Genomic DNA, 72,089 nt, shown 5'->3' with positions numbered 1-72,089 from the left:
CCCTTCATGGGGTCCAGGGTAGCACCCCAAGATTTTTTTTTTTGGACCCTATATTAGGTGGGTAGACCTACCTATGGTTTTTTCATGGGTTTTGCACATGGTTTTGGGCATGATGGTTTTTTGCCCATGATATTTTGTAGATTTGTTCAAGGGAACTATGGTTGTGTTCTAATCTAGGGTTAATGGATTAAGTTTTATGAATGATTCGGCACACACACACACACACATATATCTATATATATATATATATATATATATATATATATATATATATATATATATATATATATATATATATATATATATATATATATATATTGTAACATTGAAAGGAATATAATGAAAAATCAATCTGGTAGTCTCGGTTTTGGGATCTAGGGGAAATATCTGTGTATTTGTTTTGTGTTTCTCGCCATTGTATATTTTCTATTTTTTAAAAATTCGTTTTCAGGTAATTTATGTACAGGTTTAAAACCTAGATTTGGAATCGGAGTTGTTTCGACTTCAAGGGGACGCCTTTGTTGTTGAGGGGTTTTTCTTGGGCCTATAGTAGACCCTGTTTAGTGGGAGATCTGCAGGGTCAATTCTTGTTGTGAAAGAAGATGGCGAGCAGTGGAAAGATAAAGATGGAGAAATTTAATGGTCAGAGTTTTGAGTTGTGTAAACTCAATATGGAGGATCTGCTGGTGGATAAAGATTGGGTACTAAACCAATGACAATGTCAGATGAAGACTGGGCGAAGTTGGATCGAAAAGCGAAGACCACAATACGGTTATGTATCTCAAATTTAGTATTGTTGAATGTATCAGGGGAAGATATGATGAAGGCTTTATGGGACAATTTAGGGACTTTGTACCAATCTAAGTCTCTGGTGAACAAATTGTTCCTACAAAAAAAGTTGTATAACCTAAGGATGAAGGATGGAGACTCGGTGACAGAGCATCTGAACGCCTTTAATACTATGGTAAGTTAGTTGTTATCTATTGATATTAAAATTTCAGATGAAGATAAGTGCATCAGTTTGCAGTGTTCTCCACCAGATTCATGGGATAGTATGGTTGTTGCAATACGTAGCAATACAACTACCTTGAAGTTTGATGAAATAGTCTCATCCTTGTAATTGGAGGAGATGAGATGGAAAAATATGGAGGGTCAGGATGGAGATTCCTTATTTGTACGAGGATGGTCCCAGAACATAAACAAAAATAAGTCCTCGACTCGGAGATCTAAATCTCCAGGAAAACCTATAAAGGTGCGCTGGAAATGCAAAAAGGAAGGGCATTTAAAAAAATAATGTAGATCTAAATCTCCTGAAAAGTATAGGTATCTGATGATGCTCCTTCTGTAGAGGGGTAAACCACCTCAGATGAAGGTGGGGATGTGTACTTGGCTTCTTCTTCAAGTACACATGTAGATCATGAGACACAATTGATTGACTCAGGTGCATCCTTTCACTTCACTCCTCATAGGGAGTGGTTTTGTGAGTATAAGAAATATGATGGTGGTGATGTCTTCTTAGAATCGTCGGACGTGGAAATGTCAAGCTGAAGTTGCAAGGTGGAAGGATTAGAACATTTCCAGGTGTTCTGCATATTCTTGCAATGGCCAGAAATATTATTTTTGTAAGCAAGATGGATTATGCAAGTGTAAACACAGTGTTCGAGAAAGATACCCGCAAGATTGCTCGAGGAGCACTGATGTTGAGGCGGGGAGTTCGGATTGGAATTTTGTACAAACGTTTGGGTACATTTTTATGGTTCCTAAAATTGGAGCAAAAAATCTAGTGGTCTCTGGAGAAAAGACCATGCTATGGCATCAAAGGCTTGGAAATATTGGAGAGAAGGGTATCTGAATACTTCATGGTAATGGTACGGTAGAAGGTATGTCTAATTTCTCTCTAGATTTTGATTTTTGTGAGCATTGTATATATGGGAAGCAGAATCCGCTGAGTTTCCCCTCTGGTGCTAAGAGGGCGAAATGGATATTAGAGCTTGTGCACAGTGATGTGTTTGGACCTGTTTCGGTTCCATCATTGGGCAAGTCTGCGTACTATCTATCATTTATAGATGACTTCTCAAGGAATACATGGATATATTTCCTCAGGAAAAAATCTGAAGTCTTTGACAGATTTAAAGAATTGAAGGCTCTGGTGGAAAACCAGATAGAGAAAAAGATAAAGGTGCCGAGGATAGATAATGGAGGAGAGTTTTGCAAGAAGGAATTTGAAGAGTTTTGTAAGAAGTGTGGTATAGCATGACAGAAGACTACTCCATACACACATTAGCAAAACAAAGTTGCAGAAAGAATGAACATGACATTGATGGAAAAGGCAAGAAGCATGCTCTAGGGTGTTGGGTTAGGATAGGGATTCTCAACAGAGGTGGTGGAGACTACATGTTACCTGGTTAATAGATCACCTTCTTCATCGTTGGAGTATAAGACTCCACATGAGGTATGGGCTAGTAAAAAATCCTCTCTTTCACATCTAAGGGTATTTGGCTATGATGCATATGTACATGTTCCACAGGAGAAAAGAACCAAGTTGGATAGTAAATCTGAAAGGTGCATCTTTATTAGGGATAAGGATGGTTTAAAAGGTTATAAACTTTGGAACTCAGAAACAAGGAAGGTTATGTACAAACGATATGTGGTGTTTAGAGAGATGAAATATGTTATTAAACATGAAGTCCTACCAAAAGAACATGATAAGATAGAGTTTGAGCTAAAGGAGGAAGAATCAGACTCTATAGTAGAACATGAATCAGAAGATGAAGAGCCACAGACTCCAGCTATGAGAAGATCGGTTTGAGAAAGAAGGAAAACATAAATGTATATTCCATTTGCTTTTTGTTCAAATTTTACTTTGTCTATTACTGATGATGATCCTAGAACTATCAGGGAGGCATTAGATTCAAAGGATGGAAAACTCTGGAAAGAGGCCATGGTTGATGAAATGGCATCTTTGGACAAAAATGAGGCTTGGGATCCGATGGAGTTGTCGGCTAGAAGGAAAGAATTGGAAGAAAATGTGTTTAAGAAGAATATGAATGCATAAGGCCAGGTGGAGAAATACAAAGCTCAGTTGGTAGCAAAGGGTTATTCCTAGGTGTCGGGAATTTATTTTATTGATAATTTTTCTCCTATTTCCAAGGTAGCTTCTATTAGAATTTTATCTGTTGTTGTTGCTTTTGATTTAAGGTAGAACAAATGGATGTGAAGACAAAATTTATTTACAAGGATCTGGAAGAAGAGATCTACATGAAGCAGCTTGAAGGCTTTGCGGTGAAGGGAAAGAAAGAACTAGTATGCAGGTTAAAAAAGTCTTTTTATGGGTTAAAACAACGACCAAGGATGTGGTATCATAAATTTGATACATATATATGGGGACTTGGATTCACTAGAAGAAAAGAAAATCACAGTGTGTATTTTAAATTAAATGGTGACCATCACATTATGGTTGAGGACAAAAAAGTGTTGATGGTAAAGGTGGACACTTTGAAGAATCTTGCAGATGCATTGACGAATTTTGTGAACACTGAGAAGTTTTTTTGGTGTAGAGAAACAATGGGCATTGCAGGGCTAGACCAATGCCAATAAGCTCTCCTATGACCCACTGTGTGGAAAAAAAATCAACAAATGGGAGAATGTTGGGTATGTGTTATATTGTTTCCACAACTAGTCGCATGCATGGGTTTTTCACATGGTTTTGGGCATGATGGTTTTCTTCCCATGGTATTTTGTAGATTCGGTCAAGGGAACTACGATTATTTTCTAATCCAGGGTTAATGGATTGGGGTTTATGAATGCTTCGACATGCATATATATATATATATATATGTGTGTGTGTGTGTGTGTGTATTGTAACATTGAAAGGAATATAATGAAAAATCAATCTAGTGGTCCCAGTTTTGGGATCCAGGGGAAAATCTCTATGTATTTGTTTTGTGTTTCTCGCCATTTTATATTTTAAGTTTTTTAAGAATTCATTGCAGGTAATTTCTGTACAGGGTTAAAACCTACAGGAATGCCTACCTCAATGATGTTTATATGAAGGCATGATATGGTAATCCTTGAGTGTTTGTTTCAGTTCTTTAACTAATTGGTCTCTGATCTAAACCTTTGACATGATAAAGCGCTTCAGTCATCAAACTTTTTTTTTAGCTTTGCACTTTAGGGGAAATTTGTTACACTAAATTTTTTCACCATCATTGTCGATTCAAATCTCTCACTAGCCGATGAGTGTCTCAAGTGAATCCATTATGAAGCTTGAAGTAAAAAATAGCAGGGACAAAAGGAATTTTGAGGTGCACTTATTAAAACCAATTTTTGAGTATCTGAATAGTTTTCCTAGCAATTACCTATGCATGTGAAGTTCATACCATTGTGGTTTGCGCAATTCTACACCTTGTCTTCCATTATAAACTGCGCAATCATGTTCACGAAATTAAAAATAAAAAAGTAAATTCTAGAAGCTTTGATGGAGGAATCTTATCCAAATTAGAAACCTCGAACTACTACATACATGCACCTCATCCCTTGGTTCATGGAACTAATATCCTCCTCTTAAGCATCATATCCCTTTAGAAGAGGAACTATAAACCTCCTCCTCTTTCCTATAAATTGAGCATAAGACTAGAGGAATGAGAGAGACTTGGATTTGTAAACTTATGCTACTGATTTTGGGTCTAAAGAGCTTGTCATCAAGGGAAGGAACGAAGACCATTGGAAGAGGCTTGTGACATCAAGGCAACCAAGTTGTAAACTTGTTCTCTTTTGAATTTAATACAAAGTAGTTGTTCTTTCCTAATTGCGTCTATTTTTATGTTATTTGCGAGATTCCTTAATCGCTCACATGGTTTATAAATTATTATTGATTCAACTATATGTTGTATGTTAAGTTAGGGATTTCATTTACCTTTGATTTTATATGCGAGATGCTTTGATCCCTTTGAATGTTTTTGTCTATGCAGATCTCTTTTGGAGCATCATGGAGAAGTTATGGAAAGCATTGGGAAAGCCTCAAAGGCATTGAGAAAAATTTGGTTTTGGAAAGAACTGAAAGGACTTCTACAAGCGCATCGCTAATAGGTAAGTGATTTTTCGCGTACTACATGTTTCATGTTTTAACTATAGGATAAGAAAAGGTACACATCCTTTTGATGTTTGTTACTAGGCTTTGGTGGAAATATAGATTCTCCTCTCTCTCTCTCTCTCCCTCTTTAGGGTGTAACTTGAGTCATGTAAAGTGTCTCCTACTTTATAGGAGCCTTGGTTGAGTTTGTTTTGAGTTGTAATTAATTAATTCAGTTTAACTAACTTTTTTAGTGTGTAACTTGAGTCATGTAGAGTGTCTCCTACTTTATAGGAGCCTTGGTTTAGTTTATTTTAAGTTGTAATTAATTAATTCAGTTTCACTGAGTTAATGTCAATTAAAATAGATCCAACTGTTGCAGGAACTAGTGGGAGGTCTATTAGTGTGGTGCTTTCTGTTGTGATCAACCATTTAACTGATGATTCATTCATAAATAACTCATGCATGTCAAATCTGAGAGTTACCCAGTTGAGATTGGAGTCCAGGGACAATGTACTATCAGTTGCATAATCATCCGAATTGTAAAGGTGGTGCATGTAGTCAGAGGAAGGCTTATGAGGATTGCACAATTCCAATTGAGAAATCTCCCTAATTAATAGGGGATAATTTTCAAGGAAACAATACAAGGAAATAGGGACTTGGGCAAGCAATAAATTGGTTAAGTATTGGCCTAGGCTTGTCTAGGAAGTTTTGAGACAGATAGAGATAGTGAAGAGGTTGCTCGAGCTTGAGCAAAGCAATGTAATCTTCTCATATTTTGTGACTAATGCAATATGCAGATTGCAGGGGTTTTTAGCTGTGGAATTCCCCAGGAAATCATTGTATAACGTGTTGATTGAATTCTTTCTCTTGTATGCTTCATTATTTTGAAATCATTTAATTGTTTCCGCTGATGAGCATAGTAGATTCAAGTTTATTGTTTTAGCAAATTACATTTAGTAGTTTTAATCTACAAGGAATGTCTACATGGTATAATAGTAGAAATCACTCTAGAAGAGGAGAATACGAGTTTGTCTTTTTTGCAGGTGAAATCGAATTTGCAGTATCATACTTCAGAGCCAACAAGATGTCGTTCTACGGATTGAGACTCGAATGTGTCATTGAGGGTAGCTCGAACTATATTGCTTGGAAGAACAGGATGGAGGCAGTGTTGGAAGACAACGAGCTTAAGGAATTCATAGCCAAAGATATTCCTAATCCTCCAACAACTGATGCCCAAGATCTCACAGAGTGGAGAAAATGTGTTGCAAAAGCAAGAAGTATTATCCTAGAAGGAGTTCAAGATCATATTGTCTCGAACCTCCAAGGTAAGGAGGCTCCATATGCAATGTGGAAGGCGTTGACATACATGTTTTAAAACAACAGTGACCACAAGAAGTTGGCACTGAAGGAAAATCTCAGAAAAATCATTATGGAGAAGGGTGACACAATACCAAAGTACTTGACCAAGTTCACCCAATGTCGGGATGAGCGTGGATGTGTTAGGGTTACAGTGGCTAAATATGATCTGGTCAGCCTAACACTTCTAGTCCTTCCGAAGATCTGGCACAACTACCAAGATTCGGTAAATGGGAGGGAGAAGCTACTAGAGGAAGTGTTTGTGGTCCAACTTGGCGCAATAATAGATTCAGTGGACACCAGAGATGGATCCTCATCCAAGCATGATAACGAGGAGAGTTGTGCCTTAGATGGAAAGGTGAAGAAAGGGAAAGGGAAGTCATCCCATTCCAAATCTGATTCCAGTTAGGGCGGAAAAAAGAAGGACTTGTCAAAGATCAAATGTTTTCACTGTCATGAGCTGAGACACTATGCCACGAAGTGTCCAGACAAGAAGGCCAAGAAGAAAGCCTCAAGAGGAGTGACAAGTGAAGCTCTTTCTTGACAATTCGAGTTGGATTTCACCCTTATCGCTTGCATGGTGACATTGATGATGGGTAGTGTGTGGTATCTAGATAGTGGAGCATCATTCCATATGATCGACAACAAAGAATTATTAAGTGACTTAGAGGAGAAGGACCTCCATATGCACATCGAATTGGGAGAAGATGAAAGGTATAACGCAACCGACATCGATACTATTACTTTTCAAAGGGATTCTGATTCTCCTCTCACATTAAAAGATGCCATATATGTTCCAGGTCTGAAGTAGAATTTGGTTTCAGTTTCTATGTTGGAGGATCATGGATACAGTGCGATATTTAGAAAAGGAAAGGCTTTCCTTTGTCACATAGACTCAAGACAAGTGAAGTGGATTGGGGTTTGGGTGAATAACTTCTACAAATTGGATGTAAAAGATGTGTTGCCTTAAGCACAAAAGCAGAGAAGGTGTAGAGCTGAGACATTGGTGAGTTGTGGAATAGAAGATTGGGTCACTTTCACCATAGAGCTTTGAAGATCATGCAACAAATTTCTACAAGACTTCCTAAGGGTGCACTAGAGCCTAGAGATACATGAAAAGGGTGTATATTGCAGAAGTACACCAAAGCCACCTTTCATGACAAGGACAGTCGAGCGCAAGCGATCCTTGAAAGAGTTCACTTAGATGTGTGTGGACCATTCTCGACAACCTCCATGACCAAGCACATGTATTATGTAATATTTGTAGATGATTTCTCACATAAGTGCTGGATTTTCTTCATGCAAAAGAAAGATCATACGTTCTCTAAATTTTGTGAATTTAAAGCACTTACTGAGAAAGACACTAGCAGGAAATTGAAGGCTCTCAGGAGCGATAACGGTGGAGAATATGTGTTGAAAGAATTCGATGGGAGTTAATAACACCCCATAACCTACAACAGAATGGGGTGGTTGAAAGGAAGAGCATAAGTATTGTGGGAGTTGCACCAACAATGTTACATGATCAGGGCCTACTGTTGCACTTGTGGGTTGAAGCATACAACACAACTGTATATGTGCAGAACATAAGTCCTCATTGGATTCTTGGGATGAGTACACTAGAAGAAGCTTTTTCATGTAAGAAACTAGATGTGGCACATTTTAGGATATTTAATTCATCAGTTTACTGTCATGTTACCAAGGATGCAAGGAAAAATCTAGAGCCAACAGCTGAGTTAGGCATATTTGTGGGGTACACTAATACACCTAACAACTATCAGGTATACCTTCTATCTCACAGGATAATAGTGGTTCATAGAGATGTGAATTTTGATGAAGAGAAGGCCATGAGATGTTCCCTTGAGAGAGAACTTCAGTTACATGCAAATGAGGAACTTTTAGCTCCAAAGGAAGAACCTAAAGATGATGTGAAGCAGCCACATGTAGAGGAGCAGAGAGTGGAAGCACCCACTCATGTAGAGACTTCCAGAAATGGGAGGTTGACAGATTGATGCATGATGCTAGAGATAATGTGGGAGCACCCACATCACAACATAGGCAGAGGAGGTCACCAGATCGATACACTGGCTACATGGCTCTGATGAGCGAGAGTGTAGAGATTGATCCATCCTCATTTGAGGAAGCAATGCAATAACCAGTATGGGTTGATGCCATGGTAGAAGAGTATGACTCCATTATCAGAAATATCATTTGGGAAGTGGTCCAAATACCAGTAGACAAGTCAGTGGTGAGTTCTAGATGTCTTTACAAGGTAAAGCAAGCAGTAGATGGGAGTGTGGAGAAACACAAGGCCAGATTTGTGGCCAGAGGGTTCTCTTAGGTGGAGGGAATTGATTACGATGAGACCTTTGCTCCAGTAGCAAGGTACTCTTCAATCAGATCTATTCTAACACTTTCAATGCAGATGGGATGGAAGATACATCAGATGGATGTGAAGACAACATTCCTCAACAGAGTGATTGAGGAAGATGTGTACATTGAGTAGCCGAAAGGATTTGAGACCTTCAACAGAGAGTTGCATGTGTGCAGATTCAAGTGAGCATTGTATGGATTGAAACAAACACCTCGTGCTTGGTACACCATAATTGATAGTTATTTCACCAGGTTGGGCTTCACCAAAAGTGAAGCAGATGAAAACCTTTATCATATTGTGGTTGAAGGTAAATTGTTGATTATAGTATTATATGTTGATGATGTAATTCTAATAGATGATGAGAAGCTGGTAAAATCTTGCTAAGAGGATCTTGCAAGAGAATTTGAAATGAAGGATTTGTGGCTCATGCAATATTTCCTTGGTATGGAAGTATGGGAAGGAAATGAGGAACTGTTTGTCTCTTAAGGAAAGTATGCCAACGAGATACTGAAGAAGTTCCATACAGAGAGCAACAAACCTATTGAGACTCCTCTAGCAGGGAATTGGAGGAAGGAAGATGTTACTTCAGGTAAAGTATTGGAGGCTACTATTTACAGGAAGCTTGTCGGTTCACTTATGTATTTCGTGAATACACAATCAAACATATGTTTTGCGGTTAACCAGCTTAGTCAAGCAAAGGTTAAGACAACCAAACTCTATTGGAATACATCTAAACAAGTGTTGAGATACCTCAGAGGCACCATTGAGTTTGGTATTTGGTATAGACGGACAGAGGGAGTGACGCTGCAAGGCTTCATAGATGCAGATTGGGCAGGGAGTCCATCCGACAGAAAGAGCACATAAGGGGGAATCTTTAGTATTGGGTCAACAACAATTTCTTGGTACAACAGGAAGCAGAGATCAGTTGCACCCAGTTCGGCAGAAGCAGATTACATGGCTTCACTCAAGCAGCTTTTGAGCCTATCTGGATGAGGAAGATCCTTGTTGGATTATTTGGTCAGCAGATGGATCCTACAGTGATTTATTGTCACAACCAGAGTTGTATCAAACTCCATGAGAATCTAGTTTCTCATGATCTGTCCAAGCATATCGACATCCAGTGTCACCATCTACGAGATTATGTGCGGAGGAGAATCATGTTGTTGGAGTACATTCCTATAGAGAAACATGATGCAGACATCTTGACTGAGGCACTGTTAAGAGGCAAAATCGAGTTCCATAGATGTAAGATTGAGGTATCTGATAATCCCTTTCTTGTTGAGAGGGAGTGTTGAAAATGCAATAAGAAAATCCTAATTTAATTTTGTTCTTAAATTAAATTAGAAATAAAATTATAATTCCACATCACATGACAACTTGTATTAGTTAACTAAGTTAATATGACTTAGTTGGCTTAGTTAATCTGAGTTGAGGGTCTAACATGAGTCATGTAGATCGTCTCCTACTTTATAGGAGCCCTAGTTGAGTTTATCTTGAGTTGTAATTAATTAATTCAGTTTAACTGAGTTAAATTCAATTAAACTAGTTCCAACTATTGGAGGAACTAGTGGGAGGTCTAGTAGTGTGGTGTTGCATGTAGTGATCAACCACTTAATTGATGATTCACTCATAAATAACTCATGCATTTCAGATATGAGAGTTACCCAGTTGAGATTAGAGTTCAAGGATAGTGTACTATCAGTTGTATAATCATCTAAATTGTACAGGTGGTGCATGTAGTCAGAGGAAGGCATATGAAGATTACACAATTCTAATTGAGGAATTCCCCTAATTAATAGGGGCTAATTCCCAAGGAAATGACGGAAGGAAATAGGGACTTGGGCAAGCAAGAAATTGGTTAAGTATTGGCCTAGGCTTGTCGAGGAAGTTGTGACACATATAGAGATAGTGTAGAGGTTGCTCGAATTTGAGCAAAGAGTTATAATCTTCTCATATTTGCTGACTAATGCAATATACATATAGCAAGGGTTTTGTGTAATGTGTTGATTGAATTATTTCTCTTGTATGCTTCGTGATTTCACAATCGTTTAATTATTTCCACTGATTCATAGAGTAAATTCAATTCTATTGTTTTAGCAAATTTCAATTAGCAATTTAAATCTACAAAAAATTTCTACACAAATTATATAACTCCAATTACTATAATTATATATTAAAAAATGTAAATAAACAAACCTTATAATAAACCTTATAATCAAAAATTTCAAATTCAAATCAAACATAATTATTGCGAAACCCAAATCACATCACTCGTATTACAACCTAACAAATAACCTTGAAAAAAATTACAAAGCAATCCTTTTATCCTCTCACATTATTGAGAATAAAACGAGAAAAGAATTCTTATTAATTTCATCATTTTCATATAAAAGCATATTTATGATTTTCTTCACAACCACATTTTTGTTAATTAAAAATATTTAAAAAAAACTCAAATAAAAACAATAAATAACCTTTTTTTCACCATCTAAATAACCCATATAGAAAAACCTATATAACTAATGAAGCCAATCTACACAAATTGACCAATCATGAAAGCCTAGTAGGATATATATATATATATATATATATATATATATAAATCATATTTACCAAATTCTTTATAAAATAATCGTCCAAGATCAAAAGAATAATGCAACCCGTAATGAAATATTTATAAAACCATTGTCCAACATTAAAAGAATAATGCAAATCCGTAATGAAGATTATGTTTGGTCTTTCGATTTGTTTTAAGAAATATGGTTATTTCATACTTATTTATTAATAAATACTTACATAATTTTAGTTATTTCATATCTATTTATTAATAAAAATTTACATAATTTTAATGATATAATAACAGTGTTTAAATCATATTTTTATGGTAAAAATAGATTAAGCATCATCAAAAATTTATAGGCCATTTAAAATGTTGAAATTTGACGGCTATAACTTGGATTTACAAAAATCCATGCCGAATTTTATCAAAATCTTACTAGAATTTCCATGATTTTCAAGGAAAATTTGCAAGCTGGTTAGATTAAGGCATTCCCTTCTAATTTCTTAAAAGCCCGTAATTCATTGACTTAAAAGCACTACAGAATTTTCTCGAAAAATAATCGAAGTTACAGTTTAATTTTGAAAAAATTGACAGAAATTTTTGAAAATCTAAATTATAACTGTCAGAAAGGGGATTGTGCCAGGGCTGCCCTTTAGTGCCGTTGATATTCATCCTGGCGATGAACTCCCTTAGTCTCCATATCAATAACGTTGTATCAGAGAACCTCTGTAAACCCTTGAAGATATGCAGGAACAACTATATATCCCACAATTTATTTGTTGACGATGTTCTTATTTTTGCGATGCTATGCAGGGTTACATGGAGATGCCTCTATGACATTCTATATAGGTTCCAAAGGGCCACGGGTTTACAAATAAATATATCAAAATCTACCCTATATCACAACGATGTCAATATGGAGATGGTGGCGTGGATTGCTGATATGTTTGGTGTCGCCACAAAGTCAATCAGGGAGGGTATTAAATATCTGGGATTTCACTTAAAGGCAAAAGGATATTCAAAAGAGGACTGGAAATGGCTCATTGACAAATATTACAAAAAGATTTCCTCCTGGGAATATAAATGCCTAACTCTGGCTGGAAGAATAGTTCTAACACGTGCTGTTCTCTTACAACTTGTTGTGTATTGGGCACACATTTTCTACCTCCCGGCAAGCATTATTCAAAAAATGAACAAGATCACTTCAAATTTCATTTGGGGCGGCAATGCAGTTCAAGGAAAATATCATCTCACTTCTCTGGAGAAGATTTCTAGGCCGAAGTCATCAGGTGGTTGGGGTTTATTAGATTTAAGAACTTTTGGAAAAGCTCTTCTGTGCAAATCCTTGTGGAGAGGCATCTATGGGAATGGTCCTTGGAGTAACACCATAAAAATCAAATACATGAAAGGTAAACGTATGGAGCACTGGTACCGTTTGAAAAGGATTGGTGTAAAGGGCGGTTCTGCTATCTGGCTTAGCTTCCGCAAAATTGAACCTTTCTTCTTGAGCAATCTTAAATGGAGCCTCCAAACAGGTAAAAGAATCTTCATTGGAATCGACCCCATTATGAGTGGATGCGTAGGCATTTCTATACCTGATAGGATCCTTTCCTTTCTACACGACAAAGGATACTTCACTTGGGATAAATTGATTGCAGACTGGCAGGGTCCCATTCCCATTTGGAAATCGGCTGATGATATTGGCCTGCCGGTGTCACTGTTATATTTATGGAATCCACTCAGGAATGCCCTGAGGAACTGTGGGTTTCTCCGGTCCAATTTACAGGATTTTTTAGTTTGGCATTTACCAGGTACAAACAAACAGGTGTCTGTCAAGGATATTTATACTGATATGATGGCTTCTAAATATGCGCTCTCTTATCCACTGTTTCCTATAGTTTTTTGGAAATCAAGGTGCGCTCCCAAGCTCATTTACTTCTCATGGTTGGTTTTTTATAATAAAAACCTGTCCTGGGAGAACTTACGGAAAAGAAATTGGCATGGCCCGAGCAGATGCCAAATGTGTGAATCGGCAGAGGAATCAAATTTTCATATGTTCTTTCAATGCAACTCCATTCAGCGAATTTGGCAGGAACTGGCTTTTCTATATGGATTTCCTCTTGTTTCACATGCCTCTACTCAAGCCGCTTTTGTCTGGTGGGGTAGACAGCGAGAATCATGGAGGCCGATCTTTGTGACTGCTTTATGGTGTGCCTGGAGTTGGCGGAACAATAAAATTTTTAATGATGCAAGGGTGTCTCTCATGGACATTATACAAAACATTTCTTTCCTTCTCGGCTCTGTCCCTAAAGAGAGTCCAAAAATGAAAAAGTCCAACAGGAATGGGCTGCCTGATCCTCTCCTTAGGCCCCCGATGGCCTTTTTTGACGGCGCTGCCCAACGAAATTCTTGTGGCTGTGGGGTTTTCATAATCATAAGCGAGCATCTACATTACAGACTGGCTTGGAATGCTGGTAATGGGACAAACAGCATGGCGGAGGCGATGGCCCTTGCGGGTCTGCTCGCTTTCTGTATCTATTTTGACATCCATTCCATCTCTATTTTCGGGGACTCCAAGTCCATGGTAGATCATGTTAATGGTAAATGCATCATCAGATGCCCACATCTTGCTGGCTGGTTGGAGAGAGTCATGTTTTTTTGGGACCTCATGGTTGGCAGCTCTATACAGCACATCTACAGGACTCGGAATCAGGTTGCGGACTGTCTGTCTAAGCAGGGTCTTCTCCTCGGTACAGGTACCTGGTCTCTGGAGGTTTTGGCATATGGGGAGTCTTTTTTCATACAGGACTTCTGTATCCCGGGCTTCTGATCATCTTCAATGGTTTCAAATGTTTTGCTTATGGTCCTTCTCCTTTTTGTATCCTTTTTTTATTTCTCTTGAATATGGGTGGTCTTAAATGATAGTATCCATCTCTGTTACATGCTCCTAGCGGGAAGCTAGAGATGTTTTTGCATAAAGTCTTATCTTTCTTATTTGAGATTTTGTAGTTTTTTGCACAGAAATTTCTCCCCTGAAATTTGATATTGTAAATACATGATATGTACTCTCTGCCACTGTTTATACAGGGCCAGTATAATATAATCTTGCTTTTTTCTTCCTGAAAAACTTCAGGATTTTGAATGTCTCAAATATTATTAATAATACAAATTTCATTTTTTCTATTAAAAAAGTATTTAAACACTACAACAATCAAATATAGTAAAAAACTTTTAGCATAAACTCTTCAGAAAAATTTGCGAACCAAGTGGAATTGTAGTCTCGGAAACCCAGAATATCTGGTTTCGTAGACCTTTTTTTTCAGAGGAAAAAATCAGCATAGTATTATATTAAGTGAATATAATGAGCATTACATGTGAACCAAAATATATCAGCGGCCAGAAACGAAAGCTGGGCCTGTTCAAGCTGTAAACTGGACATATCCGAGGGAGATCATGATAAAATCATAAGTGGAGACCCAGAATCAATACAAAACAGGAAGACATCCAGTGAAGAAAAAGAGAGACAGTAAAAAGGATCAGCATAGTTCAGAAAAGAGGCTGAGAGGGGAAAGAAGCAAAAAAAGAGCCATCATTGACAAGCGGATTCGAGCATAGCTGAAATATGCATCACAGTGGAGCTTATGGGGACCTTGGAGTCCTGAAAAATACAGGCATTCCTCCATTTCCAGAGGCACCAACACGTGGAAATAAATAAGGATCGCCATAGAGGGCGTTGAGCGCCCCACCACCGAAAAGCCTCTTGAACTGAAGGGAAAACCTGTGGAGGAAACCCGTGAGCTGTAGATAGATCATGCCAGATGAGAGCAGATGCAGGACACTGGAAAAATATGTGGTCGTTGGATTCAGATGCAAGCCCACACATTACGCATCTGCTCGGTCCAGACCAACCCTTTCTTTGGAGGACCTCCCAGGTGAGTTTCCGGTTGAAGAAGACCAGCCAGGAGAATAAAATTGCCTTTAACGGGCAAGATACTTTCCAGAATTTAAAAGTTCTCCATAGGGCGATGCAGTCAAATTTAAATACGTTAAAATATTATCTATTGTTAAATATATCTAATACGTTAAATAAGTAAAATAACTCATTTTCACATCGTTATAGCCATTGTTACAAGAGTTTATCTACATTATTATTAACCATATTGATCAATGATAAAAGTTTAAAAGGAGAGGGTATGTTTTAAGTGAATTTGGTGAAATAGATATCTAATTTTTAGTTCGATTTTTTTTCCAAGTGTGTATATTAAGGTGTTATTTGTTGAGCTAATTTTTTTTTGGATGAATTTGGTAATTTTTTATTTATTTATTTTCTGTCGAACCGTTTTTTTTATGTAATTGAAAGAATCTTTCTTGTATATTTGGCTATAAGTGTAAGTCTCAGTGTTAATCAAATTTAAAAATTAATTAGTTTTAACGAGAAGTATGTTTATTGTTTTTAATATAGAAGTAGTTTATAGAAGAGTTACTGAGAGCAAAGTTGTCCTTGGAAGGGTGTACTAAGGAACAAAGACACCAATTAGAATATTTGTTATGGGCATACAAGATGTGTTCCAAAAACCTCTGACATGATTAAATTTCTCTACACAGTTTTATCTGGAAAAAATCCTCTCAAGCATAAAGGGAGATCATTAAAGAGGGAAGTGGAGCAAAAGATCTAGCTATTGTTGGAAACTTTGTTGCCAAACGTTGGGTTATACAGGTAGTCTATAGAAGCAATTGAAGTGAAAAAGTAGTTGTAGCAACTACCGAAACATGGTGTCATTCGACCAAGTACCTCACCATGTGGGTCACCAATCATCGTTGTGCCAAAGAAGGATGGGACTTAGCGAATGTGTATTGATTACAGGGCATTAAAGAAAATTACGCTCAAGAATAACTACTCTCTACCCATGATAAATGATCTACTGGATGAATTGCAGCAAGTTGAATACCTCATCAAGTTGGACTTGAAGTCTGGATATCACCGGGTTTGAGTAAGAGAATAAGATACCTAGAAGCCCACCTTCAAAATCGGGCAAGGTTTATATGAGTGGTTAGTCATGTTGTTTGGCCTATGTAATGCACTAGCTATGTTTATAAGGTTAATGAATGATATATTGTGCCCCTTTATGGATTAATTTGTTATTGTTTATTTTGATGATGCACTGGTAGACAATGTTACTTGAGAGGAGCACATTTCACATTTGACGCATTAAATAAGCACCAATTGCTAGCAAATATCAAAAAGTGTGAGTTTTCACAACAGTCTTTGGTATATCTAGGGTATGTGATGGGTGGAGGAGAGCTAAAGATAGGTCCCACCAAGATGGAGGCCATCATGAAGTGGTCAGTTCCTACTAATGTTTCTAAGGTCAAGAGTTTTGTTGGGGTAGCATAGTACATAAGGAGATTCATAGCCTCATTTTCAATAGTAGCAGCATCAATCCACACCATAACAACGAGAGGAAAGAGTTTCTAACGGGGAAAGGATCGACAAAGGGCCTTTGAAGAGTTAAAGAAGAAGATTAGTCAAGCATTGGTTCTAGTATTACCAAACTTGTAGCAACCCTTTGACATGGAGACAATGCATATTCCATGGGAGCGGTCTTGATGCAGGGAGGAAGACATGTATGTTATCATTATGAAGTATTTCATGGGGTAGTTCTCAACTATGCTACATATGACAAGGAGCTCTATGCCCTAGTGCAAGGTGTGAAGAAGTGGAAGCACTCTTTGATGGGAAAGGAGATAGTAATCCACATAGAGCTCCAACCACTGCAGTGCTTGCAAGCTCATAGTAAGTTACAATAAACCAAGCATTAGAAGTGGATGGGGTTTCTACGACAATTTTGTTTAGTAATCAAGTATAGGAAGGGCAACACAAACAAGTTGGTTGACATGCTTTCAAGGTCACCCAAATCAAAGATCACAACTTTGGCAACTTTGATGCACATGGAGCCATTCACCCATGACGCGTGTAGAGAGGCATATTTAGAGGATGGGGACTTCAACGAGGTGTCTCAACAATTGCAAAGCTAGAGTCGTGCACAATGGTGACATCATAGTTAACTAAATATCAAGGATGGGTTACTCTATAAGTTGGATACGTTATGTGTTCCTAAAGATGAGCAATTGCAGCTAATAAAAGAGGTATGCACCTCTAATGTTGTAGAGCATTTTGGTATAGGGAAGACAGTGGCCAACTTGCAAAGGTATGTATATTGGCCCAAGATACAAGAACATGTAGCTAGGTTCATAAGAAGATGCATGCTTCATTATACCAACAAACCTAGTAATAGGAAATAGGGTCTATATTATCTTTAACATCATGTCCAAGAATTGTTGGAATTTTACAGTGTTTCAAAGTAGGAATAGTTTATCTTTAATTCCATTGCTAAAAAATGCAAAATTGTAACCCGATTTTTTTTTGTATTCCAAAATCTATACTTTTTTTAAGAGTTTTTTTCATCCATTTTACCAAAAAAAAATGGTTTTTACTTCCACTTAAAAAAATGTTGAAAAATTACCCTAAAAAAAAAAACATTTTTTGTATTCCAAAATCAATACTTTTTTAAGAGTGTTTTTTTCATCCATTTTACAAAAAAAAAATGGTTTTTACTTCCACTTAAAAAAATGTTGAAAAATTACCCTAAAAAAAACATTGTTCGGGAATATACAATTTTCATTTTTGGGGTTGTTTTTCATGCATTTTTTGGGGTTTTGGGGTTAGAGTACCCGTTTTGAGGTAAGAGTTCCCGTTTGATCGGTAACTATGTTGTAGAGGGAAATGTCATTAAAAGGCAATGATGAGGGAGATCAAGGCAATATTAGAGAACAACTAGGGTAAGAACCCTAGTGTCATTGGAGGGTAGCAAGCCTTTTTACTCTAGTTTCAACCTATGTCACAAGGTTTATCAAACCTTGAGGTTCAAAATTCAGTAAACCTACAAGAAATTTTCAAGTTTGATCAAGTTTGTTGAACCTCCATTCAAATTCAAAATTCAGCAAACCTACAAGAAATTTTCAAGTTTGATCAAGTTTGTTGAACCTTCATTCAAATTCAAACTTGAAGACAAACCTTAACTCAAAATAAAATCTAAAAGCATATTTCAATTTTTTATTGATTTTTTCCCTTTTATAAATTATAAAAACAAATTAGGTTAACTACAATATAAATAAGCATTATGATGAACCTTATTCAAACCCAAGCTCGTATCATTGCTAAACCCAAACTCAAAATCAAACCATGTAACTTAAGTTGCAACATATCAAATTTTTACAAAACAATTTAGAAAATTAACAAAGAAATTTTTTTATTCTCTCAGGCCATTAATAAATCCACAAAAACACTTCTTATCATTATAAATTGATGCTTTTATTTTTATATAAATTGATCCCATCATTTTTTATAAAAACATCTTTATGATTTTCTTTTCGATTGCATTTTGTTAATTAAAAATATTTCCTAAAACTCAAAAAAAACAGATTAAAATTATTTATAAAAATAACAATAAAACAATTAATAACCTTTATTTCCTCTTCCAAATAAACCTAACCAATCAAGCTAATTTACAGAAAACCTATTACACAGTTCAGTTTCTAAACATCCTCATGACCAATTATGAAACCTACTAAGATAGGCATTCAGACATATTTCACCAAAATCTTTCTAAAATTATTTACCAGATTTGAAGAAAAATGCATTGGGTAACCAAATGGAGATCCTAGTTGATAAAACATATTTGACTGGAGTCTGGAGCGCCGGGTGTGATGCTTCCAATGGCCATGGCGCTCGTCGACGCTCGCCCCGCCAATGACAGCTTCCCGAACAACCAATAAACCGTCGGATTGCTACCATCCTTCGGTCGCTTTGCTGCTCATGCACTGGCTCTAACTGCCGCTCCCTCGACGCACAACACCTGGCTCTCTCCCTGTCTGCTGTCCGAGGCCACGCGCATTCACCATCCTCTGAACCCCTCGCTATTTAACTTGTCCACCGGCCTTTCTATCCGGCTTTTTTCCCTCCGGCCCTGCTGGTCGGAGGGCCTCGCTCTCCCTCGTCTTTCTCTCGGTGCCTATGGTTCATGGCTGGCTAGCTGCACCCGGTTTACTCTGCGTGACTCCAGGTATGCTCTCACACCTTCTCTGAGTTTATCAGCTTTTGTCCATAGCTCTGGATTATAAGCATTGTTCTGGCTTTCATCGCTTTTATAGAATTTATGATATGTTATTATGGATATCTGAGAAGATACAGGATTATTAGCATTGTTACGGGCTTTCATCTCTTTTTTATGCTGTGTCAAAAGGATATCTGTAAGCCTCTGTCATACTATCTGTAAGCCTCTGTTTCCTAGGATTTGTTTTCCTCTATCGATTAAATGCTATGATACAATACATTATCATGGTTATCGTTCTGTCTGGTGTCTAGAGGAACAATCCTATTGTCATTTTACATCTGCTCCTCTCTGTTTTTGCCACTATGTTTTGTGCATTTTTTAAGAAATTCAGAGCCTCATTTTACGTCGACCGACCATGTCAAGACTTCCGCTTCAGAATAGGGAAGTGGTGGATTGTTTGTCATTGCTGCTGCTGTTGTATTGACTGCAACAATTGATTCGAAGCTTCAACTCTCTCCCGCTGGCTCTGATCTTTCCGGCGGACTTTTCCGGCCACATTCAACCTGCTGCTACCTCATCCTCATTACTCCCTTCCGCAGCCTCTGTTGCCCTCTGTTCCACCACCTTGCATGGGAATTGCGAACTGGCGGTCACATTGCGTCATCCAGAACATTCCTTGTCAGATCCTAGGCATCTTTTATCTTCGGTTTCCGGAATTGTCTTCCCATCGTACCACTCCCTTGCTTTTCCTGTCAACACAGGTCTTCCATCCAGGTGTTTCTTTCCGTCGGTGCCATTTTCGACGGTTTCAATTAAATCACCGTCTGTACGGGCTTCCTTCTTTGGATTTCTCAACAGTCCATCAGGATTTCCTTCCGACCTTGGGATGACCGAGGAAAGTGACTCGCCGGGTACTAAGGCTCTTCTGGCGGCGGCCATCCAAACGGAAGAGGCTGTCCTGGCAGCTAGTGGGAATCCTAGCTGGCAAGACACTCTGTCGGTCAGCCTTCCATCTCGGCTTAGGGACCCGTCTCACTATGCTACTCACAACCAGATGACCCGCAGGCACAAACACAAAGCTCCCGCCAAGACCGTCCCTCCCCCTAAAGCGGTCACGCTCACGGGATCTTCATTGACAGAGCGCATCGACAGCCTTCAGCGGCTTGCTCTTGTGGGGAAGTGGTTCTTCCCAGAGCTTTCCGAATCAGAAATGCGTGCTTGGATCACCAAATCGTGGGTGCCCATCATTGGGTACACTGCCATTATATCCCGAATGATGAAAGAGTGGTATACATTCCATTTCCAAAAACATGAGGACCTCCTTAAAGTACTGGACAGGCCGTGGGTGTCGGGACGTAGCTTTTTATCGCTCTCTAGATGGTATATGGGGTTCGACCCCCTTAAGAATACCCCTTCACACTGTTTAATCTGGTTAAAGCTACCTAACCTCCCCCTAGAGCTCTGGACACAGGAGTCTCTGGAATCAATCGGCAACGCAATTGGTAAATTCATATACGTGGATCCATGGATCCGGGGGGAAAAGGACAAGCGGATAGCTTGGATCCTCATCGAGAGGCCATACAAAGGTGGCTACCCAGAACAGATAGAAATCAGGTGGGAAGGTCTACATATCTACCAGCGAATTGATTTCTGGGGCATTCCTTTCAGATGCGCCACATGCCATCGTACAGGTCATCTTCAATCAGAATGCAAATACAGGCGCACTAAGCCCCTTCGCCCTCTGAAAATCAAAGATCCGCACTCCTTCTCCGATAGCGACAGTTATTCGGGGAAGCTCTTCTCCTTCAAAGCTCAGCAACAGGACTGCAAAGGGGATACGCCTAATCTAGCCGACTTTAAAAGCCCTCCGCTTTCCCCCCCTCTTATGGAGAAGGCAGCTTTTTCCTGCCCCCCTATCCCAGAGCAGCTGGAAGAAAACTCGATTCCCTCTCCCCCGCCACTAAATATAGCGGACTTTATAGTCGGCTCCCATCCCATACAAATTCCATCTTCCCCTTCTCCCATAAAAGACACCCTCCCCTCCTCGACTCCATTCAACTCCCCCGTATCCTCTCCTCACAACGAGCCTGATAATGATATAGAACAATTGCTCAACCGCCACCCTCCAATTCTGGAACCACTCACCATTCACAAGCCTGCCTTTCCCTCTATCAGTCCCGCCTCTGCAAAGAACATTACTGTCCGCAAAAAAACCAGAGGTGGCAGCAGACACTTCAGGGGTCGTTCGATTGCAACCGAATTGGGTGTCATCAATCTCCCCCTCATCGACGTTCCTATTTTTGAATCCCCGTCCCCACAGCCTCTTAGAGCAAGTCAGGCTGGCAACTCCTCTAAATGACTTTTCTCGTCTCTTATAATATCCGGGGTTTAGGGATGGCCCCCAAATTTTTGGCTCTGAAAGCCACATTCCTATCAGAAAGACCCATTGTCATCTTTGTTCAAGAAACCATGCACTCTAGCACTGTATCGATTGCTTTCTTCAGAAAGATGTTTCCTTCTTGGCATATGTCTGCGATAAGTGCTGATGGTCTATCGGGAGGTCTGATATCATTATGGAATCCACAGATGGTACAAGCAAGGGCATATAGATGTCAAGCGGGCATCCTTCTCGCTGCACAAATTCGGGGAAGGCCTTCCAAAATCAACATGCTCAACATTTACGCGCCATACAAAAATAGATCCCCATTCTGGGACTCCCTTCTCCTCTCGGGCATTCTCGACATCCCATCTCTCATTATTGCTGGGGATTTGAATTTCACGCTTAGCTCTGAGGAATGCTGGGGTCGATGCTCCCCTATCGACAGGCTAGCTGTTAAAATGAGGGGTGAACTTCTCAATAAAGATCTGATTGACATCCCACCCACAATCATGCTTCCTACGTGGAACAACGGAAGACTGGGAAATGCTTATACTGCCAAGCGGATTGATCGTTTCCTGCTCTCTTTCTCCATCATCAAAGATTGGGGGATGCCAAAAGCAACAATTGGAAGCGCCTCGACTTCTGATCACAAGCCCATCTCATTGGAATGGGCTGCCGAATATGGACGGAAAGGATACTCGTTTAAGTTCAATTCCATGCACTTACTGGACCAATATTTTGAGACTTTTGTCAGGGACTCCTGGGGCCAGATTACTCAAGCAGACGGGGCCCTTTTCCTCACATTTCGAGATAAAATGGACAAGCTCAGAGAGCGCATCAAATCTTGGCAAATTCGGAAAAAAGAAACTGATGCGAGGGAGCTCAGCAGCACTCTGGAGGGCATTTCTCTCATCTCCTCTGCCATTCCATCAGAAGGTCTTTCCTTAGAAAAGAAGATCCTCCTTTGGTCTCTCGAGAAGAAAAAACAAGACCTACTCCTTAAAGAAGAGTCCTCATGGAGGCTGAAAAGTCGAGCCCTTTGGCTCAAGCAGGGTGATAGAAATACCAAGTTTTTTCACAATTTTGCCAGCGCCCGTAGGACTAGGAATGCCATTTGGTGTATCAAAGACTCGGGGGGTAATTCTGTTCATACTCAGCATGAAATCTCTGCCGCGGCCACATCTTTCTTCAGGAGTCAATATAAGCGCCAGCATAATGACATTTACGATATGATGTGGGCGGTTAACCACCTCCCCACTATGTTTGATGACTCTGCAAATGATCACTTCCTCAGGCCCATCACGGAGGTCGAACTCTCTAGCATCATCAGTGGTTTCAAGAAGGACAGGAGCCCCGGCCCTGATGGCATTCCAATTGAGTTCTACTCGCATTTTTTTGAACTTCTTAAAGGTGATCTTCTCAACATGGTTAATGCGACTTGTCAAGCTGGGAGCATCAACAGTTCTTTATCGGCTACCTTCATAGCCTTAATCCCTAAGAGTGAAGCCCCATCGACTTTTGGGGATTACAGGCCTATTGCATTATGTAATGCTCTTTACAAAATAATCTCCAAGATCATAGCAGAGCGCCTGAAAGCGACTCTCAGTGTTTTTATATCTCCTCAGCAGCATGCTTTCTTAAAAGATCGGCTTATATTAGATGCTGTTGCCCTTGCACAAGAAGGTTTATTTGCCATAGGCTCTAAACATATTGACGCGGCTGCTCTCAAAATTGATCTAACTAAGGCTTTCGACTGCGTCAGCTGGGGCTTCATCCGTGTCCTTCTGGCAAAGATTGGGCTCTCTCCGCGCGCATGCAGCTGGATCATGGCGTGTGTGGAGTCAGTTCACTTCTCGGTCATTATAAATGGCATCCCATCCACCTTCTTCCAGGCTGAAAGAGGTCTCCGACAAGGATGCCCACTGTCCCCTCTCATCTTTATACTCGTCATGAATGCTCTTAGTTCTCATATCAATCTCGCTGTTTCACAGGGAAGGTGTAAGGCGGTCCAGATCTGTAAGAATATATCCCTCTCTCATAATTTCTTTGTTGATGACATTCTCATTTTTGCTATGCTATGCAAATCTTCCTGGGCATGTATATTCATTATCTTTCAGAAGTTTCATGCTGCCACTGGGCTAACCATCAACGATGATAAAACTAAGCTCTATCATAACAACACCGACCCCGACACAGCCCGTTGGGTTGCGGACAGATTTGGCATCAACCTTGCTTTGCTTTCTGATGGCCTCCCATATCTGGGATTCCGTCTAAAGGTCAAAAACAACAAATTTAATGATTGGTTATGGCTCATTGATAGATTTTACAGCAAAATCTCCAGATGGGAGATGAGGTTTCTATCACTGGCTGGCCGGTTTATACTGGTACAAGCGGTCCTTTCCCAACTTGCTGTATATTGGGGACACCTCTTTGTCCTCCCTGCCAAAGTACACCATATTCTTCAATCTACGGCCGCCAACTTCTTATGGGGAGGCCACTCCTCTCCCTCGAAAATTCATCTAGCCAAGATGGATCTCATCACCTGTCCTAAAAAGCTTGGCGGATGGGGGCTCATTCATATGCGGCGTTTTGGCAACGCTCTTATCTGCAAATCAATGTACAGAGCCTTCTTTGGGAACAGCCCATGGTCATCTCTTATCAGGCAGAAGTATTTAAAGGGGAGGAAATTGGAATTCTGGCTCAGAAGATCGTCTCTTGGTATTCGTCATGGATCGCCTATCTGGTACTGCTTTCGTAAGAATCAGAGGTTTCTGTTCAGCATTCTCAAATGGACTCTCTATTCGGGATCATCTGTTTATATTGGCCTTGACCCCACTCTCTACAACCTTGAATCCCACATTTCCCCGATCCTGATCGCCTTCCTACACTCTAGGGGCATTTTTACTTGGTCCAGGCTCATAGAATCTTGGTCCTCTCTCTCGCCCATTTGGAAGACCGAGCAACAGCTTCATATTCCTCCACACCTCCGTCCTTTTTGGTCCACCGCCACCCAGAACTTTTCCTCTCTGAACATCCTACAGATGGGTACTCATGACGCTCTTATATGCTCCACTGACTCTAACATCCATCCCATTACTGTTAGACGTCTTTACTCCGCCCTCCCCACAATCTCTCCGTCCAACATCTCCCCCTATCCCCTTACCCTCTGGAAAGCCAATTGCCCCCTAAAATCCATTCTTTTTGGCTGGCTACTCTATCATAACAGGAATCTTGTCTGGGATGTCCTTCAATCTAAGGGGTGGCAGGGTCCGAGTCAATGTGTTTTCTGCCATCTGGCATTGGAAACTAATATTCACATTTTCCTTCACTGCCCTTTCACCTCCTCCATCTGGCTTGAGTTGTCAAACTGTTATGGTTTCACTGCTCCCCCCTTCTCCTCGGTCTCGGATGCTTTTCTCTGGTGGTCATCACAGCGACCTCTCTGGCAGGCTATCTTCCTTCTCTCGGTTTGGCACGTATGGAAGTCCAGATGCGCATGCGTTTTTCGGGATCTCCATCCACATATACAGTCCATCTCTTCAATGATCTGCAGCTTCTTGCCTCCTGACTAATCATCATCTATAGATGGCTCCTCCGGATGCTGGCTCTTTTTCTCTGGTTTGCGCTAGTTTTTGGATCGCCATATATCTACATGTTGTTTATATTCTCTACATTTTGCACAGATCCTGTGTATATTTTCTCTATGTTTTCTACTATTTTGATCTATTCTTATATCGCACAATGATGATCCAAAATGCCGGTTGGTCTCTTACCGGCCATCCATTCACGAATTTATCATGGAAAATTGTAATCTTATGACAGCTTATATGATCTCAATATAACAAATATAGCTTTTTTTCCTCTGAAAAAAAAAAAACCAAATGGAGATCCTGTTTAGCTTTTCAATTTTTTTATAAGTAGTACTGCTACTTCATACATATATATTAATGAAACCCCAGCACAGTTTAACAGTTTCAAAAGAAATGCCGATGAGCCGTGGAAAAATCAGATTTGAGAAAACAATGAATTTATTTTTAAATGAATTTTAATCACAATGAATTTAATATAAATTCAGATAATTACAAAAGATTATGTTGGTTACAGCTGGAGCGTCCAGATCACGTATGGATTCCCCTAGACGACACCCTGATTTGAAAAACTGCAAGAAATTTTTCCCGGGCACAGAAAAGATTTTGTTGGTTACAGCTGGAGTGTCTAAAACACGTATCGATTCCCATAGACAACACTCTGATTTGCGAAACTTCAAGAAAATTTTCGCGGGCAAAGAAAAAGCTTCAAGATTCTACCAGCACGAATCTTTCATTGTCGCCCTTCGCTCAGGAGTCAGAGACGGTTGGAGAGGCAGGATAAAGGCCATCCATGAGCTCGCCATTGCTGAGACTGCGCTCTTCTGCGATAGTAGGCAACCTTCTCTCACCCGATGGGCGCCGTCTCCCCATATATTCCTTCCGGCAAGGAGCGATTTCCATCCATTTCTCAATACCTGCTGCTGCCGTCGTCTTAGGAATCGCCATTACACAGTTTGTCTATCTGGGAGAAACAATTTTCAAATAAAACCCTAATCTACTGAAAACCCTAAGGGCAAGGCGGATTAAGAATGATTCAATGACTGAAAGTTGCTTGCCAAGCAGGGGAACTGAAGCTCTTTACTGCGACGATTCATTCTGGGTTGTTGTGGAGTGCATTTAAAGGGGAGATAGCTAGCTTTCATTTATTTCGACGCGTAAAGAAGTCGAACTCAAACCCTCTTACACGTGAAAAACGCGTCGGGTAAGAAAAACGGGTTGTCCGCGGATTACTGGCTAAGGTTCTACAGATAAACAATCCTATTCCAGTTTCCCACGTAAGTTCAATTTTTAGCGTTGTCCGGGGTTTTGAAAAAAAATTGATTCCACTATTAAAAAAATGTCATTGTCTACCGAAAGGGCAAAAAAAAATGGCCAGAGTTAATTTAAAAAAAAAAAAAAAAATTGGTAAAAAAAATTGGTAATAGAAGTGGTTGAATCATTTTTTTTTGTGGAAAATTGGAAATAGATTCATTTTCAAAAACCAATCCCAAAATTTTAAAACTTGACAACTAACTTAAATTTCTCAAAAATTTTGCCCAAATTTAACAAAATATTACTATAATTTCCATTATTTCCCAAACAAATTTGAAACCTCATTAAACTACAAGAATAAAAAATATTCAAATACTCTAATTTCATATATATATATATATATTTATAAAAAATCACCTAATTCCAAGCAAAATTGTCACATATTTAAACAAATCCTTAAAATTGTCACATATCGGTGGAGTAAATTCATCATATCAATCATCTCTTTCATGGACCATTGTTTCAAATTGCCACTATGCAATTTTGTTTATACAATTAATAAAATACAAATAATCTATATATATTTAGCGGAAAAAAAAAGCATTTGCTCATTACAACCAATATATTTAAATCGTAATAAAAAATAACATATTTATAATTTTTCAATTAAATGCCTGTCACACCTATATTCACATACATAAAAAAAAAAGATTTACTGTATACTTTATTTAACACCTTTGCTATATATATCATATGCTATTCCAACCTGTATGTAAGCACATATGTTAATTGACACCATACACATGCCACGCATGTACAACTGTTAACCTATATTCTATTCCCATTGCAACCCGAGATTATATGAGCTACGTGACTTTGCAATGCCAGGTCATACTGGTTTATGTACGTGTTGACTTTATGTGACAGCCAACTCTCATTCTACCAGCTCTCAGTGATTATTAATGAGGCTCGGGTTTCGGCGGTCCTGCCGCAGGCCTTGCAGGTGCCATCTCATTCCTGCTTTAAAGACTTCAGTCCTTTCTGAGATAGGTGGCAAGGTTTGGCTCTTTTGGCCATGTGACACCTCGGTCACAGAGATCTCGGACTCTACGCTTGGGGTTCCCGCCCTGCATAGACGGTCAGGATCTCACCGCAGAATCAAACGGCTGCAAAACACTCAAGGGTTTAGGTCTTTACAAAACCTCAACCGATCACTCTCGGGGTTTATTCACTTGCTCGGCCTTTCCGGCTCCGTCTCGGCGTTCATCCTCCGGTTCCACTCTACTAGTGCTATTTTCTTCACTTGCAATTTCTCGGCAAGCTGCGATGTGACCAAAACCAATCCTACACAGGTATCTGAACCTCGACTCTTAAATCTACTGCACATTTTTACAGGGATGATTGTCTGTAATGTTTTCTAAAGATTATTTCCTCTTTGCTCACAGGGCACGCCCTCCTGGTGGAGCCAAGGCACCCATACCTGGAGGTTCCACCCTCTCGACGGCCGCAGGTATGTCTTCAGCTCTCCTTTGTTTTGCTTCTGCTTGCGAGAGCTCACGACCATCGATTTGAGTGGTTTATTACAATTGTGCAGCCGCTGTTCGAATGAGGGTTTCCCTGCATTGCTTGACGAGGTATTCTCCATAGAGAACCCTCACCATTTGAGTTTAGGTCTTCTTTCGTGTTCTGGTCAAGTCCATGACCTGTTTTATGGAGGTGTTCACCACGGCGGAGTTCCTCCTGAGTTCTGTTGTATGTATTAAGGACTTATTTTTGTTGAATGCATCCCCTTGCGGCGTGCTCAAATTCTTGGTTTACCATGTCTGTTCTCGGACATGTAACTCAGATCTACACACAGACCTGGTTAAGGGTTCGGGTTCTATTTTTGAGATTCTCCGTTAAATAATGTATGAACAGTTCTATGCTTCAAGGGTTTTCGCCATTCGGGTATTGTTCTTTTGTGCTTTATATATATATATATATATATATATGGAACCCTTGTAATTTATGTATGAAATACGATTTAGTCTGAGCCCTCAGGGCCGTTTACGTTTTTGCATCATCATATATGAATTAAATCTGTGTTCAACTGTGTTAGAATAGTGCATGGAGTTCATGTTTCTGTTACTGGTTTCACTCGCTTTTACGACGGCAACCTTATGGATTATCCCAGGTTGTGATGGTTGCTTCGTTCTGCATTCCTATGCGACTGTTGTTTATTAAGTCTGTTCGGTATTTGTACAGTATGCATTTGAAGGGTTAACCGAAACGATATTATAATTTTTCCCTTTCGCTATGGAAATGTCGCACTATATATATATGCTTGAGGTTTTCATTGCAAATGCATACACAGATTATCTTGTAGACGTAAGCATACCTCTTATCGAAGTTGCATGCACCGGATTTTGTATACTTATAACTGTATAACTCCTTTCGATTTGCATGCACAGGATTTTGTATATATGAATATATTCCCCTTTTCGATTTACATGCATAGGGTTTTGTATACATGAATATATTCCTCTTTCGATTTATCGCTCCAAAGAGCTGGGTTCTTGCTACCATGTCCGCTAACACTGTATTTTTGAAAACACGGGTTGATGAAATATATTAATATTCTCATTTTCTGTTTGCACAGTTATCAAATTAACGCTGTTTGTCTGGGGTAACCTTTCTGTGTATTTTCATATCGTCAGTCATTTGTATTAAACAACTGAGGGTTTATTTATTCTTCCGTCGACAGGGTAGCATCTGACTATCGTCAGTGCTCTTCTACCCAGCCTCAGAGGTTCTAACCTCACTCCTGTCGACACATTCAGGTATCTACTTGATTATTTATCAAGATATTTAATACTATTTATTCCACTGTTAGTTTATTCACTGTTAAACAGTGACTCGGTCTTATGGACGAGGTTATATTCTGACTATCATTCAATAACCAGTTCTCGATTAACCTCCCCTGGTTCCTATAACCAGTCTTTAACTACATCCATCTATGTAGCTTTATCTACAGTACGACTAGTTCAGACAATGTCTATTGAATGACAATCTGTCCTTTAACTTTAACCATATCTGTACAGTTATCTTATCATTATGACAGTAACTAGGAAAAAGAACTTGTTTCCTGTTTGACTACTGTACATTCACTGTGTTTTTTTCATATTCAAACAGAGACTCTGCAGTTTGAAACCGTACCTGGTTCACCAGTATCAGGAATGGTTTCTCAAGCAAGTCACCTGTGCTTGTTTTTGCTCTTCCACCCAGCCATGAGATCCATCCCTCAGACGGAATTCTCCCCCCGAGCCATCTTGCAGACCTCAAGTCCTCAACAAGATTTGTGCACTCTGTGCCTGGTTATCTGGTCCTAACCAGACTTAACCTCTGTTTTCTTTTCCTTTTCTTGGAAAAAGGTTTTCCTTCTGTCTGTCCCCACAGCACAGAACTTCCTCCCCACAGCCAAGACTTTTCCTCCTCTGGGAGGGTAGTTTCCATCAGTTATTATAACTGAACTCTTTCTTTTCAATCCACCTCTTAGAGGCTGCCAGCATTTCAAGAAAATATTTAAATTACTTTCATCAAAAATAGTTTGTCACAGTTTTGTTTTTAAACATAAACAACAACTGTATTAATGTCTTTTACCACAGTAAATTTTTATATTTACATAAACTGGGGTCATTACATCTCCCCCTCCTGTGATTGGACATCGTCCCGATGTCTGTCTTCCTTAAACAAATTCGGGTAAGCTTCTCTAAGGAGTTCCTCATCCTCCCAAGTGGCCTCTTCAGGCCCGTAGTGCTGCCATTGCACCTTAGCTTGGAAAATAACCCGTTTCCGCAGCCGCACTTCTCTCCGGTCGAGAATGGTCAGTGGTTCGACCAGAACCTCGCCTTCCGGCTCGACCTGCAATCAGCAACAGATTTAGTTATTTTCTTGTTTAGGAACAAAGCTTATCTAGAATGACCAGATTAATTCTTACCCGAACATTCTGCCATTGAATCACATGTTTAGGATCGTAGACGTATTGTTTTAATACGGAAATGTGAAAAACATTGTGGATCCTAATATGGCTTGGTAGGGCGAGTTGATAGGCTACCGGCCCCACCCTTGCCAAGATTTGGAAAGGTCCAAAATAGCGAGGTGCAAGTTTGGCACACCCGCTCCACTGCAAAGTACTCCTTCTGGGTTGAATTCTAACAAACACATGGTCCCCAACCTGAAATTCTTTGAACCTTCTCTTTCGATCAGCAAAACTTTTATGTCTGTCCTGAGCGGCCTTTAAGTTGGTACGCACTTTTTTTACCGTGTCTTCCATTTCCTTGAGCATTTCAGGACCAATTCGTAATCTATCCTCAGGTCCACTCCAACTTGAGGGTGTGCGGCACTTCCGCCCATACAGCACCTCAAAAGGACTCAGCTGTGTTGAGGAATGATACCCATTGTTATATGCAAACTCGACCAGGTGGAGGTATTCCTCCCATTGAGTTGGTTTCATCATAACACATGCTCTCAGCATGTCCTCCACTACCTGATTTACTCGTTCTGTCTGGCCATCGATCTGGGGATGATAAGCTGTACTAAAGTTCAGCTGTGTTCCCAGTTCAGCAAACAATGTCCTCCAAAATGTTGAGGTGAACTTAACATCACGATCTGAGATAATTACCTTCGGGAGTCCATGCAGTTTGAACACATTTTGCATGAAAATATGAGCAATTTGCACAGCCTTATACGTTGATTGCACAGGTATGAAGTGTGCTGCCTTACTTAACTTATCCACTACCACCATAATGGAATCATTATTTTTCTTCGTGCGAGGCAATCCAGTTATAAAGTCCATGGAAATAGTCTCCCATTTCCATTCCGGAATGGGTAAGGGTTGTAACAGCCCTGCTGGATGCAAATGCTCCGCTTTAATATGTTGACATTCCAGACATTGCGTTAGATACTCGGCTACCTCCTTTTTCATTTTTGGCCAGTAATATTCCTTTCGAAGAGCGGTAACCATTTTCTGGTACCCTGGATGCCCGGTGTAATGGCTGGTATGGAACTCATCCAGAATCAGTCTTCTAAGGCTATCTTCATTGGGTACATACAACTTTTTATTAAAATACAACATTCCGGCATCGTCCAGCGCATACCCTTGTTGTATTTCCTTATCAGAAAGTTGCTGTACTTGCTGTTTAATTTGCTGGTAAACAGCATCTTGATCAGCCGTTGTTTTTATCCTTTCCAGTAGGGTACTTTGCCATTTACTAACTGAAATCTTGCACACGCATTGTACCTTTCGACTCAATGCATCAGCTACTCGGTTCTCCTTCCCCTTTAAATGTTTAATTTCAAAATCAAACTCGCTTAAAAAGTCAGCCCAACGAGCTTGTCTCGCATTCAAAGTGGGTTGGCTGAAATAGTTTGTTAAGCTGTGGTGGTCCGTTAGCAGCAAAAAATTTCTCCCCAAAAGGTAGTGTCGCCACATTTTCAGTGCATGAATAACGGCTGCCAGCTCCAAGTCGTAAGAAGAATATTTCTGCTCATGTTCCTTCAGTTTCCTTGATTCGTATGCAATTACTCTTCCCTCTTGCATCAGCACTCCTCCCACACCTTCTTTACTTGCATCAGTACAGACCACGTAATCCTTATTAGGATCAGCTATACATAATATGGGCGCGGTGGTGAGTAAGTGCTTGAGCTGTTCAAAGCTCTGCTGACATTCTGGGGTCCACTTAAATACCTTTCCCTTCTTTTGTAAGGAGGTGATAGGGTATGCTACCCTTGAAAAGCCTTCCACAAATCTTCTGTAATAACCTACTAGCCCCATAAAGGACCTAATATCTGCCACGTCCTTTGGTATGGGCCACTCCATTATAGTTCTGATTTTCTCAGGGTCAACTGCAATCCCTTCCTTTGTGATTACATGGCCTAAGTATTGTATTTCCTCCTTAAAGAAATCACACTTACTAAACTTTGCATATAATTGATGTTCTCGCAAAGTTTGCAACACCAATCTGAGGTGTTCTTCATGCTCCTTCCTTGATCGGGAGTAAATCAGAATGTCATCTATGAATATCAACACAAATTTATCTAAGAACCTGTTTTATCAAACACATGAATGTAGCAGGTGCATTGGTCAGACCAAAAGGTAACACCACGAATTCATAATGGCCATACCGCGTTCTGAAAGCTGTCTTAGCGATATCCTCTTCTTTGATTCTGATCTGATGGTAACCAGATCGCAGATCGATCTTAGAGAATACTGTTGCCCCCTTCACCTGGTCAAAAAGTTCATCTATCCTAGGCAAAGGATATTTATTTTTAATCGTGAGCTTATTCAGCTGACGATAATCAATGCACATCCGAAAGGTTCCGTCTTTCTTTTTGACAAATAACACTGGGGCTCCCCAGGGTGATACACTAGGACGGATGTAATTTTTATCTAGCAGCTCCTGCAGTTGCATTTTTAATTCTGTTAGTTCTGGTACACTCATTCGGTATGGTGCCCGTGACACGGGTGCTGCCCCTGGAATCAATTCAATAGTGAAGTCCACATCTCTTTTAGGTGGCAGTCCTGGTACTTCCTCAGGAAAAACATCCGCAAAATCTTGTACCACCGGAATGTTACCCAGCGTAACAGTCTTTTCTTTCTGATTTGCATATCCCACCTGAATCGCGTAAATTTGACATTTCTTTCTGATGCATTTAGCTAACTGAGAGGCTGTAATGGGTCGAATCTGCACAGGATGCTTAATTCCTTGTAATTCCTGCTGCTCTCCACGGTCATCCTTATAATAAATGGTTTTTGTCTTGCAATTCACTAAGGACCAGTGTTTCTCCAGCCAATCCATCCCAATCAGGATGTCATATGAACCCAAAGGTAGTATGTTCAAGTCTGCCACTATTGGCTGCCCTGCTATGGTTAGAGAGCAGTTATTTATCTTGGCCAAGACCCGTCTCTTGGCTCCTGTAGCCAACTGTACCAACCATGGATTTCTGAATTTTTCAGATTGTAACTTACACTGTTCTACTATCTTTGGGCTAACATAACTTAAAGTAGCTCCTGGATCTATAAGAACAGCTATAGAAAGGTTCGAAATTTTACCTTCAAATTCAACCATAGTCGGCTGGTATTCCGCTTGGCGGTCTTCCAAAGCTGCATTAATTCTGGGTACATTACGTGCCACGTCCCCAACGGTCGAAGCTTCATGAATTTGGGATATCTGATCTGTCCCCTTTCGCTGTGGGCAATTTTTAACATAGTGAGGTCCTCCACAGCCCCAGCATTGAACTGGAGGTCTGGTCATCCCCTCACCTTCTGGTCTAACAGGCTGCTCACTTACTCTTGATTCACTCATTGGCCTAGATCGGGGCGCATTCCTTGCAACAGACCTACTGTTTAATCCTTTACCAGCTCCCTTACTTCCACTGCTGCGACCTCCCTTGCTGCTTCCAACCGTCCGACTACTCTTTTTCTCATTCCATCTTTTGTTTGAAGTATCCCCCTTCTGTTTATTCTGCTGGTAGCAGATCCTCGCTTTATGAATAGCCTCATCCATGGTCCTAGGATTGTCAAATTCAATCCTCTCTCTTATGTATGAAGGTAAGCTACTCACAAACCTTTGTACCTTGGCTTTTTCCTCCTTGATATAAGGTACATAACGTAACAGAGAGGTAAAGCGATTAATGAACTCGTCCATTGTCTGCTGACCCAATCTTAAATCATGGAATTCCCTTGCCTTTTCATCGTAGAAGCATTCAATCAGGTACCTTTCTTTGAAGTATTTCTGGAACTTCTCCCAGGTAATGGTTCGTTCACTTACCCCTTTGACAATCTTGATTTCCTCCCACCACAAGATTGCCTTACCTTGTAACTGGAAGATAGCTAATCTCGCCTTCAAGTTATGATCATACTCGTACAACTGAAAATATTTATTCATATTTATTAACCAAGCTTCAACTGCTTCCTCCTGTTCGCCATCAAAATGTGGGGGTTTAATTTTTCGAAATTCTCCCTGCAGCTCCATCCTCTGACGTTTTGAAGTTTGCTGCTCTGGTACATTGTCAGAATGATCCTCTTTGCCCTCTGACATTTCAGGTTCAATCTGATAATTTTGTTCTTCCGTCATCCTCTGCTGTTCCGCGCTGGGATTAGATAGAGGTGGATTCTGCCTGTCCGACAAACTCTTCAGAATCCTTTCTTGTTCAACTGTTAAACGCGCGTTGTCCTCTCGCAAACGTGCCATCTCATTTTTCAATTCTTGAATAGTTTCCAGTATTGCCAGATTGGTACTTCGTGTTGCCTCACCCAACTGTACCCACAGCTCCGGGTTCTCCTAAGGGTTACTGCCGGTTCCTTGCATTTTGTCTCCTCTCTGATTTAACTGTTAACTGTTGTAATTCTGTGTTTTACCCCTAAATAGATAGAACAACAGTTAGTTAAATTATTAACTTACATACGTATGCATGGTGTAGGCTTCTGCACAGTGAAACATGTTTTGCTTGAGGCCACAGTGTTGAAACTGGGCTCTGATACCAATTGTCACACCTATATTCACATACATAAAAAAAAATTTTACTGTATACTTTATTTAACACCTTTGCTATATATATCATATGCTATTCCAACCTGTATGTAAGCACATATGTTAATTGACACCATACGCATGCCACACATGTACAACTGTTAACCTATATTCTATTCCCATTGCAACCCGAGATTATATGAGCTACGTGACTTTGCAATGCCACGTCATACTGGTTTATGTACGTGTTGACTTTATGTGACAGCCAACTCTCGTTCTACCAGCTCTCAGTGATTATTAATGAGGCTCGGGTTTCGGCGGTCCTGCCGCAGGCCTTGCAGGTGCCATCTCATTCCTGCTTTAAAGACTTCAGTCCTTTCTGAGATAGGTGGCAAGGTTTGGCTCTTTTGGCCATGTGACACCTCGGTCACAGAGATCTTGGACTCTACGCTTGGGGTTCCCGCCCTGCATAGACGGTCAGGATCTCACCGCAGAATCAAACGGCTGCAAAACACTCAAGGGTTTAGGTCTTTACAAAACCTCAACCGATCACTCTCGGGGTTTATTCACTTGCTCGGCCTTTCCGGCTCCGTCTCGGCGTTCATCCTCCGGTTCCACTCTACCAGTGCTATTTTCTTCACCTGCAATTTCTCGGCAAGCTGCGATGTGACCAAAACCAATCCTACACAGGTATCTGAACCTCGACTCTTAAATCTACTGCACATTTTTACAGGGATGATTGTCTGTAATGTTTTCTAAAGATTGTTTCCTCTTTGCTCACAGGGCACGCCCTCCTGGTGGAGCCAAGGCACCCATACCTGGAGGTTCCACCCTCTCGACGGCCGCAGGTATGTCTTCAGCTCTCCTTTGTTTTGCTTCTGCTTGCGAGAGCTCACGGCCATCGATTTGAGTGGTTTATTACAATTGTGCAGCCGCTGTTCGAATGAGGGTTTCCCTGCATTGCTTGACGAGGTATTCTCCATAGAGAACCCTCACCATTTGAGTTTAGGTCTTCTTTCGTGTTCTGGTCAAGTCCATGACCTGTTTTATGGAGGTGTTCACCACGGTGGAGTTCCTCCTGAGTTCTGTTGTATGTATTGAGGACTTATTTTTGTTGAATGCATCCCCTTGCGGCGTGCTCAAATTCTTGGTTTACCATGTCTGTTCTCGGACATGTAACTCAGATCTACACACAGACCTGGTTAAGGGTTCGGGTTCTATGTTTGAGATTCTCCGTTAAATAATGTATGAACAGTTCTATGCTTCAAGGGTTTTCGCCATTCGGGTATTGTTCTTTTGTGCTTTATATATATATATATATATGGAACCCTTGTAATTTATGTATGAAATACGATTTAGTCTGAGCCCTCAGGGCCGTTTACGTTTTTGCATCATCATATATGAATTAAATCTGTGTTCAACTGTGTTAGAATAGTGCATGGAGTTCATGTTTCTGTTACTGGTTTCACTCGCTTTTACGACGGCAACCTTATGGATTATCCCAGGTTGTGATGGTTGCTTCGTTCTGCATTCCTATGCGACTGTTGTTTATTAAGTCTGTTCGGTATTTGTACAGTATGCATTTGAAGGGTTAACCGAAACGATATTATAATTTTTCCCTTTCGCTATGGAAATGTCGCACTATATATATATGCTTGAGGTTTTCATTGCAAATGCATACACAGATTATCTTGTAGACGTAAGCATACCTCTTATCGAAGTTGCATGCACTGGATTTTGTATACTTATAACTGTATAACTCCTTTCGATTTGCATGCACAGGATTTTGTATATATGAATATATTCCCCTTTTTGATTTACATGCATAGGGTTTTGTATACATGAATATATTCCTCTTTCGATTTATCGCTCCAAAGAGCTGGGTTCTTGCTACCATGTCCGCTAACACTGTATTTTTGAAAACACGGGTTGATGAAATATATTAATATTCTCATTTTCTGTTTGCACAGTTATCAAATTAACGTTGTTTGTCTGGGGTAACCTTTCTGTGTATTTTCATATCGTCAGTCATTTGTATTAAACAACTGAGGGTTTATTTATTCTTCCGTCGACAGGGTAGCATCTGACTATCGTCAGTGCTCTTCTACCCAGCCTCAGAGGTTCTAACCTCACTCTTGTCGACACATTCAGGTATCTACTTGATTATTTATCAAGATATTTAATACTATTTATTCCACTGTTAGTTTATTCACTGTTAAACAGTGACTCGGTCTTATGGACGAGGTTATATTCTGACTATCATTCAATAACCAGTTCTCGATTAACCTCCCCTGGTTCCTATAACCAGTCTTTAACTACATCCATCTATGTATCTTTATCTACAGTACGACTAGTTCAGACTATGTCTATTGAATGACAATCTGTCCTTTAACTTTAACCATATTTGTACAGTTATCTTATCATTATGACAGTAACTAGGAAAAAGAACTTGTTTCCTATTTCACTACTGTACATTCACTGTATTTTTTTCATATTCAAACAGAGACTCTGCAGTTTGAAACCGTACCCGGTTCACCAGTATCAGGAATGGTTTCTCAAGCAAGTCACCTGTGCTTGTTTCTGCTCTTCCACCCAGCCATGAGATCCATCCCTCAGACGGAATTCTCCCCCCGAGCCATCTTGCAGACCTCAAGTCCTCAACAAGATTTGTGCACTCTGTGCCTGGTTATCTGGTCCTAACCAGACTTAACCTCTGTTTTCTTTTCCTTTTCTTGGAAAAAGGTTTTCCTTCTGTCTGTCCCCACAGCACAAAACTTCCTCCCCACAGCCAGGACTTTTCCTCCTTTGGGAGGGTAGTTTCCATCAGTTATTATAACTGAACTCTTTCTTTTCAATCCACCTCTTAGAGGTTGCCAGCATTTCAAGAAAATATTTAAATTACTTTCATCAAAAATAGTTTGTCACAGTTTTGTTTTTAAACATAAACAACAACTGTATTAATGTCTTTTACCACAGTAAATTTTTATATTTACATAAACTGGGGTCATTACAATGCCTTAATAAAATATAAATAAATTATTATTTTCCAACTTTAAAAAAATTATATAAAATATTTATATTATAACAAATATTTTTATAGTGTGATATTTAATATGTAATATATCTTAAATTTATATTTATTTAATTTAATTTATTGTGTGTGGAGAGATATTCTGTAATCTTTTAAAATTAAAATAAAATATTCTCTAAATTAAAAAAACAATGTTGCTATAATAAAAAAATAAAAATGAATATATATGTTTGGTTAGTTTTAGTTATAAGTATTATAAACATCAATTCTCCATGTTTGGGTAGTTTGAATTACAAGTATTATAAAACATCAATGCTCTTTAGGTAATTTAGTGTGAAGGAGGTGTAAAAATATTTTTCTTACTCTCAACCATAAGTAAAATATTTTGATGTCCATGTGAAGTAACATAATTTTATACCAACTTTAGAGAGAGAAATTAATTAGAAGTCAAAAAATATTATAAAATATAAAATCATACCTTTTTGGCCTTGCTAATCCGCTAACATTGTCCAAGACTATGAAGTCATGTTGTTGAGAAGGAAGGATTTTCAAAGCTTCAACACATGCTTGTGGTAAACATTCCAACAAAATTTCAAAAATTATGTGTGTGAGTACGTTAGAAATACCTGAATTAGAAATACTAAAACATGCTAGAAGAACCAAATCTTTAAATCTGAGTGTGATCTTCAAGCGAAAGCATTGCCAATCGCCTTCACATATTTGATCAGCTCAAAACTGGCATCAAAATTTTTGTTCCTATTCCCATAATCAATCGAAACGATAACTTGTTGAATTTTTTATCATTTTTCTTTCTTCCTGTATTTGACCAGCCCTGCCTCCTATGTTGAATCTAATATTCTTTTCCTTTCTCCAGGAAAGTCTTAATGATGAAAGGGAAATGGATTTCTTCTTTGTTCTCCTCATCTCTGGTTGTTTATGTATTCCTAAAATATTGAAAATTTTATTAATTCTTGGGGAAATCATCTCTGGTTGTTTATGTATTCCTAAAATATTGAAAATTTTATTAATTCTTGGGGAAATTATGGAAAACTTGTTGGAAAGCATTAAAAATTGTATCTAACTACCCTTTGTAGCTTTAACCTGCCACTACAAACTCGTGGGTTCAATGAATAATACAACTACCCTACTACCACATTGATTCCTAGATTAGGCCTTTGCCCTTCCTCAAGTAAAAAAATAGTGTCGACGAGTTGGTCCATAAGGTACAAATATTTTCAATTACTCCCTTGAACCATTACCAGATTCAGTTTCATTCATAAATTTGTCATGGTAGTGCCGTCAATCACTCCCCTCGATTTGTTTTTTTAACTTGTTGAACAAAATAGACAACAACCCATGTTGAAAGTTGGGGTTGGATTAGACTAGTCAACCACTTCGGTCAGTGTCACGAAATGCTTAGTCAATCTAGAACTACTATATTTACGATTAAGATTTCCACCACTAGCCTCTAATGTGAATCACATAAAAGTTAAAAGTTTTATCTAGCGATTCTTTTTAGTTTACACTAAAGAAAAACACAATAGAAACATAAGCTTGATAAGGAGAAGAGGAGATGTAGAATCGAGAAAAGACTAATATAATTCTTGTTACTCTCCTTGACACTAATAAAAAAAACCATTGCAAGCCAATGTCCGCAGTGATTAGGGGTCCACTCCCTACAGTAACATATTTTGTAAGTATTGATGATTGTCTTATAAGTGGACATTTAAGATGAATAGAAACCATAGTAACCCATGATGTGAAAAGTACTCTATAAACAGGTACAAATTATTGATGCTAGTAATATTAAATTGTGGGTGAAGCAGATGATTCCATAAAGATTGATCTTATGCGAGGGTTGATCTCATGAACAAGGGATAATAGTGAAACTAATGAGTAATTTATCAAAATAAAACACGTAATATCATTACAGTGAACTTTCCCTGACACATTATTTGTTCACTGAAAATACATATTGATAACCAATTATTTTCAAAATTCAGGAAAGATAATCCATGATTATGTGTGTGTATATATACCTAGCAAAAAATACCCAAAAACCTAAAAGCTGAAAATTGGAAAACCAATGTGTAGATTGTACTCAGAGCCTTGCAGACCTTGCACAGTTGTTGAACTGTAAGATTTATGAGAATTAACAAGTAGCATCTTCCCCAATACATACAGAGTGCTTTGTCTACAAGTTATATGTTACCATTAACAAGTAAATCTGAACAAGACATGCGGTTGTCGGCTTTGTGCATCACAACCCACATTTATAGTGCAAGGATTCATCTTATCATCTCAACTCTAGAAAAGAAGAACCTTGTTAATGGACGTGGATATACTATTTGCTAAACACCTCAAAAGCACTCAAGAATGACAAATTCTAAACTCAGAAAACCAATGTATAAACTGTACTAAGAATATTGGAGATATTACGAAGTTGTTGAATTGCAATATCTGTGAGAATTGCCAAGTAGCAACTCCCACGATACACAAAGTGCTCTGTCATTCATGTGATTCATAATCCAGATGGCACAACTATAAGTAATATGATCGGTGCTTTGACATCTATGATCCTTGAACATTGGTGCGGGAGTGAAACTGAAATAGCAGATAAGAATGAAGTCATTCTTATGAATCCGAAGTGTCATAAGATGTCACAGTACGAAGACTTTCACAGAGACTGGATGCAGAGGATCTATGAGGTAAAGGATTCCAAAAATTTGTTGTGGAAATAGGTTTATCTTGCTGCACTCCCATCCAGGTTTGTTGATTATATTAGACTACAAGAAGTCTTCCAGTTGCCATTTGAGTCGTATACTTGGGGTGAGATTTATGCTCACATCACAAAAACTCTGGTGAGTTTATGCACAAGCTCCAAAGTAAACAAATCTTTAGAAAATCTCTCAAAACTCCCAGATAAAAATTCCATCTGTAGCAAATATGGACTTACAGTTGATGACCCCCTAGTCAAACGGAGGAAAGCAAAGAAAAGGGCCAAAAAGGAATATAAGCAGAAATTCAAGAGCTACAAAAATCAGAGAAAAGATCCTCAAAGATCTAAAGGCCGCTCCTCCAAAGCCAGAAAAGGCTATTACAGATATATCCCCAAAACACATTATTATAGACCTTCTGACATCCATCTCCATACATCTAAGTAGGAGAAATGGAACAACCTTACTTGTTGGCTGTGTGGAAAGACTGGACATACATCTTCAAGATGTCCAGAGGGAGAAGAGTCTAAACAGAACAGAGGCAAGAAGTCCCAAGCCTTTGTTCAAAGGGGAAAAAATGTCAAACAAGAAGGACAGGGATCCATACAATGCATGAAATGTGGTTCCCGTTCTCACAAGACAGAACACTACCAAAACGTGGTAATCAGAGACCAACTCCAGCAGCACCAATTTGAAGAATCATCCTATGATTCTTTTAGCTCTTCATCTCATGAAGAATTGGAAGCACAAATTCAAGAATGTTCAGACTCAGAAGCTACATCCTGTTCATGTGCAAGTTCTGAAGAATGTGCTTGTCAGATACACTATGATTCTGATTCAGAATCAAGTTTTAATTTTGAAGAAACTAGCTTCAGACCTTAGAAGGAAAAGATTTTAATGGTTGCCACAGAAGAGGATGAGATAAAAATCTTATCTCAGATACGAGCAATGGAATATGGTGATATGAAGAATCGACTGACTGAAGCATTTATGGATCAGCTCAGATCCAGTTCTTCCAGAGGTCCAGGTAAGAAGCCAGTATTTGGTGATGCATCTTTTGACAGAAATACTAGATCTTTTCAAAGACATCAAGAAAAACCAGATAAAGTACGATCCCTCACTTTGGGAGAAGTGAGTAGAGAAATCCACAACATCAAAAATGAGATCTCTGCTCTAAAATCCCAAATTGCAGAAATAAAGAAAGGAAAACAGGTGGTAGAAAAAGAAGCAGAAGATCCTCATCCATGGGATACCACACAATATGATAGGATTCCAAATCCTAATCTTGAAATTATTGAGGGAAAGAAAGACCCTGTTTATGGATTTAAAGAAATGAGACTTTTGGTGATCTCTTATCAGCAACACCATGTCAATTTGAACATCTGCATCAAAGGAGAAATGTTTGAACTTACAACACTCCTCGATTCAGGAGCTGATGTAAACATCCTCAATAAGAAGATCACACCAGCCAAATATTGGGTCTCTGCAAAAGGAGATGTAGTAGGATTGGGCAATAAAACGCTCAAATATGAGGTGCCTAAGGCATCTATCTGCTTTGAACATCAGTGCATCAATCTGCAGTTTGTAGTTGCAGATATCCCATTTGACTGCATTCTAGGAAATATCTTCCTAGCAGCCGTTGAATCACATGGGTCAACAAGATTGAAAGATAATAAAACTGGATATTTTATATCTGTTCCCACTTCTAAAGGAACAACAAAAAGGATCGAGTTTCCATACATCTCAAATCCCTGAGTTTCTACAATGGTCCAGACTGTCCAAAACCTGGACAAAGCAAAAGCCAGATTGTCAGATGTTAAGGATCTGAAATCTACACTCAGAGTGGAAGAACAACTCAAAGATCCTCAGGTGAAAAGAAAGATTGAGGATTTAAAGAAGCAGATTGAAGAAGAATGCTGCTTAGAAGAGCCAAATGCATTTTGGCACAGAAAGCAGCATACAATAGAGCTCCCATATAAAGAAGGATACACAGGAAAGCCCTGTAAGAGCAGAGCCATTCCTATGAGAAAATATTACAGAGATCTCTGTGAAAAAGAGATCAAACAACTTTTAGACAGGAAGCTCATCAAAGAATCTGACAGTCCCTGGAACTATTATGGATTCTATGTTAACAAGAGAGCCGAACAAATCAGAGGCATTCCAAGACTAGTAATAAATTTTAAACCTCTAAATTATGTTCTTGCAAACGACACCTATCCTATACCTCATAAAGGTGATTTGATAAGTAGGATAGTTGGAGCTAAAGTTTTTTCTAGCTAAAGTTTTTTCTAAGTTTGATTTGAAAGCAGGATTCTGGCAAGTTGCTATTGCAGAAAAAGATAAGTTCAAGACTACTTTTAGCATTCCAGCAGGCCACTACGAGTGGAACGTCATGCCTTCTGGTTTAAAAAATGCACCATTATCTGGTTTTTCTTGATGTCTTTGAAAAGATCTAGTATTTCTGTCAAAATATGCATCAACAAATAATGGCTTCTTACCTGGACCTCTGGAAGAACTGTATCTGAGCTGATCCATAAATGCTTCAGTTAGTCGATTCTTCATATCACCATCTTCCATTGCTCGTATCTGAGATAAGATTTTTATCTCATCCTCTTCTGTGGCAGCCATTAAAATCTTTTCCTTCTAAGGTTTGAAGCTATTTTCTTCAGAATTAAAACTAGATTCTGAATCAGAATCATAGTGTATCTGACAAGCACATTCTTCAGAACTTGGACATGAACAGGAAGTAGCTTCTGAGTCTAAACATTCTTGAATGTGTGCTTGCAATTCTTCATGAGATGAAGAGCTAAAAGAAACATAGGATGATTTTTCAAATTGGTGCTGCTGGAGTTGGTCTCTGATTACCACATTTTGGCAGCGTTCTGTCTTGTGAGAACGGGAACCACATTTCATTCATTGTATGGATCCCTGTCATTTTTGTTTGACATTTTTTCCCCTTTGAACAAAGGCTTGGGACTTCTTGCCTCTGTTCTGTTTAAACTCTTCTCCCTCTGGACATCTTGAAGATGTATGTCCAGTCTTTCCACACAACCAACAAGTAAGGCTGTTCCATTTCTCCTACTTAGATGTATGGAGATGGATGTCAGAAGGTCTATAATAATGCGTTTTGGGGATATATCTGAAATAGCCTTTTCTGGCTTTGGAGGAGCGGCCTTTAGATCTTTGAGAATCTTTTCTCTGATTTTTGTAGCTCTTGAATTTCTGCTTATATTCCTTTTTGGCCCTTTTCTCTGCTTTCCTCCGTTGGAGCTTGTGCATAAACTCACCAGAGTTTTTGTGATGTGAGTATAAATCTCACCCCAAGTATATGAATCAAATGGAAACTGGAAGACTTCTTGTAGTCTAATATAATCAACAAACCTGGATGGGAGTGTAGAAAGATAAACCTGTTTCCACTACAGATTTTTGGAATCCTTTACCTCATAGATCCTCTGCATCCAGTCTCTGTGAAAGTCTTCGTACTGTGACATCGTATGACATTTCAGATTCCTAAGAATGACTTCACTCTTATCTGCTATTTCAGTTTCACTCCCGCACCAATGTTCAAGGATCATAGATGTCAAAGCACCAATCATATTACTTTTAGTTATGCCATCTGGATTATGAATCACATCTCCAGTTTCATCTTTTAGCACTTCTACTTCCATTTTTGCTAGCAATTTTGGAGATGATTTTGTTTCCCACCACTTGAGCAATGTTCCTATAAAACACTGAATGATAGTCTTGCAGGCTTCAATTTCACTTTTCCCTCTTAAACACATGAGCTTGTACTTTGTGAACATCATATAAATGAGTTGTCCAATCTAGCCAACACTCAGATTATCGATGTTCCATTATATATGAGATTCAGGGAAGAAAGTGTGAGCATCTGGAAGCTTACCTTTACCTTCTAGATCAGGTGCAAGATATTGACTGAACCTACTCTCAAGTGGTTCATAGATAGGATATTGACTTCATTCTTATCTGCTATTTCAGTTTCACTTCCGCACCAATGTTCAAGGATCGTAGATGTCAAACCACCGATCATATTATTTATAGTTGTGCCATTTGGATTATGAATCACATCTCCAGTTTCATATTTTAGCACTTCTGCTTCCATTTTTGCTAGCAATTTTGGAGATGATTCCGTTTCCCACCACCTGAGCAATGTTCCTGTAAAACACTGAATGATAGTCTTGCAGGCTTCAATTTCACTTTTCCCTCTTAAACACATGAGCTTGTATTCTGTGAACATCATATCAATGAGTTGTCTAATCTGGCCAACACTCAGATTATCGATGTTCCATTCTCTGATGAGCTTCCTGTCTAAAAGTTGTTTGATCTCTTTTTCACAGAGATCTATAATCTTTGCTCATAGGAATGGCTCTGCTCTTATAGGGCTTTCCTGTGTATCCTTCTTTATATGGGAGCTCTACTGTATGCTGTTTTCTGTGCCAAAATGCATTTGGCTCTTCTGAGCAGCATTCTTCTTCAATCTGCTTCTTTAAGTCCTCAATCTTTCTTTTCACCTGAGGATCTTTGAGCTGTTCTTCCACTCTGAGTGTAGATTTCAAATCCTTAAGATCTGACAATCTGGCTTCTGCTTTGTCCAGGTTTTGAACAGTCTGGACCGTTATAGAAACTCGGGGATTCGAGATGTATGGCAACTCGATCCTTTTTGTTGTTCCTTTAGAAGTGGGAACAGATATAAAATATCCAACTTTATTATCTTTCAATCTTGTTGACCCATGCGGTTCAATGGCTACTAGGAAGATATTTCGTAGAATGCAGTCAACTGGGATATCTGCAACTACAAACTTCAGATTGATGCAATGATGTTCAAAGCAGATAGATGCCTTAGGCACCTCATATTTGAGTGTTTTATTGCCCAATCCTACTACATCTCTTTTTGCAGAGACCCAATATTTGGCTGGTGTGATCTTCTTATTGAGGATGTTTACATCAGCTCCTGAATCGAGGAGTGTTGTAAGTTCAAACATTTCTCCTTTGATGCAGATGTTCACCTTGACATGGTGTTGCTGATATGAGATCGCCAGAAGTCTCATTTCTTTAAACCCATAAACAGGGTCTTTCTTTCCCTCAATAATTTCAAGATTAGGATTTGGAATCCTATCATATTGTGTGGTATCCCATGGATGAGGATCTTCTGCTTCTTTTTCTACCACCTGTTTTCCTTTCTTTATTTCTACAATCTGGGATTTTAGAGCAGAGATCTCATTTTTGATGTTGTGGATTTCTCTACTCACTTCTCCCAAAGTGAGGGATCGTACTTTATTTGGTTTTTCTTGATGTCTTTGAAAAGATCTAGTATTTTGTCAAAAGATGCATCAACAAATAATGGCTTCTTACCTGGACCTCTGGAAGAATTGGATCTGAGTTGATCCATAAATGCTTCAGTCAGTCGATTCTTCATATCACCATCTTCCATTGCTCGTATCTGAGATAAGATTTTTATCTCATCCTCTTCTGTGGCAGCCATTAAAATCTTTTCCTTCTGAGGTTTGAAGCTAGTTTCTTCAGAATTAAAACTACATTCTGAATCAGAATCATAGTGTATCTGACAAGCACATTCTTCAGAACTTGGACATGAACAAGATGTAGCTTCTGAGTCTGAACATTCTTGCATGTGTGCTTGCAATTCTTCATGAGATGAAGAGCTAAAAGAATCATAGGATGATTCTTCAAATTGGTGCTGCTGGAGTTGGTCTCTGATTACCACGTTTTGGCAACGTTTTGTCTTGTGAGAATGGGAACCACATTTCATGCATTGTATGGATCCCTGTCCTTCTTGTTTGACATTTTTTCCCCTTTGAACAAAGGCTTGGGACTTCTTGCCTCTGTTCTATTTAGACTCTTCTCCCTCTGGACATCTTGAAGATGTATGTCTAGTCTTTCCACACAGCCAACAAGTAAGGCTGTTTCATTTCTCCTGCTTAGATGTATGGAGATGGATGTCAGAAGGTCTATAATAATGCGTTTTGGGGATATATCTATAATAGCCTTTTTTGGATTTGGAGGAGCGGCCTTTAGATCTTTGAGGATCTTTTCTTTGACTTTTGTAGCTCTTGAATTTCTGCTTATATTCCTTTTTGGCCCTTTTCTTTTCTTTCCTCCGTTTGACTAGGGGGTCATCAACTGTAAGTCCATATTTGCTGCAGATGGACCTTTAATCTAGGAGTTTTGAGAGCTTTTCTAAAGATTTGTTTACTTTGGAGCTTGTGCATAAACTCACTAGAGTTTTTGTGATGTGAGCATAAATCTCACCCCAAGTATACGACTCAAATGGCAACTGGAAGACTTCTTGTAGTCTAATATAATAAAAAAACCTAGATGGAAGTGCAGCAAGATAAACCTGTTGCCACAATAGATTTTTGGAATCCTTTACCTCATAGATCCTCTGCATCTAGTCTCTATGAAATTCTTCATACTGTGACATCTTATGACACTTCATATTCATAAGAATGACTTCATTCTTATCTGCTATTTCATTTTCACTCCCGCACCAATGTTCAAGGATCATAGATGTCAAACCACCGATCATATTACTTATAGTTGTGCCATCTGGATTATGAATCACATCTCCAGTTTCATCTTTTAGCACTTTTTCTTCCATTTTTGCTAGCAATTCTGGAGGTGATTTTGTTTCCCACCACCTGAGCAATGTTCCTGTAAAACACTGAATGATAGTCTTGTAGGCTTCAATTTCACTTTTCCCTCTTGAACACATGAGCTTGTATTTTGTGAACATCATATCAATGAGTTGTCTAATCTGGCCAACACTCAGATTATCGATGTTCCATTCTCTATGAGATTCAGGGAAGAAAGTGTGAGCATTTGGAAGCTTACATTTACCTTCTAGATCAGGTGCAGGATATTGACTGAACCTACTCTCAAGTGGTTCATAGATAGGAAAGATCTGGGAGTTAGGATCTTTCTTTTCTTCTTCTTCATCTTTAAATAAAGATGCAATAGTGACTTTTTCTATAGCCTCTGGTTTAGAAGATGTGGCTACTTCTTTTGGAAACAATGCCAGAAACCTGTTAATTGGCTTTACAAGATCCTGAATCTTTATATTTCTTTTGTACAAAAAAGAAGTAGGAACTAGTTTATTTGTTTTTTTCAGATTTATCTTTTCAACTTTCTCAGTCAAACCAGATATGAGGATTTTAGTAGTATCAAGATGATCTACTAGCTTATCTTCTACTCCTATTTTAGTTAAAGATTCTCTAGCATATGAACGAACAATAGATGTAGTATAATGTACATCATTGAGGTTCTTATTAACCTCATTTATTGAAACTTGAACAGTATCAAAATGTTCCTTTATTTCTGCTGCTTTTGCTGTATTAATCTCCAGGCCCTTAATGGTTGTATTGGTCCAGTTTATCTGTTCACTAGCTTTTTGGATTCTCCCATCTATGCCTAAAGCATTGTCATCCTTCTGCACCAGAGGAATTGCTTTAGCTGCATTATGATTTTCTCCAATAATAATTCCTCTGTATGGAGGGAAAGTAGATGGAGTCTCTACTCTGCTGCCATCTAAAGCAGTCCAAGCATGTTTGGTATATGATGAAGAAGATGAACCAGTTAACACAATTTCAGGGGAAACGTTTTTCTTCCATTAATAGAAAGAAATCCAAGAGTTTGTAATTTCCATATAATGTTTCCAATCTTCAGCTAATCTCTTCTTCTGCTCAATAGTATGACTCAGATCAAACTGCTCAGCTTCTGGATTAATAAATAAGTCCCAATTTAACATGGCTTTCATCCACTTGGAACTTATTTCTAATTTTAGACATCCGGACATGAGAGTAAAGAATTTATGCATCTCCGTGACTGCAAGCTTTTTACAGTCATCTGGAACAGGACCAAATCTACAGGCTGGAATTAGACCTTTGGCTTGCTCAAGATAGCCTAAACCATACTGGGGTTTTGCTGACCTCATGACACTGAACATTTCTGTCAATCTAGGGTCCTCTCCTTCAAGAGTAATAATCTCATGCATCATTAGGACATGGTCAGACTCTGGCTCATGCGGAAAAGGTATGTCTGAACATTTTGGGTTCGGGCATGGATTGACTAAAGTAGAAGGAGGAGCTTCTCCCGTTCTGGAATCGTGGTTTATATGTATGACAGATTGGAAAGTGGGTCGAGCCCCCCTAAAGGGTCCTTATCAGTTGAGCAGTGGATCAAGTCGAAAAGCGCGGGGAGTGGTTCGAATTCGCTAAAGCCACATTCATTCGTAAGACGGGGGCTCTATTCGTAGAGGGTGGGTTGGGTCGGATAGATGAAGCTGCTTGGCGTCTCCAGTTCGGTCGCCTACTCAATTTACAGCAGCTTTACATTCTGGACATGTAACCTCTAAAGGATTGAAGTTAACTAGTTGGGTAAACTCAAAAAGAGAAATATGTTTACAAACAATGGAACTAGAACAGGCGGTATCAACAATAGATGGATCTCGATAATACTTTGAACTCTTACATGATTTTTCAATACCTCTATAATCAATGGTAGATCTTTTGGGAAAAGACAAAACTGCAGAAGACTGGTTTTCTTTGATATCAGCAGAGGTTATCCTTTTTGAAACAAGAGGCTTGCGATTATTGACAACCCAGTGTTCGGGAAAGGTGAGGTCTTCCCATCTGATAGTTTGATGTTCTATTTTATGATTCTTTGAATAAGTGAGAACAACAACACTAGATTTAGAATCACGACTGGGAGTATGTTTTATAGCTGGCCATAAGGTATTAGTATGCCAAAAGCATCCTCTGGACTGTATGGCTATGTTATGTCTTTTTTGATGCATATCAAACCCAAAAGTTTGGATCTACAACTGCAAGATTTGATCGATTGTCTCATCAAAGACATAAACTAAAAAATTAGGATAGTAATCAAAAAAGACTGGGCCATGTGACAGGGGGGCAACTATACCACCGATCAAGGAATCAATATACTTGTTGTGGGTAAGATCACGGACTGTGGCTAACACAAAAGTATTTAACCCTTGATGAGTTAAGGGGTTGATTCCTATTCTGATACATCCCAAATGAAGATATTTTGTTTTCAATCTCTTAGCCTCGGCCTGTAAAACTTTAGGATCCAATAAAGGAATGGACTGGATATTGTCAGAGTTTTCCTAGATCTGACTTATAGACTCCTTAATACTAATTCTAGTAGCGGCTTTCAAATGAAACATGGATAAGTCATTATAAACTTCAGAGGCAGAAATAGCAGGTAATTGCCAACGGGCAGAAGGCTGGGTTTCTTCATATTCAAGTTCTGCTTGATTTAAGACTCTACTAGAACTTGATGCAAACATATCCCTAAGAGGATTCTCTTCTGCGGATGACTCTCTGTCTTCTAATTCTCGGAAGGAAACAGACTTCCGAAATGAATCCATTATAATATGAGTGATGATTTAGAATACCGACCTCTTGAACCAGACGTTACTGGCTCTGATATCATTTTTAGAGCAGGGGCTTCTGTCAAAGCTAATGGAGATAACATATCCTCCCGTAGGATTTTCTTTTCAGGATAGGAATCTTTGTGTGGATGTCACTTCGGTGTTACCCGAAAGCAATGATTCCTTCCACTTGAGCAATGTTCCTCTAAAACACTGAATGATAGTCTTGCAAGCTTCAAATTCACTTTTCCCTTTTAAACACATGAGCTCGTATTTTGTGAACATCATATCAATGAGTTGTCTAATCTGGCCAACACTCAGATTATCGATGTTCCATTCTTTATGAGATTTAGGGAAGAAAGTGTGAGCAACTAGAAGCTTACCTTTACCTTCTAGATCAGGTGCAGGATATTGACTGAACCTACTCTCAAGTGGTTCATAGATAGGAAAGATCTGGGAGTCAGGATCTTTCTTTTCTTCTTCTTCATCTTTAAATAAAGATGCAATAGTGACTTTTTCTGTAGCCTCTGGTTCAGAAGATGTGGCTACTTCTTTTGGAAACAATGCCAGAAACCTGTTAATTGGCTTTACAGGATCCTGAATCTTTATATTTCTTTTGTACAAAAAAGAAGTAGGAACTGGTTTGTCTGTTTTTGTCAGATTTATCTTTTCAACTTTCTCAGTCAAACCAGATATGAGGATTTTAGTAGTATCAAGATGATCTACTAGTTTATCTTCTACTCCTTCTATTTTAGTTAAAGATTCTTTAGCATATGAATGAACAATAGATGCAGTATACTATACATCATTGAGGTTCTTATTAACCTCATTTATTGAAACTTGAACAGTATCAAACTGTTCCTTTATTTCTGCTGCTTTTGTTGTATTAATCTCCAGGCCCTTAATGGCTGTATTGGTCCAGTTTATCTATTCACTAGCTTTCTGGATTCTCCCATCTATGCCTAAAGCATTGTCATCCTTTTGCACCAGAGGAATTGCTTTGGCTGCATTCTGATTTTCTCCAATAATAATTCCTCTGTATGGAGGGAAAGTAGATGGGGTCTCTACTCTGCTGCCATCTAAAGCAGTCCAAGCATGTTTGGTAGATGATGAAGAAGATGAACCAGTTAACACAATTTCAGGGGAAACATTTTTCTTCCATTCATAGAAAGAAATCCAAGAGTTTGTAATTTCCATATAATGTTTCCAATCTTCAGCTAATCTCTTCTTCTGCTCAATAGTATGACTCAAACCAAACTACTAAGCTTTTGGATTAGTAAATAAGTCCCAATTTAACATGGCTTTCATCCACTTGGAACTTATTTCTGATTTTAGACATCCAGACATGAGAGTAAATAATTTATGCATCTCCATGACTATAGGCTTTTTACAGTCATCTAGAACAGGACCAAATCTACAGGCTAGAATTAGACCTTTGGCTTGCTCAAGATAGCCTAAACCATATTGGGGTTTTGCTGGCCTCATGACACTGAACATTTCTGTCAATCTAGGGTCCTCTCCTTCAAGAGTAATAATCTCATGCATCATTAGGACATGGTCAGACTCTGGCTCATGCGGAAAAGGTATGTCTGAACATTTTGGGTTCAGGCATGGATTGACTGAAGTAGAAGGAGGAGCTTCTCCCGTTCTGGGATGGTGGTTTATATGTATGACAGATTCGACAAGCGTACATAAATTTACAGCAGCTTTACATTTTGGACATGTAACCTCTAAAGGATTGAAGTTAACTAGTTGGGCAACTCAAAAAGAGAAATATGTTTACAAACAATGGAACTAGAACAGGTGGTATCAACAGTAGATGGATCTCAATAATACTTTGAACTCTTACAGGCTTTTTCAATACCTCTATAATCAATGGTAGATCTTCTGGGAAAAGACAAAACTACAGAAGACTGGTTTTCTTTGATATCAACAGAGGTTATCCTTTTTGGAACAGGAGGCTTGGGATTATTGACAACCCAGTGTTCGGGAAAGGTGAGGTCTTCCCATCTGATAGTTTGATGTTCTATTTTCTGATTCTTTGAATCAGTGAGAACAACAACACTAGATTTAGAATCACGACTGGGAGTATGTTTTATAGCTGGCCATAAGGTATTAGTATGCCGAAAGCATCCTCTGGACTGTATGGCTATGTTATGTCTTTTTTGATGCATATCAAACCCAGAGGTTTGGATCTGCAACTACAAGATCTGATCGATTGTCTCATCAAAGACATAAACTAAAAAATTAGGATAGCAATCGAAAAAGACTGGGCCATGTGACAGGGGGGCAACTATACCACCGATCAAGGAATCAGTATACTTGTTGTGGGTAAGATCACGGATTGTGGCTAACACAAAAGTATTTAACCCTTGATGAGTTAAGGGGTTGATTCCTATTCTGATACATCCCAAATGAAGATATTTTGTTTTCAATCTCTTAGCCTCAGCCTGTAAAACTTTAGGATCCACTAAAGGAATGGACTGGATATTGTTAGAGTTTTCCTGGATCTAACTTATCGACTCCTTAATACTAATTCTAGTAGCGGCTTTCAAATGAATCATGGATAAGTCATTATAAAATTCAGAGGCAGAAATAGCAGGTAATTGCCAACGGGCAAAAGACTGGGTTTCTTCATATTCAAGTTCTACTTGATTTAAGACTCTATTAGAACTTGATGCAAACATATCCCGAAGAGGGTTCTCTTCTGCAGATGACTCTATGTCTTCTAATTCTCGGAAGGAAACAGACTTCCGAAATGAATCCATTATAATATGAGTGATGATTTAGAATACAGACCTCTTGAACCAAATGTTACTGGTTCTGATACCAATTTTAGAGCAAGGGCTTCTGTCACAAGCTTGCTTTGACTCTTGGCCTTTCTGTGTCTCTTCGTCTGTCTCTGCGAACCAACTCCTGGTGAACTAGCGGTGAACTTAGTGCGAACCTACTCAGATCTTTCACGCTCTGCGACCTCAACTCACAGCTACCTTGCCTAACAATGCTCTGGTGTCCCTTCGATCCTTTGGCGAACCCCTAGTGAACTTCCTGTGAAATTCAAATGAAGATTGCAAGACGACTACTACCACTACAGACAATAATGAATGCGCACAGGTATTCAGATGCAAATGAGTATACTCATATTATTTCTCAGAATGGATTCAGATTACAGACCAGATATTACAGAGAGAATTCTTTATCAGAGATTGAATATCATTGCATTTATCGGGCTTTATGATGTCCACAGAGGAACAAGCAATACCGAAGGCTAACTGGCAACAGATAGGCTCAACCTCAAAATGTATAGACTCGACTCATATACAGACTAGACTCACTTCTAATAGATCTAGCCACTTTAGGTTATTACCAGTGCTGAGCACACTGATACGCAGGCTTCTCAGGTCTCTAAGACTCTCTAAGACTCTCTAAGACTCTAAGACTCTCCAAATCCCAATGCCTCATGAATGGGCCTTACCCTCAATTTATAACAATTGAGAGGGGACAAACATCACTGTAGATCATTGGATAGGTGGAACAAATCATTGCTTTCGGGTAACATCGAAGTGACATCCGCACAAAGATTCCTATCCTGAAAAGAAAATCCTACGGGAGGATATGTTATCTCCATTATTCACTTAGTGGATCAACTATTTACATAGTGGATGCTTTGGTACAACAAAGCCCACGAGAAAGCTGGCCACAATTAAGTCCTTGTGACTGGACTACATTATTACAATAATGGATGCTTTTAGTGGATAAGCCCATGAGAACCGTCAAGAAATAGTGATTTCTAGGAATCTATATTTTTTGTACAATAATTCATCCCGGGCTTTAGTAAAAATCCTTTGGACGATCATGGGTTTTCCCAGAATGATTTGATGCTTTATTTTGGTTAAAACCAACCATTCATAATGACCACTCATGTATTCTTTTAAGGTATTATTTACATCATGAAATGGTCTCCATTCTCCGACTGTCATTTCTTTAACAGTTTTATAGATGGTGTGAAAGCATTCTCCAATATTATGTTCAAAGCATATGTCACAATGGTTCCTGCAATATCATTCATGATAAACTGGGTCCATGGTTGTTTTGTTAACACCATAGTCAAGCCACCACTGTTGGAACCAGTCACATTGCTGATTTCTCTGGAAGGTCCCTGTTGTACTAAACTTGAGTTTAGTATAATGAGTCTCTTCTTTATTGTCCACATTAAGAAAATCCCACCATAGCTGTTTGTATCCTGCAAAATCATAAACTGTGTCAGGAAAAATAATTTTAGGATCTCCTTTTGGCCATATGGCCGCATTGTGGGTAGGCCAAGACCATGTTAGATTTCTGGTACGATGAATACAAAAATATTTCTCATATATTCCGCTACGGGCCCCTCCATGATACCATATGCCAGATATATCATGAAAATCTTGTTGTAGAGCTACTTCTGCAAATCTGGCATCTCTTCTTGCTTTTTCATAAATCATATCATGTATCCATTTGCTTCCTTTTGGATACACTCTTCTTTCTGGTACAAGATGCTGGATGTTTGTATGCGCTTGCAGATTGGCATCTAGTACTTTTGTATTCCTTAACTGCCAAGTGGGTTTCCAATTTTTCTTGTATTCTTCCCATTCTTGGTTGTCAGGGATGGTGCGAAGGACCTCTTGTTTTTGGGCTTGGTCCCATTCCGTCACTATGACCATTATGTGGTCTTGAGGTTGGATGTACTCTCTGCTAAGGAAATCTGGGAGAGAATTTTTTGTCCCTTTTAGATGTTCTACTTGGAAATCAAAATATGCAAAGAGTGCTTGCCATCTAGCAAATTTGGCCTCACCTGACTTTTTGATGTCTTTAGTTAGAACCTTCTGGAGAGCTGAACCATTAGTTAGTAGGAACTGTTTGTTTATCAAGTAGAAATCAAATTTGTTGATGTAATTCCATGCAGCTTTGACTTCTTTTTCAATGGTGGAATAATTTTGCTCAGCTGTATTCCAAGTTCCAGATGCGTACTGAACAATTTGTTTAGTGTCGACAGTTCTCTGTTTTACGATTCCTCCCCATCCAGTATTGCTTGCATCTGTTTCAACAATCTTGAATGCATTATCATCTGCAACATATAATATGGGAAGAGACTTTACCTTGGCTTTAATATTCTGGATAGGCTTTGTATGAACTTCTGTCCACTCTGGTGGATTCTTTTTAAGTCTTTTATTTAACACACTCCTGTCACTAGCATAATCTTGATAAAAATTACTGACATAATTTAAACATCCCAAGAATCTTTGTAGCTGATTCTTGTCTGTGATAACATCAGGAAATTTGTCAGCAAACTCCAGAGCATGTTTTTGTAGAGAAATTTGGCCATTGAAAATGGTATGGCCAAGAAACTTGATAGTAGTCTGGAAGACTTCTATCTTCTTTTTACTCAAAACAAGACCATTATGCTTGACTAATTGTTTGAAAGTATCCACATGCTTAAAATGATCTTGGATGTTCTTAGATAAGATCATAACATCATCTATATATACTATAAGCCAATCAAAATATGGCTTAAAGATCTTGTCCAGTACCTTCTGGAATTTGGATGGTGCGTTTTCTAAACCAAAAGGCACGACATTCCACTCGTAGTGGCCTGCTGGAATGCTAAAAGCAGTCTTGAACTTATCTTTTCCTGCAATAGCAACTTGCCAGAATCTTGCTTTCAAATCAAACTTAGGAAAAACTTTAGCTCCGACTATCCTACTTATCAAATCACCTTTATGAGGTATAGGATAGGTGTCGTCTACAAGAACAAAATTCAGAAGTTCAAAATTTATTACTAGTCTTGGAATTCCTCTGATTTGTTCGGCTCTCTTGTTAACATAGAATCCATAACAGTTCTAGGGATTGTCAGATTCTCTGATGAGCTTCCTGTCTAAAAGTTGTTTGATCTCTTTTTCACAGATATCTTTGTAATCTTTGCTCATAGGAATGGCTCTACTCTTACAGGGCTTTCCTGTGTATCCTTCTTTATATGGGGGCTCTACTGTATGATGCTTTCTGTGCCAAAATGCATTTGGATATTCTAAGCAACATTCTTCTTCAATCTGCTTCTTTAAGTCCTCAATATTTCTTTTCACCTGAGGATCTTTGAGCTGTTCTTCCACTCTGAGTGTAGATTTCAGAGCCTTAAGATCTGACAATCTGGCTTCTGCTTTTTCTAGGTTTTGGACAGTCTGGACCATTTAGGAACTTGGGGATTCGAGATGTATGGAAACTCGATCCTCTTTGTTGTTCCTTTAGAAATGGGAACAGATATAAAATATCCAACTTTAATATCTTTCAATCTTGTTGACCCATGTGGTTCAGCGGCTGCTAGGAAGAAATTTCCTAGAATGAAGTCAACTGGGATATCTGCAACTGCAAAATTCATATTGATGCAATGATGTTCAAAGCAGATAGATGCCTTAGGCACCTCATATTTGAGTGTTTTATTGCCCAATCCTACTACATCTCTTTTTGCAGAGACCCAATATTTGGCTGGTGTGATCTTCTTATTGAGGATGTTTACATCAGCTCCTGAATCGAGGAGTGCTATAAGTTCAAACATTTCTCCTTTGATGCAGATGTTCACCTTGACATGGTGTTGCTAATAAGAGATTGCCAAAAGTCTCATTTCTTTAAATCCATAAACAGGGTCTTTCTTTCCCTCAATAATTTCAAGATTAGGATTTGGAACTCTATCATATTGTGTGGTATCCCATGGATGAGGATCTTGTGCTTCTTTTTCTACCACCTATTTTCCTTTCTTTATTTATGCAATCTGGGATTTTATAGCAGAGATCTCATTTTTGATGCTGTGGATTTCTCTACTCACTTCTCCCAAAGTGAAGGATTGTACTTTATCTGGTTTTTCTTGATGTCTTTGAAAATATCTAGTATATCTGTCAAAAGATGCATCAACAAATAATGGCTTCTTACCTGGACCTCTGGAAGAACTGGATCTGAGCTGATCCATAAATGCTTCAGTAAGCGAATTCTTCATATCACCTTCTTCCATTGCTCGTATCTGAGATAAGATTTTTATCTCATCCTCTTATGTGGCAGCCATTAAAATATTTTCCTTCTGAGGTCTGAAGCTAGTTTCTTTGGAATTAAAACTAGATTCTGAATCAGAATCATAGTGTATCTGATAAGCACATTCTTAAGAACTTGGAAATGAACAGGATGTAGCTTCTAAGTCTGAACATTCTTGAATGTGTGTTTTCAATTCTTCATGAGATGAAGAGCTAAAAGAATCATAGGATGATTCTTCAAATTGGTGCTGCTAGAGTTGGTCTCTGATTACCACGTTTTGGCACCGTTTTGTCTTGTGAGAACGAGAACCACATTTCATGCATTGTATGGATCCCTGTCCTTCTTGTTTGACATTTTTTTCCCTTTGAACAAAGGCTTGGGACTTCTTGCCTCTGTTCTGTTTAGACTCTTCTCCCTCTGGACATCTTGAAGATGTATGTCCAGTGTTTCCACACAGCCAACAAGTAAAGTTGTTCCATTTCTCCTGCTTAGATGTATGGAGATGGATGTCAGAAGGTCTATAATAATGCGTTTTGGGGATATATATGTAATAGCCTTTTCTGGATTTGGAGGAGCGGCCTTTAGATCTTTGAGGATATTTTCTCTGATTTTTGTAGCTCTTGAATTTCTGCTTATATTCCTGTTTAGCCCTTTTCTTTGCTTTCCTCCGTTTGACTAAGGGGTAATCAACTGTAAGTCCATATTTGCTGCAGATGGACTTTTTATGTGGGAGTTGTGAGAGATTTTCTAAAGATTTGTTTACTTTGGAGCTTGTGCATAAACTCACCAGAGTTTTTGTGATGTGAGCATAAATCTCACCCCAAGTATACAACTCAAATGGCACCTGGAAGACTTCTTGTAGTCTAATATAATCAACAAACCTGGATGGGAGTGCAGCAAGATAAACTGGTTGCCACAATAGATTTTTGGAATCCTTTACCTCATAGATCCTCTGCATCCAGTCTCTGTGAAAGTCTTCGTACTGTGACATCTTATGACACTTCAGATTCATAAGAATGACTTCATTCTTATCTGCTATTTCAGTTTCACTCGCGCACCAATGTTCAAGGATCATAGATGTCAAAGCACCGTTGTGCCACCTGGATTATGAATCACATCTCAAGCTTCATCTTTTTAGAATTTATGTTTCCATTTTTTCTAGCAATTTTGGAGATGATTCTGTCACAAGCTCGCTTTGACTCTTGGCCTTGCTATGTCTCTTCATCTATCTCTGCGAACCAACTCCTGGTGAACCAGTGGTGAACTTAGTGTGAACCTACTCAGATCTTTCACGCTCTGCGACCTCAACTCACGGCTACCACACCTAACAAAGGTTTGGCGTCCCTTTGATCCTTTGGCAAACCCCTAATGAAATTCCTGTGAACTTCGAATGAAGATTGCAAGACAACTACTACCACAGCAAAAAATAATGAATGCGCACAGGTATTCAGATGTAAAAGAGTATACTCATATTATTTCTCAAAATGGATTCAGATTACAGACCCGATATTACAGAGAGAATTATTTATCAAAGATTGATTATCGTTGCATTTATCAGGCTTTATGTCGTCCATAGAGGAACAAGCAATACCAAAGGCTACCTGGCAACAGATAGGCTATGTCTCAGAATATACAAACTTGACTCTTATACAGACTAGACTTACTTCTAATAGATCTGGCCACTTTAGGTTCTTACCAGTGCCGAGCACACTGATACGCAGGCTTCTCATATCTCTAAGACTCTCTAAGACTCTCTAAGACTCTAAGGCTCTCCAAATCCCAATGCCTCGTGAATGGGGCTTACCCTCAATTTATAACAAATGAGAGGGGACAAACATCACTGTAGAGCATTGGACAGGTGGAAGGAATCATTGCTTTCAGGTAACACTGAAGTGACATCCGCACAAAGATTCTTGTCCTGAAAAGAAAATCCTACGGGAGGATATGTTATCTCTATTATTCACTTAGTGGATCAACTATTTACATAGTGGATGCTTTGGTACAACAAAACCCACAAGAAAGCTGGCCACAATTAATTCCTTGTGACTGGACTACATTATTGCAATAATAAATGCTTTTAGCAGATAAACCCATGGGAACCGTAAAAAAATAGTGATTTCTGGGAATCTATATTTTTTGTACAATAATTCATCCCAGGCTTTAGTAAAAATCCTTCAGACGATCATTGGTTTTCCCAGAATGATTTGATGCTTTATTTTGGTTAAAACCAACCATTCATAATGACCACTCATGTATTCTTTTAAGGTATTATTTACATCATGAAATGGTGTCCATTCTCCAACTGTCATTTCTTTAACAGTTTTATAGATGGTGTGAAAGCATTCTCCAATATTATGTTCAAAGCATATGTCACAATGGTTCCTACAATATGATTCATGATAAACTGGGTCCATGGTTGTTCTGTTAACACCATAGTCAAGCCACCATTGTTGGAACGAGTCACATTTCTGATTTCTCTAGAAGGTTCCTGTTGTACTAAAATTGAGTTTAGTATAATGAGTCTCTTCTTTATCGTCCACATTAGGAAAATCCCACCATAGCTGTTTGTATCCTGCAAAATCATAAACTGTGTCAAGAAAAATAATTTTAGGATCTCCTTTTGGCCATATGGCCGCATTGTGGGTAGGCCAAGGCCATATTAGATTTTTGGTACGATGAATACAAAAACATTTCTCATATATTTTGTTGCGGGCCCCTCCATGATACCATATGCAAGATATATCATGAAAATCTTGTTGTAGAGCTACTTCTGCAAATCTAGCATCTCTTCTTGCTTTTTCATAAATCATATCATGTATCCATTTGCTTCCTTTTGGATACACTCTTCTTTGTGGTACAAGATGCTAGATGTTTGTATGCACCTGTAGGTTGGCATCTAGTACTTTTGTATTCCTTAACTGCCAAGTGGGTTTCCAATTTTTCTTTTATTCTTCCCATTCTTGGTTGTCAGGGATGGTGTGAAGGACCTCTTGTTTTTGGGCTTGGTCCCATTCCGTCACTATGACCATTATGTGGTCTTGAGGCTGGATGTACTCTCTGCTAAGGAAATCTCAGAGATACTTTTCTATCCCTTTTATATGTTCTACTTGGAAATCAAAATTTGCAAAGAGTGCTTGCCATCTGGAAAATTTGGCCTCACCTAACTTTTTGATGTCTTTATTCAGAACCTTCTGGAGAGCTGAAGCATCAGTTCTGAGTAGGAACTGTTTGTTTATCAAGTAGACATCAAATTTGTTGATGCAATTCCATGCAACTTTGACTTCTTTTTCAATGGTGGAATAATTTTGCTCAGTTGTATTCCAAGTTCCAGGTGCATATTGAACAATTTGTTCAGTCTCGCCAATTCTTTGTTTTAGGATTCCTCTCCATCGAGTATTGCTTGCATCTGTTTCGAAAATCTTGAATGCATTATCATCTGCAACATATAATATGGGAAGAGACTTTACTTTGGATTTAATATTATGGACAGTCTTTGTATGAACTTTTGTCCACTCTGGTGGATTCTTTTTAAGTCTTTTATTTAACACACTCCTATCACTAGCACAATCTTGATAAAAATTACTAACATAATTTAAACATCCCAAGAATCTTTGCAACTGATTCTTGTCTGTGATAACATCAGGAAATTTTTTAGCAAACTCCAGGGCATGTTTTTGTAGAGAAATTTGGCCATTGAAAATGGTATGGCCAAGAAACTTGATAGTAGTATGGAAGACTTCTATCTTCTTTTTACTCAAAATACGACCATTATGCTTGACTAATTGTTTGAAAGTATACACATGCTTAAAATGATCTTGGATGTTCTTAGAGAAGATCAGAACATCATCTATATATACTATAAGCCAATCAAAATATGGCTTAAATATCTTGTCCATTACCTTCTGGAATTTGGATGGTGCATTTTTTAAACCAAAAGGCATGACGTTCCACTCGTAGTGGCCTGCTGGAATGCTGAAAGCAGTCTTGAACTTATCTTTTTCTGCAATAGCAACTTGCCAGAATCCTGCTTTCAAATAAAACTTAGAAAAAACTTTAGCTCCGACTATCCTACTTATCAAATCACCTTTATGAGGTATAGGATAGGTGTCTTCTGCAAGAACATAATTCAGAGGTTTAAAATTTATTACTAGTCTTGGAATGCCTCTGATTTGTTCGGCTCTCCTGTTAACATAGAATCCATAACAGTTCCAGGGACTGTCAGATTCTCTGATGAGCTTCCTGTCTAAAAGTTGTTTGATTTTCCTTCTGAGGTCTGAAGCTAGTTTCTTCAGAATTAAAACTAGATTCTGAATCAAAATCATAGTGTATCTGACAAGCACATTCTTCAGAACTTGGACATGAACAGGATGTAGCTTTTGAGTCTGAACATTCTTGCATGTGTGCTTGCAATTCTTCATGAGATGAAGAGCTAAAAGAATCATAGGATGATTCTTCAAATTGGTGCTGCTGGAGTTGGTCTCTGATTACCATGTTTTGGCAGTGCTCTGTCTTGTGAGAACGGGAACCACATTTCATGCACTATATGGATCCCTGTCCTTCTTGTTTGACATTTTTTCCCCTTTGAACAAAGGCTTGGGACTTCTTTCCTCTGTTCTGTTTAGACTCTTCTCCCTCTGGACATCTTGAAGATGTATGTCCAGTCTTTCCACACAGTCAACAAGTAAGGCTATTCCATTTATCCTGCTTAGATGTATGGAGATGGATGTTAGAAGGTTTATAATAATGCGTTTTGGGGATATATCTGTAATAGCCTTTTCTGGCTTTGGAGGAGCGGCCTTTAGATCTTTGAGGATCTTTTCTCTGATTTTTGTAGCTCTTGAATTTCTGTTTATATTCCTTTTTGGCCCTTTTCTTTGCTTTCCTCCATTTGACTAGGGGGTCATCAACTGTAAGTCCATATTTGCTGCAGATGGAATTTTTATCTGGGAGTTTTGAGAGCTTTTCTAAAGATTTGTTTACTTTGGAGCTTGTGCATAAACTCACCAGAGTTTTTGTGATGTGAACATAAATCTCACCCCAAGTATACGACTCAAATGGCAACTAGAAGACTTCCTGTAGTCTAATATAATCAACAAACCTAGATGGGAGTGCAGCAAGATAAACCCGTTTGCACAACAGATTTTTGGAATCCTTTACCTCATAGATCCTTTGCTTCCAATCTCTGTGAAAGTCTTCGTACTGTGACATCTTATGACATTTCATATTCATAAGAATGACTTCATTCTTGTCTGCTATTTCAGTTTCACTCCCACACCAATGCTCAAGGATCATAGATGTCAAAGCACCGATCATATTACTTATAGTTGTGCCATCTGGGTTATGAATCACATCTCCAGTTTCATCTTTTAGCACTTCTCCTTCCATTTTTGCTAGCAATTTTGGAGATGATTTTGTCACAAGCTTGCTTTGACTCTTGGCCTTGTTGTGTCTCTTTGGCTGTCTCTGTGAACCAAAGCTTGGTGAACCACTGGTGAACCTAGTGCGAACCTACTCAGATCTTTCATGCTCTGCGACCTCAACTCACGGCTACCTCGCCTAACAAAGGTCTGGTGTCCCTTCGATCCTTTGGCAAACCCCTAATGGAATTACTGTGAACTTCGAATGAATATTGCAAGACAACTACTACAACAACAGACAATAATGAATGCGCACAGGTATTCAGATGAAAAAGAGTATACTCATATTATTTCTCACAATGGATTCAGATTATGGACCAGATATTACAGAGAGAATTCTTTATTAGAGATTAATTATCATTGCATTTATCGGGCTTTATGCCGTCCACAGAGGAACAATCAATACCGAAGGCTACCTGGCAACAGATAGGCTTTGCCTCAGAATATACAGACTTGACTCATATACAAACTAGACTCACTTCTAATAAATCTAGCCACTTTAGGTTCTTACCAGTGCTGAGCACACTGATACGCAGGCTTCTCAGATCTTTAAGACTCTCTAAGACTCTAAGACTCTCCAAATCCCAATGCCTCGTGAATGGGCCTTACCCTCAATTTATAACAAATGAGAGGGGACAAACATCACTGTAGAGCATTGGACAGGTGGAAGGAATCATTGCTTTCGGGTAACACCAAAGTGACATCCGCACAAAGATTCCTGTCCTGAAAAGAAAATCCTACGGGAGGATATGTTATCTCCATTATTCACTTAGTGGATCAACTATTTACATAGTGGATGCTTTGGCACAACAAAGCCCACAAGAAAGCTGGCCACAATTAAGTCCTTGTGACTGGACTACATTATTCTTTTAAGGTATTATTTACATCATGAAATGGTGTCCATTCTCCAACTGTCATTTCTTTAACAATTGTATAGATGGTATGAAAGCATTCTCCAATATTATGTTCAAAGCATATGTCACAATGGTTCCTGCAATATGATTCATGATAAACTGGGTCCATGGCTGTTCTGTTAACACCATAGTCAAGCCACCACTGTTGGAACTAGTCACATTGCTGATTTCTCTGGAAGGTTCCTGTTGTACTAAACTTGAGTTTAGTATAATGAGTCTCTTCTTTATCGTCCACATTAATAAAATCCAACCATAGCTGTTTGTATCCTGCAAAATCATAAACTGTGTTAGGAAAAATAATTTTAGGATCTCCTTTTGGCCATATGGCCGCATTGTGGTTAGGCCAAGACCATGTTAGATTTCTGGTACAATGAATACAAAAATATTTCTCATATATTCCACTGTGGGCCCCTCCATGATACCATATGCAAGATATATCATGAAAACCTTGTTGTAGAGCTAGTTCTGCAAATCTGGCATCTCTTCTTGCTTTTTCATAAATCATATCATGTATCCATTTGCTTCCTTTTGGATACACTCTTCTTTGTGGTACAAGATGCTGGATGTCTGTATGCGTCTGCAGGTTGGCATCTAGTACTTTTGTATTCCTTAACTACCAAGTGGGTTTCCAATTTTTCTTGTATTCTTCCCATTCTTGGTTGTCAGTGATGGTTTGAAGAACCTATTTTTTTTGGGCTTGGTCCCATTCCGTCACTATGACCATTATGTGGTCTTGAGGCTAGATGTACTCTCTGCTAAGGAAATATGGGAGAGAATTTTATGTCCCTTTTATATGTTCTACTTGGAAATCAAAATTTGCAAAGAGTGCTTGCCATCTGGCAAATTTGGCCTCACCTGACTTTTTGATGTCTTTAGTCAGAACCTTCTGGAGAGCTGAAGCATCAGTTCTGAGTAGGAACTGTTTGTTTATCAAGTAGAAATCAAATTTGTTGATGCAATTCCATGCAGCTTTGACCTCTTTTTCAATGGTGGAATAATTTTGCTCAGCTGTATTCCAAGTTCCATATGCATACTGAACAATTTGTTTAGTGTCGCCAGTTCTCTGTTTTAGGATTCCTCCCCATCCAGTATTGCTTGCATCTGTTTTGACAATCTTGAATGCATTATCATCTGCAACATATAATATGGGAAGAGACTTTACCTTGGCTTTAATATTCTGGACAACCTTTGTATGAACTTCTGTCCACTCTGGTGGATTCTTTTTAAGTCTTTTATTTAACACACTCCTGTCACTAGCACAATCTTGATAAAAATTACTGACATAATTTAAACATCCCAAGAATCTTTGCAGCTGATTCTTGTATGTGATAACATCAAGAAATTTGTCAGCAAACTCCACAGCATGTTTTTGTAGAGAAATTTTGCCATTAAAAATGGTATGGCCAAGAAACTTGATAGTAGTCTGGAAGACTTCTATCTTCCTTTTACTCAAAACAAGACCATTATGCTTGACTAATTGTTTGAAAGTACGCACATGCTTAAAATGATCTTGGATGTTCTTAGAGAAGATCAGATATCATCTATATATACTATAAGCCAATCAAAATATGGCTTAAAGATCTTGTCCATTACCTTCTGGAACTTGGATGGTGCATTTTTTAAACCAAAAGGCATGATGTTCCACTCATAGTGGCCTGCTGGAATGCTGAAAGTAGTCTTGAACTTATCTTTTTCTGCAATAGCAACTTGCCAAAATCCTGCTTTCAAATCAAACTTAGAAAAAACATTAGCTCCGGCTATCCTACTTATCAAATCACCTTTATGAGGTATAGGATAGGTGTCGTCTGCAAGAACAGAATTCAGAGGTTTAAAATTTATTACTAGTCTTGGAATGCCTCTGATTTGTTCGGCTCTCTTGTTAACATAGAATCCATAACAGTTCCAGGGACTATCAGATTCTCTGATGAGCTTCCTGTCTAAAAGTTGTTTGATCTCTTTTTCACAAAGATCTCTATAATCTTTGCTCATAGGAATGGCTCTGCTCTTACAGGGCTTTCCTGTGTATCCTTCTTTATATGGGAGCTCTACTGTATGCTTATTTCTGTGCGAAAATGAATTTGGGTCTTCTGAGCAACATTCTTCTTGAATCTTCTTCCTTAAGTCCTCAATTTTTCTTTTCACCTGAGGATCTTTGAGCTGTTCTTCCACTCTGAGTGTAGATTTCAGATCCTTAAGATCTGACAATCTGGCTTCTGCTTTGTCCAGGTTTTGGACAGTCTGGACCATTGTAGAAACTCGGGGATTCGAGATGTATGGCAACTCGATCCTTTTTGTTGTTCCTTTAGAAGTGGGAACAGATATAAAATATCCAGCTTTATTATCTTTCAATCTTGTTGACCCATGCGGTTCAACAACTGCTAGGAAGATATTTCCTAGAATGCATTCAACTGGGATATCTGCAACTGCAAACTTCAGATTGATATAGTGATGTTCAAAGTAGATAGATGCCTTAGGCACCTCATATTTGAGCTTTTTATTGCCCAATCCTACTACATCTCTTTTTGCAGAGGCCCAATATTTGGCTGGTGTGATCTTCTTATTGAGGATGTTTACATCAGCTCCTGAATCGAGGAGTGTTGTAAGTTCAAACATTTCTCCTTTGATGCAGATGTTCACCTTGACATGGTGTTGCTGATAAGAGATTACCAAAAGTCTCATTTCTCCAAATCCATAAACAGGGTCTTTCTTTCCCTCAATAATTTCAAGATTAGGAATTGGAATCCTATCATATTGTGTGGCATCCCATGGATGAGGATCTTCTGCTTCTTTTTCTACCACTTGTTTTCCTTTCTTTATTTCTGCAATCTGGGATTTTAGAGCAGAGATCTCAATTTTGATGCTATGGATTTCTCTACTCACTTCTCCCAAAGTGAGGGATCATACTTTATTTGGTTTTTCTTGATGTCTTTGAAAAGATCTAGTATTTCTGTCAAAAGATGCATCAACAAATAATGGCTTCTTACCTGGACCTCTGGGAGAACTGGATCTGAGCTGATCCATAAATGCTTCAGTCAGCCGATTTTTCATATCACCATCTTCCATTGCTCGTATCTGAGTTAAGATTTTTATCTCATCCTCTTCTGTGGTAGCCATTAAAATCTTTTCCTTCTGAGGTCTGAAGCCAGTTTCTTCAGAATTAAAACTAGATTCTGAATCAGAATCATAGTGTGTCTGACAAGCACATTCTTCAGAACATGGACATGAACAAGATATAGCTTCTGAGTCTGAACATTCTTGAATGTGTGCTTGCAATTCTTCATGAGATGAAGAGCTAAAAGAATCATAGGATAATTCTTCAAACTGGTGCGACTGGAGTTGGTCTCTGATTACCACGTTTTCGCAGCGTTCTGTCTTATGAGAACGGGAACCACATTTCATGCATTGTATGGATCACCAGAGTTTTTGTGATGTGAGCATAAATCTCACCCCAAGTATACGACTCAAATGGAAACTAGAAGACTTCTTGTAGTCTAATATAATCAACAAACCTGGATGGGAGTGCAGCAAGATAAACTTGTTTCCACAACAAATTTTTGGAATCCTTTACCTCATAGATCCTCTGCATCCAGTCTCTGTGAAATTCTTTGTACAATGACATCTTATGACACTTCAGATTCATACGAATGACTTCATTCTTATCTGCTATTTCAGTTTCACTCCCACCAATGTTCAAGGATCATAGATATCAAAGCACTGATCATATTACTTATAGTTGTGCCATCTGTATTATGAATCACATCTCCAGTTTCATATTTTACCACTTCTGCTTCCATTTTTGTTAGCAATTTTGGAGATGATTCTGTCACAAGCTTGCTTTGACTCTTGGCCTTTCTGTGTCTCTCCGTCTGTCTCTGCGAACCAACTCCTGGTGAACTAGTGGTGAACTTAGTGCGAACCTACTCAGATCTTTCATTCTCTGCGACCTCAACTCATGGCTACCTTGCCTAACAATGGTCTGGCGTCCCTTCGATCCTTTGGCGAACCCCTAATGAACTTCCTGTGAACTTCGAATGAAGATTGCAAGACGACTACTACCACTGCAGACAATAATGAATGCGCACAGGTATTCAGATGCAAATGAGTATACTCATATTATTTCTCAGAATGGATTCAGATTACAGACTAGATATTACACAGAGAATTCTTTATCAGAGATTGACTATCATTGCATTTATTGGGCTTTATGATGTCCACAGAGGAACAAGCAATACCGAAGGCTAACTGGCAATAGATAGGCTCTGCCTCAAAATGTATAGACTCGAATCATATACAGACTAGACTCACTTCTAATAGATCTAGCCACTTTAGGTTATTACCAGTGCCGAGCACACTGATATGTAGGCTTCTCAGATCTCTAAGACTCTCTAAGACTCTAAGACTCTCCAAATCCCAATGCCTCGTGAATGGGTCTTACCCTCAATTTATAAGAAATGAGAGGGGACAAACATCAATGTAGAGCATTGGACAGGTGGAAGGAATCATTGCTTTCAGGTAACACCGAAGTGACATCCGCACAAAGATTCCTGTCCTGAAAAGAAAATCCTACGGGAGGATATGTTATCTCCATTATTCACTTAGTGGATCAACTATTTACATAGTGGATGCTTTTGTACAACAAATCCCACGAGAAAGCTGGCCACAATTAAGTCCTTGTGACTAGTCTATATTATTACAATAATGGATGCTTTTAACGGATAAGCCCATGAGAACTGTCAAAAAACAATGATTTCTGGGAATCTATATTTTTTGTACAATAATTCGTCCCAGGATTTAGTAAAAATCCTTCGGACGATCATTGGTTTTCCCAGAATGATTTGATGCTTTATTTTGGTTAAAACCAACCATTCATAATGACCACTCATGTATTCTTTTAAGGTATTATTTACATCATGAAATGGTGTCCATTCTCCAACTGTCATTTCTTTAACAATTTTATAGATGGTATGAAAGCATTCTCCAATATTATGTTCAAAGCATATGTCACAATGGTTCCTGCAATATGATTCATGATAAACTGGGTCCATGGCTGTTCTGTTAACACCATAGTCAAGCCACCACTGTTGGAACCAGTCACATTGCTGATTTCTCTGGAAGGTTCCTGTTGTACTAAACTTGAGTTTAGTATAATGAGTCTCTTCTTTATCATCCACATTAAGAAAATCCCACCATAGTTGTTTGTATCCTGCAAAATCATAAACTGTGTCAGGAAAAATAATTTTAGGATCTCCTTTTGGCCATATGGCCACATTGTGGGTAGGCCAAGACCATGTTAGATTTCTGGTACGATGAATACAAAAATATTTCTCATATATTCTGCTACGGGCCCTGTGAGTGTCAGTCTTTGCAGCCTTCCTCCAGTGATCAAATATGCTCTTACAAAGTGATTTTAAGGTGTCAAGGTCAAATTTTGTCATTTTAGAGCATCTTCAAGTAAAATTTGGTCACTAGATATTAGGTCTAGGGTTTGTTTTCATTCCTTTCAAAGTTGTCCAAATGTTGGTCCATGTCACCATTCAGCCGAGTGTACCATCATTCATAGGGTTTTCATCATCATTTCAGGTTCCAATGGGTCATTTTACTCCTTGTTCGTGCTTCAGTTGCGTCTAGGTAGAGTTCATTTCCCTCTCATAGGGTTTTGAAGGTAATTTCTCTTGGATGGTCAAATCATCAGAAAAACTTGTATCCTGATGTTCATACACCTTCCCCTATCCTTAATGTACCTTATTAAACACTTCCCATCACTGAGATCCCCCAAATTCCTCATTTTCGCACAAACCCTAGTTTCTTGCTACAAACCCTATTTTCTAGGCTAGGCCTGTGTTTTGCACTTTTGGACCCCTTCCCCTCACTCAATATTTGACATTCCACTTTCCCCTACTTCCTAACATCCCTCCCTACTTCCCAAAATTTTCTCAAGAATTTAGAAGCCCCTTATCCCCTTCATTTCGCTTCATTTCGACAAATCCCCTGTTCCACACATCGGGGTAGGTTTTACTCAAATGATGCTTCTGAGCAAGGAAAGATGAATTTGGAAAAAATTAGAGAGTTTTTTGTCCAAAATAGGCCAAATAAGAAAAACCTCCTTCACTTTTTACACAGGTGTCCTGGTTTTAGAGAAAAGTCAAAAATACACTCGCTAAGGGAGAATTGATGCACCTCTGAAGTGACCTTGGGAAAATCAAGTTTTCTCCTAGCATGGTTGATCAAATGACTTTCTTGTTGAGTCAAATGATAAGTAGACAAAAATATATTTCCAATGAGCTAGCATGAGCTCAATTTGGAGTTGAGGAAGATCTTCAAAAGTTGACTGCAACAACACTCTGCCCTGAGGCAACCTCATTTGGCACATTTTGACCAGTCTTGGGAGATTTGATTTTTGATAGGGAAAATGAAATCCAAATTGAAAACTTCTAGTTGGGTTGGAAAGCAGACTCAAGGACCTTTCCAACGAGCTATCCTTCACCTAATTTTGACACTGGGAAGGCCTCCAAAAGTCTCCTGGAAAAAGCGCTACGCATAGGGAAGGCGCGGCGCATTGGGCAGCAATTTCCAGTGTAAATTTACACTGGCGCGACGCATAGGGAAGGCACGGTGCATTGGGCTAAAAAGCCTGATTTCTCTCAAAAAATCCCTCAAATTTCCAAAATCACTCAACTCTTCTAGTGTGCAAGTAATTTAAGCCCTTTTCCTTGCTAGTGAAGGAGTTTTTCATACAATTTATAGTGGTTGTGTAAAAGAAAATTCAAACCCTAATACCTTGCAATTTGTGCTCACAAACAAGTGCTTAGGGTTTGTAGTTGGTGTTTTTTTGCCAAATTCCATTCCCTCACTTCCACACTCTTTGTTTCCCACATTCATTTTCTAGTTTCATCCCCACAGTGCCTCATACATTCTTACCCTTGGAGGCAGAAAACTAAAATCACCATAAATCTCATTAAGAAACCTCACACATTAGCAAGCATCGGGAGTCTTGGCTCGAGAGAGTCAAAATCTACTTGGAGAAACTGTTGGACAAGGCTGATAAAGACAAAGCATTGCTGAGACACATGGCCTTCTACTACATGGCACGGAACAAGGTTTGTAAGGCACGAATAAGGAATCTAAAGGCAAAATTAAAGAAGGCAATACGGAAGCAAAAGAGGCAAAAGGAGCTTGATCGTCTTCAGATATTGGCCAAAGCCTCTTTAGCCTAGCATGACACTTGATAGAGAAGGTCCAGCCGAAATTTCAAGAAATTTGGAGCAATTTTTGACATTTTGAAATTTTTTGCACTAAAAAACAGGGTGTTCCTCCCTATGCGTCGTGCCACATGGCGCTCGCTTTTGCTAGAGGGCCCCAAATCATAAAAAGTTTGCATTTCTGGATTTTTCATCAAAAGTTATGCTTGCTTGTCCATGGCCAAGAAATTTGAGGAGGTTTTGAGCCCTCAAAAGGTCAAAAAACACTCAAAAAATGACCTCACTGCCCCTATTTTGACACATAGGAAGCAGTCTTGGGAGATTGAAGTTTTGGAGGGGAAAATGACATCCAAATTCAGAAATTCCACTTGGGTTAGAAAGTAGACAGGCAGGACTTTCCAAAAACCACACTTGGACTCAATTTGGACTTCGAGAAGTGCCTCAAAATCAGCTCCAAAGTGGCACGACGCATAGAGGATTTTTGCCTATTTTTCACTGTTCAGCTCAGAAATTCGCCCAGTTTTGACCAGTTTTGCTTTTTGATCTTACTCTTGACCTTGCATGATGTAATTTGATAACCATGATGTAATATTGGCACATTTTTACTTGTTCTAGAGGATTCATTCACTAAAAAGTGAAAATTAAATGAATGAATCAGTTTCCTAGCATATAGGGGTAAGTTGTTTGACTACCTAGATTTCAGTTCCTTGTTTAGAATTGGTTAAAACAACTCCTAGAATGATCAGCTCGATCCCTAGAGGCATGGGAAGGAGTTAGGCTTGTCTATATTATGTAATTTCTCAGTCATTTTCATGGTTGGATACTTGGGATTGCTTGGCGCTCTATTGTACATTTCATTTCTGCAATTTTGGCAAAGGAAAGACCAGGGTTTTGTAGCACTTGTTGGGATCCATGTGGCTCTGTGTTTTGATGGAATGTGTCTCTATGTATTTGTAAGTTCACTGATGTTTATGTGTATCATTTTCCCTTCTCTTGTCTTCTGCAATTAAACAAATGAGTGATTGAGGTAGAATTCATTAGACTGCTATGCTCTGCCTTGATATTTTGTTTAATTCTTCATGTTTTCATCTGTTTGAGGAGGACTCTTGAGACTCTCTTGCCCTCCTT

At 38.9% G+C, this 72,089-nt stretch overlaps 2 long non-coding RNA genes across 2 annotated transcripts; both read left to right on the top strand.

Annotated features, from left to right (window-relative positions):
• Positions 1-28,000: 28,000 nt before the first annotated feature.
• On the top strand, positions 28,001-28,423 carry LOC149254722 (uncharacterized). The gene is made up of 3 exons (XR_016266310.1): positions 28,001-28,048; positions 28,142-28,206; positions 28,291-28,423. It is a non-coding gene; the product is annotated as an uncharacterized LOC149254722 (long non-coding RNA).
• Positions 28,424-35,721: 7,298 nt separating this feature from the next.
• Positions 35,722-36,270, top strand: LOC149254721 (uncharacterized). Its single transcript, XR_016266309.1, has 3 exons — positions 35,722-35,896; positions 35,990-36,054; positions 36,139-36,270. It is a non-coding gene; the product is annotated as an uncharacterized LOC149254721 (long non-coding RNA).
• Positions 36,271-72,089: the final 35,819 nt, after the last annotated feature.

This window comes from Pinus tabuliformis, chromosome 7 (assembly GCF_031772625.1).
Source record: "Pinus tabuliformis cultivar Carrire ecotype Pingquan chromosome 7, CPIR1, whole genome shotgun sequence".
Classification (NCBI taxonomy): Eukaryota; Viridiplantae; Streptophyta; class Pinopsida; order Pinales; family Pinaceae; genus Pinus; species Pinus tabuliformis.
Note: the sequence above shows the minus strand (reverse complement) of the source record. Positions and strands in the feature narration are given on the sequence as shown.